The following is a 72089-nucleotide window of genomic DNA, read 5'->3' as shown; positions in this document are numbered from 1 at the left end:
ATCTAATTCTAATTCCTTTAATACCCTTATAGTAACTAATTTACTTAGGCTAGGTTCCTAACACATTATGTGCTATAAGTGCTATAAGTTATTGTTGACATGTTTTCTATCACTGGTAATTATGGGGCGAATAAAATCCAATGTTTTTGGCACTCTTCAAGCGAAGAAAGTTAATGATCTCTCTTTTCCTTGAGGTCTTTCATAATTGATCATTTCTGGTGGAACTTGTAAGTATTAGTTGACTGAATTGATGGGGGAAGGTGATTGATAATAGGCTAGTAATTGAGTTTGGGGGATCAATCACATGGTGACTGATGCACGACATATATGGTTTGAATAGAAGGGAAGCATTGGTTGAAAATCCATGAACTTACTAATAGTGAGATTGTTTATATTATATTTCAAAGAGCCTTGTTTATGACACATGGAAAAAATATGAACCTATACTATAAATAGTTAGCATATGGGTTTCATGTATGTTTTTTCTATATCTTTTCCTCATTGCAGACTGGTGTACAAATAAGGAACAAGACCTTCAGCATGTCATGATTTTAATGGTGATTTTGTGACCTTTAGCCTTATTTAGTTTTATTCATATTGTCTTTGCATCAAATGTTGTACCAGGATCTGGATCTATTCTTAGGCGTCTTCTATCTTTTTCCTTCTACTGCTCTAAACATGCAAAACAATAGGATGTTTCCTCCATCTCTAAGCCCTCTGCATGTATGTCTATTGAAATCTTATTTGGAATTCTGATGTGCTTGGTTTTTCCAAAATCAAGTAACCAAATTCTACTTTAATTATTAGGTAAATGAATTCATATGAATTATTTAAAATTTTTATTTTCTATAATATAAATGTTAGAAATTTATGAACCTTATCTTTAACACAGTTGATCTAAATTATGAATTTGGATCAATCAAAATCAAAGCCTCTAAATCAACCACCCTTCTTTTGAGAATTAGATGGTGCAATGGAAATTCTGATTGTAGAAGCAAATGACTTTGATGTTTTGATGATGATCATGATGATTTGATGCAAATGCGCTTTTCAAGTTTAATTCAAGACAATGATTCAAGAATACAAGACACAACATCAAGATGATCACTAGTATTTTAGGAAGGGAATTCCTAATTGAAATAGCAAAAGGTTTGGCCAAGTAATTTAAGTTAAAAAGTGTTTTTCAAGATATTTACTCTCTGGTAATCGATTACTAGAGGATGTAATCGATTACCAATGGCCAAAAATGGTTTACAACAGCTATTAAAAATTTGAATTCAAATTTTAGACTGTGTAATCGATTACACAATATTGGTAATCGATTACCAGCAGTTAATAAATGTTTTAATTCAAATTTTAAAACCTATAATCGATTACACAAATCCTGTAATCGATTACCAGAGGAGATTTTCAGAAAATTATTTCTAAGAGTCACATCTTTTCAAATGGTTTTTACATGGCCACCAAAGGTCTATATATATGTGACTTGAAACACGAATTTGCTCAGAGTTTTTCATAACAACAAGTCTTATTCTCTCAAAGAGCAAAAACAATTTATCCTCTTAAGAATTCCTTGGCCAATACACTTGCAATTCAATAAGGAATTAATTGAGTGCTCAGATTGTAGAATCTATCTCTTTCAAGAAAGATTCATTCTTCTATTCTTTCTAAATTCTCAAAGGGGATTGAGAGACCGAGGGTCTCTTGTTGTAAAAGAAATCTGAACACAAAGGAAGGATTGTCCTTGTGTGTTCAGAACTTGTAAAAGGATTTTACAAGATAGTGGAACTCTCAAGCAGGTTGCTTGGGGACTGGACGCAGGCACAAGGGTGTGGCCGGACCAGTATAAATCCGAGTTTGCACTTTCTCTTCCCTTAAACTCGTTTATTTATTATTGCTTTATATTTATATTCAGATTGTTCTATTTGAATCATTATTTAATAGTTCATTTTTAAGGGAACTTGCAACTTGCATTGAAATTGAAATAGATTTTTAATTGGGGAAATAGTTTGCAATATCTTAATTCAACCCCTCTTCTTAAGATATCTAAGGCCACTTGTCTAACAAGTGGTATCAAGTTCTGGAATCTAGACATCCAAGTTATAAAAAAGGGATTTAGTATGGGGGATTGCTAAATGGGAAGAGTATAGCTTGATACCCTCAACTCAAATACGTTTCAAAATTGAGCACACTGATGTTAGTATGATCTTCAAGCCTAACTTATGAAGCTTTCATGTGATAAATAGCTCATTTCTTTAGTCTTATATGGATAAATTTTTCCAGAAGCACTTAGAGAAGAAAATAAGAAGCTAAAACAAAATAAAGTCTTTCATAAGTTAAAATCAACTTGTGCACTTCAACTTCTAGAGAAGTTAAATGAGAGATGTCTTATAAAAGTTAAGTGCATAAATTGATTTTAACTTAATTTATTTTACCTTCTTATTTTATTTTCCTATAGTGTAAATTGTCTAGTATCATTAAGATACAGAAGAGACTAAGGGAGGGCTTTTATATGGAATTATCGCATCATATAAGTTCTTAAGCAGGTGTTAAGAATAAAATTGAAAGTAGGTTATGAACTTCCCATATAGTCTAATAAGTATTCAAAAGGTTTTTTAAAAAACCTTTACCATGGTACTTAGTACTTACTATATGAGTGCTTAATTAAACTATTTACATAATTAAACTATTTTCAAAAAATTGTCCAGCTACTTGTTCCTACACTGTTTTTCCATTTTCTTTTGTTGTTTAATGAAAGTTACATGGTTTGAATTGATTCTTTGTTCATTAAAATATTTGGCTAACCAACTTTGGTAGTGCACTACTATTTCGTATCTTTTACAACCATATTTCTATGATAAACTCTTTCGTATCACAACTTTTATCTAAGAAGCACATACACTTCTAAATAATGGTCTTGTCATGCAACCATGTTGCATAACTTTTTATTTTATGCTAACTTTATATTAATTTCATATACTATATTATTGTTGTGTCTGTCCTATAACTTTTAAAAAAATTGATGTATTGTCGTCTTTGTGTCATATCATATTGGTTTCCCATACCAAATATTCTGCTTCATGTGTTGAGTGTACATTCTATTTCATCTCAATGAATCTCAGCAAGATTTCATGCAAGCTTATGGATGTTGTTGCATAGTTTCTATAATTTTGTTGTGGCTTTTGACCAATGTTATTTTCTTCTTTGAGCATAGGTATGCCAGGAATGATTGCTTATGCAGGTTTCTTTGAAGTAGGTTCTCCCAAGGAAGGAAATATTTACTTTTTTCATGTGAGTTTATATGTTGTTGTAACAATAAAGTATGGGTCAACCAAAAGGATGTGGAAGTTTGAGTGTGAAAAGCTTAAAATTGTTTAATTTCAGCCTTTTATGTGAGTATATATTTTAATAATAATATTTTTATTATTTTTTTTAAATTCATTGTCTTTTCTATACAATTTTTTAATAATAATATTTTCATTTTTTTTTTTGAAAGATACATTCTAAGATGGTTACTAGACAAAACCGTCTTAGAAATTGTGTCTAAAATGGTTTTTGAAAGAATCGTCTAAAAATTCTCAATTTTTTTTTAAAAAATACATTCTAAGATTGTTCCTAGATAAAACCGTATTAGAAATTGTATCTTTTTAAGACAGTTTTTGGGAACGTTGACTTCAAAGACTTTCTATAACGTTGTTCAAAACCGTCTTAGAATGTCTTTGGGAACTATCGTCAAATGTTCTTTTTCAAGTAGTGACTATTGCAATATAACCAATCATATATTAGTTTCATATTTACTGTATAATTTAAATGACAAAATTGCATAAAGAATAGAAATAAGAGAATATTATAATATACATGTTAATAATTTCGTGCAACATGAAACTTAATTGCAAAATTGAAAGTTCTTTGAAGAACCAAAATGCCAATAAATGCTTATGTTCAGGGACTAAAATGAAAGTAAGTTGTTAAGTTCAAACACTAAATTGAAAAGGAAACTTTTTGACACATGATAGCTAACAGTTGCCACGTGGTAACCGTTAGTTGCCATGCAGATACGACTGTTTGAGTTAACAGAGGAGACATAATAATAAGATGAATTTGTTGCACTTTTTGCACATTCGAGAATAAAATTTTAATGTTTCATCTTTCAAAGACCAATAATTGACAACGCCTAACAAATTCAATTATGAAAATGAGTATTTACCCATAGTTACATCAAAATTGATCATATCACGAAATATTTTAGCATAAACAATTTTTAAACATAACCATAAATTCATGTTGCTATTATAAGATAAAAAAAATGCCCAAACAACTAATAATTATACCAACCATTTTTACCATGTTTATCGTCCTTAATCATTTATAACCAAGTTAAATGTGTTTTTATGCTTATAAACTTGAGTGGATTTATATTTAGTCTTTATGTTTTATTTGCATGAGTTTGTGTTTTCCATTTTTGAAAATTTGTGAAATTGGTTACTTATACCAACATTATTACCTTTTTTTGTTGATGCGGCTAACGATTATCATGTGACAATCAGGTGATATTCATATGTCATCCAATATTTGACGTGAATGTCACATAATATTATGGACTAATTTTATTGTATTTCAAAAAATGAGGACCAAAATCAATTTTTAGGAAAATGTAGTGACTAAGATTATAAATATGACCAAACTAATCTTCATGTACAAAAACCATGATTTTTTAAAATATAAAGACTAAGATTAATCTTAAACAAATCCTCCAAGGTCAAAATCACATTTTTTTTTATAAAAAAATACCAAATTTTTAAGAACCGAAAACACCCTTTATCATAATAATAACTATTTCATGAAACACTTGTAAAAAAAATTAATAGTGAATAAATTTGTACAAACTAAAAAATAGATTTTATCCTATAACAATTTTTTCAATAGATAATGTCTTAAATCAATTAAACAAAAAAAAAAGGAAAGTACAAAATTGATGCAAAACATGTGCATAAAAAACAATAAATACAATCATTACAAAGAAAAATTCAACTACTATCTAAAAAGAAGAAAAATGATGCAATAAAAAATACCCCATAACTTACAAAAAATGAAACTTATGCAAACAACGTGGAACGAGTAGGTGCAACACCACACATATTTTGGACAAAATATTAATGCATTAGAAAGTGTAAAACATTGCAAATTAAAATACACAACCCATTGGATATGTGAAATAGTAAAAGAATCAAAGAGATTGAGAGTGAGAACAATCATGCTATAAGAAGTAAATAATAGAGTTGCCAAGGAGTAAACAAGGAGAATATTCATTATACTCTCTTTTTCTTCTACCAAATAACAAATGAAGCAAATCTTGGCTCTTAAACCCAATAATCAAACAATCAAAAATTAAGGGAAGTGGAGTAGAATGGTCATTTAGTGCACAAGGTGCTATATTAGAATGCACAGGAGTGTTCATAGGTATGTGTCATCCACAAACTTGAATTAACTCAAACCAACTCAAATACTTTGGATTGGATATTTAGTGTTTTAGGTAAAACCTGGACCAACTCATTGACTTTTGGATTAGATCACAGGTTTTGATTATTGAACTCGTTGGTTTGACATGTGAACTCATTGTTTAATATTGAATTATTATTATTTATAATAAGTATAATATATAACCCAAAGGGTTGGCGCAGTAGTGTAAGGTCTCGCTACATTCACATAAGTGAGAACGATCTATTTAGTAGGAGAACTCCTATTCGATTGCCACCTTGTACAAAATTTCATTGGGTCAATGGCAACCACACACCACGAGCGGGATTAGTCTTTGACCTAATGGGTTGGGGGACACTCGTGGTTTCTGACCTAAGACCATATATATATATATATATATATATATATTATATATATATATATATATATATATAATATTTTTAAATTTTAAAAATAAATGGAGCTTTATGACTTGAAGAAAGATTGAAAGTTTCAAAATGAATGTTGCAACTTGAAATTAAATTAATGTAATTGAGAGTGGGGCACACATATTTTATTATTTGCTTTTGTTTTATCCTTTTTATATTAGCTTATAAATTTACGTAAATCATGTATACTCATATATGATTGTACATATTGATTGTGTTAAACTCAAGTGCATTTTGATAAAATTTTAACTTGTAAAAAGATATTGAATTAAAAAAAATACTCCTTATAACACCTCAAAATTTATAACTCGAGTAAGTGGATGCATAAATGACTTAATTGTGATTTAATTAAGATTCACTTGATTGTTTCTAATATGAAAATGATGTGGGTTAAATAATTAAATATAATTAGCAATTAATGTGTCTGTCATTGAATAATCTGTAGGATTTTATTTAAAAAATTATTTTAGTGTGATAATTAATTGACTTGTTTCCATGTTGGTTTAATATACTTAAGTTCTAAACTTGTTTGATAATTTAGTACTCAGAAAATTTTACCTATAAATAATTTTTTTAGGTAGAATTTTAATTAATCAACTAATATATATTTTTATATTACTAGTTTACAAAATTTAATTATATTGTGTTATAATTACACAATGTAAAATTACACATAGAAACTAAACTCGGTATACCTGAAACTTAATTCCTAATTGATCAACACCTATCACATGCATCCTGTCTAATTGACACATAACCCTCCACCTAATCTCCCAAAATTCCACAGCCAAACCCACACAAATCCTCACCAACACTTCCTAATTTTCCTAAAGCACTCATTCTTTCTGTCACAAAACCATTAGAAGCAAAATTGTGCTATTTTTTCTCTCATTGTAGTTGTTGGCTGTGAGCTTTGAGGAAGGAGAAGAGAAAGCTTTATCACCATTTCCTTACATGCAAGCTAGGAAATCAACACCTTCATCTACTCTCTTCATCATTCCTCTTCATTTTCTTTTTGAGAAACAAGCTTTAGGTAAGGGGGCTCTTTCATGTGGCCATGGTAATAGAAAATGGAATCCTAAAATGTCACCTTATATATCTGCAAAGTGTAAGGGTATTCATATTACAAATCTTATTAGAACTGCTCGGGAAAACATGGTTGTTTTGGGGAGCTCAACCATGTATTTTGCATATTTTTCTCCATTTAGTGCTGAAAATAGAATTTCATGTTGAATTGGATGAACAAAACACTTGTTTTTCTTTTCAATTATGTTCTTGAGTATTGGCTTTGTTGAGCATGCATGTTTCTGTTTTTTCATTTTCTTTTTAGACTCTTGAAGCTTAGGGAAGTCTCTGTAAACAAGAGAGACTCTGCCCAAAATTCCCTAAAACTTTTGGACAAAGTTGTGTTGTGAAATTTGAAGCTAAACCCTGAGAGGTAGTGGCTATCTTTCGATTTTATTGTGAACATGTTCTATTGTCTCAAAGTTTTTGTAAAATCTAACAGTTGGATTTTTGTGAAATTTGTCTTGAATTAAACTAAACACAACATTCAACAACTTTTATGTTGAGGTAAAAAATATTTGAGCTTAAATTTGAGGCCATCTGTGGCCTTAAAGTTGACCTCTCTTTTCTAGAGTTTGAGACTAACAATGCTATGTTTTTCTCAAATTTGAAACTTTGTGTTTATGATTTTGAAAATATGATGATTTATCCTTGAAATAGACAAAATAATATTTTAACCATTTACGTTAGGTAAATTAAAGAGGTTACCTTCAAATTTTAAAAGGCAAGACAAAAAAGAGTAGTTGTTGGAAAATGATTTTATTAGGAATGACAGGAACAAGATTTTGGTATAATTTTTTACTTGAAGAAAAAATATTATTTTTTAGCTTCAGTCTGGAAAGGGTAATATTCAATTTGAATTTGGGAAGAAGAAGAAAATTGTACATCTTTGTACTGTCTCAAAACTGGAAACTACCCTGTCTTGCTGCCTTGTAGAATTTCTAGGAATTTTTTTAGATTTTTGCTAATCAATTGGGAAATCTTGTCATAAATATGAGAATATTATCAATAATTATATGTAAATATTTTCTATTTACAATTATTTATTTAATTTTAATTGTGCCATGATTCTATTATGTTTTGCTAGGACCTAGGTTTTTACTTTATGCATGATTGGTAGTTTTGACTTAGTGTTGGCTTGTTGAAAAATGCTTGGTGAATAATATGCGATGCTCTATTTTATTTTAATTGAAAGACCCTGGAGGTGTGAATTCCAAACAATTATACTTGTTATGTGTGTTGTTTTATTTGAAAACTGGGAAGTATGACCCTGGACACTGAAATTGCAAGTGAATATTTGTACGATACAGTTGATTGTCAACTGTAGCGTGTAATTGCTACTTTGTGTAGATTGTTTGATGCGTGGTAGTCCATAGGGACTCAGGGACAAGTTCATTTGTTGACTAGAACTCTATTCTAATGATGTTAGCACAATATTGAGATACATGTAAGAAAACATGAGTGTGTGATGAGACATTGATAATGCAAGATGAAAAAAGTCGTGTGAGGCATTATTATTGAGGAAATGATGGAGATCATGAAAGTGGAGGTTGAATGGAAATGCTCACCTAGAGTGGTGAAGAGAACTTGGGTCCTTAAGAATATATTAAATAAATTATAATATTTAAACAACAACAACAATTTAAAGCAAAATAAAATTCAAACGATGAATAATGTGTTAAAGAAAAATAGTAAGGTTTAGGATATAAACAATAGCGTTTCAATCCTAGTAATGTCTATGCAATTAACAACCTATTTTTTTAGTAAATAATGACCTAAAATGTTGCATGCAGCTAGCATGTGATGTTTTCCGAGAACGAGATTCAACTTTTCAATATGTTGACTACTAATCGATGGGATGTAATGCAAACTCAGCCTTCAAAAATACCTATAAATTTGTTTAAATTGAACAAATTCAATAACTTAAATTAAACCAAATTTGATCATTTTAAATAAAGTGCATCATGTACAAAGTAACTATTATGTACAAACCTAATAGTAATAAGTCAATGACTTGACTTAGACAATGATAGATGACTTTTAAGTGAAAAAATGTTATGTTTTTCTCTAAAGATAAAGAGACTAGGACCACTTTATATTTTGAGGCAATTGCATGACCCATATCTAGTAAAGTCATCCATCTATCTTTAGATGCATGTGTACCAACATTTAAAGATTGCTTCAATTTATCCACTTGGTCACTGCTACCAAAGAGTTCAACATAATCATCCTTCCATTGTTGAAGCTCTTTAATCAAGTCATGTTGGACTATAGATCATGATTCCTCACCCATGCCAAGTTGAGCTTCAATTGCGCAATAACCACAATTCCCATCAGCTTTCACATCAATAATGTCTTCAATAAATGTATGAAATAAAATAGGAAATAGGCCCATATATAGAAAACTATCATATGTTTACAATGAACATGACTAATTTTTGACGTGCTATCTTGGGTAAAAATTTATGCTTTAACATGCTCCCAATATGAAGGATAAAGTTCCTAATATTGCTTTAGCAAAGCATCTATATAAGGTTATGGTGATAACTTAAAACCTTTATTATTTTTTCCTTGCTCATTAAAGTTTAACATCTTCCCGTGAGCATGGATTGTATGGAAAGGAATTGGGTGACACACTGTACTATAATTGGAAAGTTCACATGCACAAGGTAGACCATGTGTAATTCTAATTGTCCAACTTGTTGATGGATTGGCAAGTGCACCAATTTGTCCCCAGTAGTAAAGTTAAAGTGAAAGTCTGAGTATCCTATCCATAGGGACTTTGTTTGTACTTATGTAGATGAATATTTGAGTAAGAAAAAAGATTTGGAAAGGTTATAGAAAATAATAAATTAAATTGTTGAAAATTAAATCAGACAAGAAAAAGAATTAAACATGAATTTAAATTAATTAATTAAAGATAGAAAAGATGAGAAAATCTAATAGTATTATAGAAGGAAATTTAGAAGATGAGAATGTTGGGAACTTAGTCTACCAGAGCTACTCCTTGATGTAATGTTAATGAATTTCTCTATTTATAATTATTCGAATTTACACTTGCATCTACTAATATACTCTAACTTTGGTCCCCTGCATGAAAGAGTCTAATTTATCTATTTTCTCTCCTAAATCCCTTTGTAGAGCTAAAATGTTAAATTGCATTAAAAATAGAGATGTATAATAGGCTAAATAAATATCAACCTATCCTTAGTGATGACTTTATTTAGATACCCTTTCCCAATTCTATTAGAAAATAATGTTTCCCAACACTATCCCTAAAACTTACCATGCAAATGGGTGATCAAGCCACAAGCAATAATATTAAGCACAAGAAAGGATAATGCAAATGTAATATTATAAATACATAGAAAGATAAATTACATCAAGAGTAGTTGGCAGTCAAGTTCCCAACAAAGGGAGTTTAGTCTCTCATTGTCATCGAGTATTTACAATTGCAAGTGGGGAAAATTTAGTAAAGGGGGAAAAGATAAGAAAGTGAATGGAGGGAATGATGACTCTCATTGCTTGCTTCTCCTTTTTCTAGCCTTTGCCTTCTATAAGGAATTGTACTCTGTTGGAATTTTTGTGTGTCTTTTCCTTCTTCTTTTATAGGTGTAGATTAGTGGGCTTCTTGCACTAAGCTTGCCTTTACTTTCCTTAATTAATCATGCTTTCCTTAATTAGCCTTGTTTTTTTACCATTAGCTTGCTTTCCTTAATTAGCCTTGATTTCCTTAATTATTCCTGCTTTTTTGGGTTTTATTTTACTCAACTTCATAAATCCATCACTTTTAATATTCTCTGCACAAAAACTTAAATGATGTTAATTTAAAAATTATTTGCTCAAAAAGGAAAAATTAGAAGAGAAAAATTACAAATTCCTCTATAATTTAACCCCCAAAATATACTCATAATTAACAATTATCACAGCCACATACATAACTATCAATGCTAACATCTATAATTGAATCATACTTGTCAGCAATATGAGTCAACGCATTCCTTGATACAAATCCTTGCAACTTATTGTAAAGTGAAGTATTTTGCCTATGTTCGACCACATTTATGCTTTTCTCGAATGACGCCTTAATCTATGTGAGTTGCAATGTAAACATGTTATTCATCGCATCCAAACAATTACACATATCTCCCCTGCTATCTTGAATCAGTCTCTTGAACCTCCAATGTGATGCCTCAACTCTATCAAGTAACACATTAATAATAATAATAAGTATCACAATAATATTTTAATTAATAATTATAATATATTTTCATGATATATTATTAAAATATAAGTTTAAGCATGCCTATTGGTTGTTGTGTTACCCAAATGCATCACATTATCTATCTGTTGTGGAAAAAATTTCATTGTGTGGAATCAACCATGTATCTTTCACATAATTACCTAAAGTAGGAAAACTTGTGCAAAACTTCTCAAATAATGTCAGGCATTGCATATATTTACCTTGATTAGGAGAATTCATAACATCAGCCCATGCATCCATAACTAGGTCAAATTTTTCATTTGGATAAACTATCAACTTCCATTTAGCATTCACATTTTTGTTTATATGAAAATGACAACAAATTTAAAGAGCTTTGAAAAAACACTTGCATTGTGTTCATCAAAGCAATGTCTCTATCAATTACAATCACTTGGGGTATCTCATTGTCATTGGTAATTAATCCTCTTAACTTTTGGAATGCCCAAGTGATGTTATCAACTCGATCAAACTCCATATAAGCAAATGCCATAGAGAATTCAAACTTTGAGTAAATGACACCTACAATCTCTAGAAGTGGTAACTGATATTTGTTAGTTTTGTAAAATCAATGTGAAAAGTACCAAGAAGTTTAATGGAGTCTGGTTATGACCAAAATATATCTCTAATAACATCGGAACCATCCACCTTTCTATACCAGTACACATACATATTATGTTCTGATAACTTTAGTAAGTGTTGCATTTTTGTCCTAGGACCTTTCTGAGAGGATCAATAGGCTTGTTGGGCATTGTAAATGTGCTTGATAGTAGTGACATTATGTATGTTATGATATTTCAATGTAAGAAGTATGCTTCTTGGCTTCACCATGTTCTTTGACATATCACCAACCAAAGACTTCTCTTTAGCACTTAGTCAACCAACATATGAATGACCCACCAATGCTTCTGCTAAATCATGGTGTGACAACCATACATTACCTTAAGAACCCATCATCCAACCCTTTTTAAAGTTGTTCCTCTTAGCTTGAGGGGACACTTACATTTTTTGGTACCAGTCACCCTATTTGATGATGCATTCTTTGATGGTCTTCTATATTTTCCACTTATTTCGCCAATCATAATTATGAATGTCTTCCCATTATTACATCGCATGTCTCTTTCTGACCTAAATATATTAAGCACAAATCCATTTTTGTAGTAACATGTCAGACCCAATTCGACATAGCATCTTGAGAAGGGAAAACTTGAAAACATAAATACAAATTTAGTTTTTCATGGTCATATATGATTATAACTTAAAAAAATCCACTGGTCATTTAATTACCTTTGTAGTGTTGAATGCATAATTACAATCAACAATCTTATTTTCCTCCCTATCAATTGGTATGTTCATCTCTTCAGACATCTTACTAGCAAAATATTTTATGTTCACATATAAAAAAATAAAAAAAATTAGAAAGAAATAATTGCATGAAGTAAAACAAAATAAAACAATACTGAAAATATCTTTCCAAAATAACATATATCATCCAAGTGTATCTCTGGAACTATGCATAGTTTCGAAGATACACTTCCAAAATGGTATAGGTTATTCAAGAAAGACATTTCTTGTAATAACAAATCATACATCAACCAAAGTACTTACGTTGAGGCTTGAATCATTGACATAGACTTGGGTTAGAAAATAAATGAACACACTTAAAAGAAAAAAAACCTTCATCAAAAGCTTTGCTTTAAAATTAAGGTATATAATAGATAATTAGTGATGAACATACCTTGAAACATAGTGTCACATGAAGGAAATTTCACAATATTGTATTGTATTGATGAAAACACAATATTATATAATGAATATATATACTGAAGATGGTTTAAAACTAGGGTTTAAAGAATAATAACTATAGGATTAAAATAAGATTTTATATAGGATTTAAAGAACACCTACAATAGGATGAAAATAAGACTAACAAACGTGGATATAAAATAAACATTTACCCTGTCGATGATTTTTTTTTTTTTTTGTATTCTCATTAACGAACTTAATTCCTAAGTGATATTTTATTGAAAAACATATACCTATTCTAGAAATGTGTGTACGCAACTATGATTTATAGTTTTAGAGATATACTTTCAAAATATGTATATGTAATTTTAGAAATACATTTTTGGGAAGCAAAAACGGTGTAATTTTTTAAGGGAAAAAGGGTATAATGGGTAGTTGTGACACCCTCTACCCCTCACATATATATTAATAAAGGAATAAAATTTCAAATAGTAATTAAAAGTATTTTTAAAACATTTTTAAATACAAACCTTTCAAATGGGTAAAAGGCTCACATTCACTTTCTTCTACATCATATTCAAACTTGTCCAAATAAATAATAAAGTCATCTCGACTCAAAGAAGGTCATCTAAATTTCATACAATTAATATAGAACCTATATCCTAATGTCACATCCTATCAGAGCGTGGTGTTCCCGTGTCCTCTAGCATGAGGTTCTTCATAGTCATCCACCTATTCATCTGCTCCCCCGAACACAAAGTTCAAGATCATCACAGGATCCAAACACAAACAGCAAACCGAGAGTGAGTTATCACATTTCTAACTACTAGAGAGAAACAACACAACATATAGTAACCAAATACAATTTACTTAGCATATCTCACACTATTTCATCACTTTGTCATTCATCAATCACACTTTTCAATCATCAATCACAATACATAGGAATCACACACTCCGATCAAGACATAATAACACATTAATTTCATAATAAACAATTAGCAAGCGTATGCAACAGTTATGCTAAGACTCAAGCCTATATGCAATGTGGTACCATGTCAGTGAAAAACCTCGTCGGGCGCCTAGGAGTACATGACAAGACAAACCACACAATAGTAAGTCAAGTCACTCTCACTAGGTAATATCATAGGGAGACCAGTCAGGGTCACAGTGTTTTGCGAGAATGCTCCAACAATATGGGATCAACATAGGCTTAAAGGAGCACTCAAACCGTGCGACCCCCAAGGCCTACACTCCGAAGAGTCCGTCAGAGCCTCTCCCTCCTAATTCAGGTCCAACCCAGAAAACATTTTAGCACACAGACTCTATCTATGAACTGTACAAAACACATAACTCCTCAATTGTTCTCAAAATAATTTTAACTCGTCGCCCTTTAAGGGTCTTATCATTAACTCATCGTCCTTAAAGGGACTTAACATTAACTCATCGCCTAAAAAGGGACTTAGCATCAACTCGTCGCCCAAAAAGGGACTTAACATCAACTCGTCGCCCTAAAAGGGACTTAGCATTAACTCATCGCCCTTGAAGGGACTTATGATCGTGTGATTGTACAATTCATAGTTCACAACTCAATGCACATATATATCTCAATCATATACATACTCAATTTATCACATACACTTAATCCCAATCACAATGGTATAATCTCAATTTAACATGTTATCACACCTCATGAATCATATACACTTTACCTATGAACTATGCAATACACACATCTACTCAATTGTTTTTAAAATTATTTTAACTCGTCGGGTTCCCACAATGGATCCCATCACAATACTCGTCGCCCTTAAAGGGTCTTACAATTGTGTGATTGCACAGTTCATAATTCACAACTCAATACACACATCTCATCTCAATACACATGTATTTCATCATCCGTCACATGTTCAATTTATCACATACTCACAGTTTGAATCATCATTTCATAACCTCAACATAACAATTTATACAAAAGATTTTATCACAACATGGAATTTAAAACCTCTGAAATAGTTCCTCACAATTGTATCAAAATCAATTAATCAAAATCATGGGTTAACACAAAGACATCAAGAGCACTCAAGTTTATCAATCAATTCTCATCAGGACATCAATTGGTACATAGAACACAATAATATTGTATTCATAATCATAAAGAAAAATTATAATTCAATGAACATCTCAAAATAAACCCAAATTTAGTTCTATAAGGATTCCTACACATGTTCATTATAACCCCCAATTGCGATAAACTCATCCCTTACCTCTGAGCGGACTCACGTGTCTTCAGCTAGTGATAGTAACATCTCTAGCGGTTCCCTGAGATTCCTTCAGTTATTCCTCCGACTGCTCTGATAAAATTCCCAAACGTCAGAGAGACGGAGAAGAGATTGAAACCTCCACTTATACTGTCTTCATGATATTCCTTTTTCTCCCTCCACGAATATTATCTCGAAAATCCCAACGGTGGAAGTGTGCGCAATTGAATTTCGCACAACATATCCAAATTTTATGAAAATCCAACGGTTAACGAAACCGGAATCGAAGTTTTACCGAGACAGTTTTGGGTTTCTACGGGAAAATAAAAGGCTACAATGCGAAGGGTTTTCCTCTAAGCTCATACATAATATCGAAATTCCCAACGGTGAGAATGCTCGGAATTGGATTTCTAACGTGGTTCTCAAATTTCACGACGATCCAACGGTGAATGAGTCGGAGATCGTCGTTTTTCTAAGACAGGTTTGGTGGGCTGCGAAAAAAAGAGAGGGTTTTGAGAGGAGAAGGGGAGAAACGAAAATGAGGCCAGAAAGAGGCACCTGACCTAACATAACTATTTATACCTAGGGTATTCAGCCTATTATTTGCTCTATATTTATTTATTTATTTATTTTATAAAAACAAATTCTATTTTATTTTCTATCAAACAAATAAATGAAATACCCTTTTTATTTTCTCTCAAATCATTATTTTAATTAATAATTATATCTCCTTATTTATTTATTTATAAAATCTCATCATTTTTCTAAAAATTTATTTATTTATAAATAACAATCCTTTTTAATCTATATTACAAAAATTGGGATGTTATAGTAGTTGAGAGGTAGAAACGGGGTACAGGGGTGTACTTAGAAAACGAAGCTATAAATAGCAAGAGCCTTCTTAAAAGCTTATTATTTTGTATTAAAATAAAATATGAAACTTATTTTAAATTGTAGTTATGCTTGTGGTTATGCTCATGGGTCGTTAATGTGATTGCACCAGTCCAATTCTATTTTAATTTGTAGAATATATGTATCCTTGGTCTAATGACTAATCACTGAAAATGATTTTTTCTTACAGCCACATAATCATGTTCTTTCCATTGATGTAACATGTTGAATACAAAGAGGAATGACAAGGTGTGTAACATCACGATAAAAAACAATGGAGTTTTTGGTTAAAGAATGAGTAACCAAATTACATTGTCTACTTCCATATTGGATATGAAAAGAAGGAAATAATCTAAGCATCTTTCTAAGTTGGTCTGTCGTTAAGACCTTTCTAAGAATGAAAAAACAAGTCCTTAAATGACTCGCAATTCAGCAACCGTGAGTTAATATTTGGCCACAAACCACACTTTTGCCACATTACCACACTATGAGGATATGCGATAAAGTCACGCCAACAATTTTCTAATTCATTTGGACAAAAGACACAAGTTGCTGAGCACGATATACCTTTACTTTGAAGTTTAATTCTTGTTGGCAGATAGTCTCTACAAGCTTTCCACATAAATATCTTCACCTTAAGGGGCACTTGCATCTTCCAAATAATTGTCCCACTCTCCCTTAACCTTTCATTGCTCAAAATAACCACCAAAATTCATGATGGCCTTATAGCCTGTCTTCACAAAATAAACACCATTAGGTGACAATCTCCATATTAATCTATCCTCTGCTTGCAGTAGGCTTATAGGCAACTGTTGAATTAGACCAATAATTGGCGGAGGAATGACCAAATAGACAAAGTGAATATCTCATTCCTTTGCATCATCACTTAGGAGGCCCTTCATAGTAAGTCCTGAAACACTAGGACTAGAAGGTTAGCCAATTTTAATTGTTGACAAAGCATTCAGCCATGGTTCCTTCCACACATTAATTTCAAAGTTCACACCAATTCTCCACCTCAACCCTTGATTAAGCACCACCCAAGAACTCCAAATGCTAGGTCAAACAAAACTAGGATTATGACCAATATTGGAATCCATAAAGTTCCCCTGAAGGTAATATTTAGCTTTGAAGTATAGTTACCATAGCATTGGGATTAGAGATAAATCACCATCCTTGTTTCCCAAGCATAGCCAAATTATATGAGTGAAGGTTTCAAAAATCCATACCACCATCTTCCTTCCTCATAGTAGGTTTGTCCCAAGACATCCATCTAATACCCTTTCCACTCGTACCCCACTTATAAGAGTTGAGCATTCTCTCAATTTCATCACAAATGGATTGTGGAATCAAATAAGCACTCATTACATAGGTAGGTATAGATTGAATAACCGATTTAATCATTACCTCACACCCCGCTTTGGATAGAAATTTTCCACTCATGAAATTGATCTTCCTAATTCTCTCCTTGACAAATTTGAAAGTAGCCTTCCAATTCCTCCCTATCATAGAAGGCATACCCATGTATCTACTAGTTCCCAACAATGATTGCACCCAACTTTGAAGAGAGAATATTCCTCTTTGCTACTAGAGTATTAGAGCTAAAAAAGATTTCAAATTTGTTAAGATTAATTGCCTGTCGTGAGACCTTTTCATACACATAAAGAATATGATGAAGAGCCTCTACTTCATTCTTAGTTGTCTTACAAATTAAAAAAAAAATCATCTGCAAATGACATATGTGAGATTTGTGGAGCTTGTCTACAAATGGATATACCATGAATCCTTTCCTCCCTCTTTACTTTATGGATTAATGCACTCAACCCTTTAGAACAAAGTAAAAATAGATAAGGAAACAATGAGTCTCATTATCTAAGGCCTTTACCAGGAATAATAGGACCCTTCAGTTTTGAATTAACTCTTTTAGCATTATTCCTAGATTCCACACAAAGCATAATCCAACTCACCCTTTTCTTCGTAAAACCCATCTTCAACATAATGACTCTTAATTAGCTCCATTCTACTTTATCATAAGCTTTACTGATATCCACCTTAAGGGCTAAGTCACCAACCTTCCCTCTCCTTTTACTATTCATATAGTGGATAATTTCTGACATCATTAACACATGCATTGTCCATAATAGATCTATCGGCCGCAAAGGCTAATTGTTCTTCAAAAGTACTTTCAACTAGCACACATTTCAAACTATTTGCCAAAGCCTTAGAAAAAAATCTTGTAAATCACATTACAAAGTGAAAAGGGATGAAAATCTTTCATACACAAAGGCTTATCACATTTAGGGACAAGAACACTAGTAATTTCATTTACACTAGCCAAAAAATTACCTCCATCAAGCCAAGAGATACATGCAGTAGTTATGTCATCTCCACACAAGCTCCAAAACCTTATGTAAAATGATGGGTTTAATCCACTAGCACTATTAGAAAAAACATTTTTCACATCGGTTATTTAGCACATTCCACGATGGTTTGGAAACCGTCTTTGAATTCATTGCCATAGAAAGTCAATATTTTTCACAACGATTTTTAAACCGTCTTAAAATCTCAATTTATATGTCGGTTCTCTTTGAAACTGTCTTAGATTGTATTTTTTTGTTTTGAAAACATTTTAAAAAATTGACATTTCTAAGATGATTTTTTGAAGAATTGTCTTAGAAAGTCTCTAAACAAATCACAAATTTATTGGAGTTTATTATTTATAAATTAATTATTTAAAAATATAATATTTCTATTTAGAAACAAAACCCCTGTTTATAATATATCAAAAGTAAAATATAAACCTAAAATTATTTTATCTTTATTTAAATATAATTAAAAAGTTATAAATATATACAAATTAAATTAAAAAGTTATTTAAATATAATTAAAAATTATAAATATAATAAATTTCTACACTTCCATTAACCATTAAAGCATACACAAGCAAGCATTCAGAAGATGTCATACAAAGATCAACCAGGCAAAGCAAATTTTGATGCACAGCCATGTTGATCAACACATCATTAACATAAAGTAACAAGTATATAAAATAACCGTTATCATATTTACTTTTAGCATAACCTTTGCCTGGTCATATCTATTTCAGCCAACAATCAAGAATTACTAGTAAAATTAAGCATATTTGAGCCAATAATGTCATATCTGTTTTGTAACTTACAAGCATTCCAAAATTAGGAGCTGACCAAGCTGTGGAACAAGATGACCCGAAAGGTTTGCATTTCCAAGATCACTAGCCAACAAAAATTATTTTTCACAATATGCACAAACTTTCATAACATGACAAGTAAAAATAGCAGCGAAGCAATATCTTACACACGGGTCACGCTATTTTCACTGTTGCAATTAACATGAAACCATGTGCAAGGAGTGACAAGGGTACAATTCCAACTTTGAAGAACATTGTTAGGGTCACTCATACTATTCTTCAATACAGCCAAGGCATCACCTGCCATAGAAGTAATATTCAAGCTCAATTACAAACATACTTATTATATGAAATTGATAGGAGTATAAATTCAAACAGGTGTCAAAATTTTTGTTGCTCTAATGAAGTTGTGTAAAATATAGAAGGTAAAAACATGAACCCCAAGTTCCTCGCATCAAACATTTTTCTGTTTACAACCTACAAACAACCCAAGCTAATCATATAGTGCACCAACACACTATAGAAAAATTTAAAAGGCAAAATTAGTATTTTTCTCCTCTAAATTAAAGATTGGTTTTAATTTCGTCCTTAACTTTTTTCAGTTCAATCTAATCTCCTAACTTGTGTTTCATATTGCATACTCTGTGCTTCCATTATAACAGCGTTAGATCTCACAGTTAATTCGCCAGAACCTCAACAAACACTAGGATTTGAGTAGAAACCCCAAATTGGGTCTTCTTGCCCCCATTTGATTCTCCATATGTAGCTCATAAAATCTTCACTTTCTTTCATAAGATAATATTCTATTCTAATTTCTATTAACAAAAATATTACAAGCAAAGGCAGAGAACTGGGGTGAAATAATATTTCTAAAGCTAGCTACTCCAAGTCTACAACATAAAAGCCTATTTCTAACTCCTCCAGTTTCGTTGATCATTTAAACATAAGAGCTAGAAACAATAAACCTAAAAGTCAACAATTTAAAAAAAAACAAAATCAGGAAAATAAAATAAAACAAAAATAATCATGAAAACAATTCAGCCTACTCAACCTCTTTCCATCATAAATCTGTCTCTTTAAATCATTGCCTATTGGCTCTTTTGTGTTGGCAATATCAACAACATCTGAAGCCTGAAAATTAGTATTCAAGGCTTCTTCATATGTGGTTGGTTTATTTGCACCTCCATCATAAACATTGTGTTCTTCATCCAAAGGATGGACTTCCTCACCAATATCACCATCACTTTCAAGTAATGTTTCTTCTTCTATGTCTGGCGCATCATTTGATGGCTTAAATTTTGATGGTGATGGGGGATCACTGAAGGATTTCATCTTTGGTGCTTTTGATCTAACTCTATTAAGTGCATCTCGAATAATGTTTTCCCATTTCTGTCTCGGTCGAGTGTCTTCAACACAAAAAATGTTACCCGGATTTAATGGTACAATCTCCTGAAGACTACAACATTGTAATACTATGTTCTAGTCAAACAAGGGGACAAATATCCATATGCATGAAGAGAAAAGTGATTATATAAAGGAAATATATTAAAAGCAACAACAAAATGGCATTGTATTTAGGTGTATATACAAAATAATTAGAAACAGAAAATAAAATAAACTTTTGATAAGGGAACAACTTACCTAAGAACATAGATATCAGCTAGCTCGTTAATGCCTAACCAATCATCAATATCTAGGTCATCAGGTGGAAGCTTTCCTCCAACATTCCATGTTCCAACACAAACTCTAAGATAGATATTCACCAGAATCTAGATATGAGAGGCTTGAGCAATACCAACAAATGAACTATGCTTTCTACTCTTTCAAATCATCACAATTAGAGTCTTCTCTTGCTAAATAATCACAAGAGTAGTGTCTCACCTTAGTTCCTTTTTGTTTATATACTGAGACCTAGAAGTTACTGACTTTTGCCTCCTTAACCTTGGAAGAAATTCTGCAGTTTATTAGAAATTGAGAGGGTGTGATAAAGACAATTAAGAAGAGTAACATACTAATCTTTGCAATTCTCAGATTAGAAAAAATTTCAGAAACTATAACTTTGTATATGAGAAGGGAAAAATAATGACCATTTGACTCAATTGGAGCTTGTTCCTCTCTTTTGTCCCCAAACCATGTCCGTTTTCCACACTCTGCATATTCAAATTGAGACAGAACACAGAAATAACCAAACTGCAAAGGAGTTGTACAGTCTCAATTCTAAATTTTCATATCATTTTGGCACTAACCATAATGCTCAATTTCCATATTCTAATAAAATTCAAAAACATGTCGGTAAGGCCATATAGCTCCATTTAGTACTATCCTCTTGCAACATTCCACCTGAACAAGAGGGCTACCACAACTGCAAGGCAGGTTTTGTCTGTTCTACAGGGACATAATCCCTTGTCTTAAGAACCTGCAATCATGGTTGTTGGCAACACATCCTCGGCAGCTAGAGGTTGTAGGCAACATCTTGAGTGAAGTAACACAAAAACGAAGGTAATGAAATTCTTGGTTATATATATAATAAAGTGTTATTAATTAAATTTGAATACACATCAGATAAAGATATATATTAATACTTGGCAGAATTATTAATACTATCTTCACTAATTTTTATATTATATATAATCAAGTATTATTAATTAAACTTGAATACATGCATACCACAGATTATGAACACGGATACATAGTGATCTGAAACTACATATCTAATAATTTTTCCTTCTCTACATGGCATTTTACATGTACGTGCATATATATATATATATATATATATATATATATATATATATATATATATATATATGTATGTAAGTCACCTCCAGTTATGTTTGGGCTTGCAACTAGATATGAAGTAGTCAATTAGGTCATCTTTTGTCAAGGGCTTGGCAATAACAGGAGCATGATCTATGGCTGGTCCCATAGCAACAATATTTACTCTTTGCCCTCATAGGTCGAACTAGCGCACAAGGAAGGCATATCTTCCCCTTTAGCTTTAGTACTTGACTCTACCTTCCCCATAACCATGCATTGGCCTGAACTCCATTTCAGATCAAGGGATACCATTCTGCACCCTACTCAAATAATTAATTAAACAACATATATATAGTTAATTCACCAGAATCAGAGGAAGAAAAAATTCAGTGTAGAAATTGGCTTTTTATTTACAAAAATGAAGGTAATGTGTTAGAGAAGAATCGTGAAAATAACAGAGATGCATTCACATTCTAATGATACAAATTATGAATACATTAAAATGAAACTACTTCGTTCGATCAATATTTTAGCATCCAACCTTATGATCTTAAGTTATGGAAATCAATACAATGCCACTTCTATCTAGAGTAAGTCATGTTTTGTCCCAAAGCATAATATGATCCTACCTAGACAACGATAATAATGGAAAATTATAAAGCAAATAGTTGAATATATCAGGCAGTTTTATAGTTGCAGAGGAACAACTGCATAATTATAATCTTGTATGTATGTATGTATCTATCTATCTATATATATATATATATATATATATATGTGTGTGTGTGTGTGTGTGTGTGTGTGTGTGTGTGTGTGTGTGTGTATATATATATATATATATATAGAGAGAGAGAGAGAGAGAGAGAGAGAATGCGAAATGCATGATGATATTTATGACCCGAACAATGAGAAAATTTCGTCATGCTCTCAATAAATAACTTGAAAAATAGTTTAGCAAACACAGAGTGTCAATAGCAGAAAGGAATGCTACTTGAATGAAGGGGGTTTGAATAAATACTCTAAAGGCAACTGAATCCGTCCATGATAAATACCACCCTCAAATTCGGTATCACGAGGCCCTCTAATCGCAAATTGCCACTCAAATATATTTTCCTGAAAACAAAAATCATGACATTGAAGCTGCTCAGGAAACAAAAAACCCAGAAACACAATTTTGAACTAACGTTCTTTTTCAAAACCCAGAATTCAAAATAGTATGTAATTTAAAACCCTTAAGTTAACTTTTGGATCCCTATAACAAACACAATTTTCACATATTCTATCTTATTTGAAATTCTCAGAAACTATAAACTGCCCCATCCAAACACAACACAAAGGAATTTCCCAAAAGAAGCTCAATTCAATAAATTCCAAACCCCCAACACCAAGAATTTTACAATTTTCAACCCCGCACCACAACAAACCCTATTGAATCGCACACACACACACACACACACACAAATACGATCTCGTACAAATCCATCTTCACAACACGCATCACAAAATTGAAGCAAAAATAAAAATGAGAGATAATAGGATCAAAGAGGGAACCAACCTCGAGAGGGCATGGGCACTGTTATAAGTGAGCACGAAAATGGTGAGTGAGTCGACGACAGCGCTAGACGAGCACAAGCAGAGGGTGAGTTAGTGAGTGAGTCAGTGAACGGACCGAATGCTTCTTTACTAGAAAATGAGTGAAAAAATGAGCGTGCCAACAACGACGGTCGCCGTTCATTTCTTTTTATTTATAAATTTGTCACTATTTTATTTTAAGATGATTTTTTTCTTCTAAATATCATCGTGGTTTATTTCCTTTTATTTATAAATTTATAACAGTGTTTTATTTTAAAAGAAGATTTCAAAAAAAAAAATCGTCGTTCACAAGCATAGAAACATTTTGATCCTTTACCTTTTGTTTGCATTAAGAATTTCAAAAAGGGAATTTGAAATGCCTAGAATTTAAATTGTTTTGATTTTAATTTTCTTCATTTTTTCAAATACTTTGTTTAGATAAATCAATTCAAATTTCTTAAATTTTAAATTCTTTGTTTGGATGGGACAATTCAATTTTGGGACAATTCAATTTTCTTCATATGCAAAATTTCAATTTTATATTTTAAATAAATAAAATTTCAATACTAAACTTTATAAAAAACAAACACAATCTAATTTTGAAATGTTAATTAAAAAATATTTTTTAATTTTTAACAATTTAAAAATATAAAATATTGATAATTTTAACTAGGGTTATTTTTTTTTACCACAACAAGTGATGTTTTTAAATCGACATCAATCAAGGCTATTTTTTGGTCGACATCAAATAAGGTTTTTTTTTTTTGTCAAAGTATGTCGGGAATATTTGTCAGTTGATGTCAATCGGGGCTATTTTTCGACTAACATTGGTTTTTTTTACCAACATCGACTAGGGTTTATTTGGCCGACACCAGCTAGGATCTTTTTGAACGACATTGACCAAGGTTATTTTTAGCCCACATCGGCCAAAAAAATCCTAGCAGACGTTGACAAAAAAATCTACCTAATATCGGCTAAAAACTAGCTTGGTCAATGCCGACCAATAGAACCTACCCGATGACGGTCAAAAAATATCATTGGTCAATGTTGACCGAAAAATTCCTAGTTGAAGTTGGCTAAAAAATAGCCCTGACCAATGTCAGACAAAAAAACCCTACCCAACATCGGCTATAAAATAGCTTTGGCTGATGTTGACTAAAAAATAGCTCTGATCGATGTCGACCGAAAAAACTCTAGTGGATGTCGACTAAAAATAGTTATACCTGATGTCGGTCAAAAATACCTAGTTGATGTTAACAGAAGAAATCCTAGCCAACAGCAACCAAAAAACCTAGCTAATGTGGTTAAGAAATAGCTCTGGCTGATGTCAGCCAGAAAACCCTAGTCGATGTCGGCAAAAAAATCCTAACCGATGTCGACTAAGAAAATCTAGTTGACATTAGCCAAAATACCCTAGCTAACATCGACTGAAAAATAACCCTAGCCGATATTGGCTAAAAAAAAGTTTTGGCTGATGTTGGCTAGAAAACCCTAGTTGACGTTGACCAAAAAAATCTAGCCAACGTCGGGCAAAAAAATCATTGGTCAACATAAATTGAAAAAACCTGGATGACAACAGCCAAATAAATCCTTGGGCGACGTCAGCAAAAAATTTCCATGATTGACATTAGTGAGAAAATAATCCTAACCAACATCATCTAAAAAAAATCTTAGCCAATATCAACAAAAAATAACTTTGGTTGACATCATACAAAAAAATTTTGACCAAAAAATCTTCGACCAACGTTAGTGAAATATAATTTATGTCGATGTCGGTCGTAAAAACTTTGGTCACCTGTAGTTGGAATTGTTGAGTGAGAAAGAGTCGCAAGCAAGAACGTGAGTTAGAGTGAGCATCTCTGAAAAAAGAATTTCAAATTCCATATGTTTTGAGAGAATTTAAAATCTCACCGTTTTAGTCAATCAAAATGATTTATAAAAATACCAAAAAATATAAATTTCCTTTTAAATATTCTATCCAAACAAACTATTTTATCATGAATTATTTTAAATTCCTTGAAAAAAATGAATTCCCTTACTGAATTGCTCCATCCAAACAAACTTTATGAATTAACTCTTGTCACCAAGTCAACATCATCAAAATTCTTGCACCTCTCCAATTCCCTTTTTAAGCCATCAACCTCAAGTCGAAACTTCTTCCTCCTCTCCTAACCCCATTGTTCCAAATTATTAGCACATTTTTTGAGCTTTGAGAACACCTCCACATTCCACTCTTCATTCACAACATTCTCTAACTTGTCCTCTAAGAGCCAGGCATTTTCGAATCGAAATGACTTCTTGAAAGTCATTCTTTTCTGATGAAAAAGCTTCAACAAGAATTGGATTATGATCCGAGATTGGTGCCACGAGTTATATATTTATCTTAATTTTTCACACTAACTTATATAATATATAAAATTATGAAGTATGTACTTATTTACTATCATAATCACTAATTTAATTCTGTAAAAACAATCACTAATATAAATTATCGGTTTAATTTTAGTAATATTAGTATTACATTTTATAAAGGTTTATTTGATTTAGTTATTAAATTTAAATTTTAAAATTTATAAAAGCAAAAATCAGATTTTAATTTTTTTTCAACTTTTAAAATCTTAATACTACTAAAATTTAAATTTCTCACTAAATTCATTCACTTAATCTAAAATTCTACGTCATAGGTGGTAGCTAGTAACAATAGTAATATATGAGAGGTGAATTAAGGCAAAAAGTTTGGACTGATGCTTTGGAGAATTAGTTTGAGCCATGCAGTAAATATTTATACTTAAATAAAAGATACTTCTAATTCAGATTAAATAAAATGAATATCATTTATAAGAGTTCCTGGTACGATCCGAGAAGAGTTCAATTAAATTAAGTGAAAATAGAAAATGGTGATGAAATTAATGCATCCAAAGTTTTCATATTTGTATCAAGCTGTGTCACATATTTAGACACACATAAAAACCGAGTCAGAACAAAGATGTTGTACTGTCTTATAAACCGATCAGAACAAAGATGTTGCACTGTCCTAGAGCGAATGCTTGAAATTTTATCGCTGAAAACTTCATCATTCCAAAATTTCAAGGCACTTTATTTTTACTTAATTTGTTGCATTCTTAGAAATTATGAGTACATGAAATTTTATTTATGAATAAATTTAAAATTTTTTTTGATTTTAAATTTTTTAAAATTTATATAATTTGAAAAAATGATGGTGTAAAAAAATGATAATAGGAAATTGGAGTATTGATTAAATATTAAATTACCTTGAAATTAGAAAATCTCTCTTCTCCTGATTTATTTCTTCTTCAAAAAATGATACCTGTGAGAGAAATTCAAGAGAATTCAGTAACCCAAAGAATATAGCTTTTGCTATTTATTGAATTCCTTGTTAGAATGCATACAAAGTTTACAAGGAATTCTACACAGTCTAGTATAACTTCATATTTGTCATCAAGCTGTGTCATATTTGTATAGGTTATGATAGAGACGAACCGAACACATTCAAATATACGAATAAATTTAGGTCATATATTCAAAGTATAATGAACATGATTCATTTGCTGTTTAATGTGGTAGACGGTGTAAAATGTTCATACATCACGACTTCATTCACCAGATACAACCCATATTCTCCACGACACAGTCAACCCCAAAGATGGACCGGAAAAGAAAAAGGCCCATACTACCAGCACTCACAAGGCTACTGCTATTCGTACTATCTAATTTGTTATTGGCATTACCCACATGGTGCCTTTTCATGGTATTCCCAAATTGCCCACTGACATGAAACAAAATGGAAATGTGTTTATGTTGTACATTGCTAGTTGCACAACAGAAGTTTGTTTTCATTGTGCTATTTTTTTTGTCACTCCCATTCACGCAATGGAAAAACATTTCCAATGTGTAACTAGCAATGTACAATATAAACATGCTTCCGTTGTTATATTTTTTTTAATAGCTATGTGAAATGGAAACACATTTCTATTGTATATTTGGTTTAGTTTTTTCTATTTTTCAAACGTGGTTCAATTTGATTCGTAGTTTGACACACGGAAATCAATCTAAACCATACCACACCACGAACATCCTTAAAAATATTATTGCAATTAGTGTTTTATTGTTAAATATTTGCTTTCTAAGTTTTCATAATCGAAAGCAACTATTATGAATGCGCTTTTACTGTTTTTTTTTTTAAGTTTAATCATTACAATAGTTGAACTTGAAAGTAAGTATTATGTACTAATTTTTACTTTTAATTTTAAGATAAAATTCCATCAAATCACCATAAACACCCGTAATCAAAAGGGAACACGGAAAATATTATTAAAGTGAAAAAAATCCAACCTAAAATAACAACCTCAATAATCATAATTTTATAGAACATGTGAGCATAGAAAAATATATTAACATATTTATTAACAACCCGAATAAAATTTAAATTAAATAATTAAAAAACATATTAAAAACTCAAAATAACATTAAAAAATACTCTTATAAATTTAAAAATGATTTTAATATCCGCACAACACACGCATATCAGTAAGTTAATATAAATATAATATATAGTAGTATTATATGCAACCAAAAGTAAAGGCCGAACCAATGGCTCCTAATAGTTGTCCTTTTTCTTCTTTTCAAATGAACGTACAGGAAATGTATTAAAAGAAGAGGCATCTTCATATATTCATCGCGATTTGTCATTGTACAAAAATAAACAAAACCTGCCAAAAGTCTTATCCCTCTCGAATCCTTATCTCTTGCAGAAACAAGATGGAATAGAGTAGAGGGGCCCAGATTATTATATAATATCCCAAGTTAGGATATGATGGATACTAAGTTACAAACACGGGTCGGTATTTAAATAACCAAATCCAAAACGCTAAATTAAAAGAATGATATCTTAGGCAAATCGTAGGGTTACATTTATGCTGATAAGTCATCAGTTGTAATTACCAGAACCATCGAACTGCGCTTTGAACACACAATCACAGAAAAAGTAAGAAAAAGAGAGCAGGTGATAGAGAGACAGCAAGTGAAGTAAAAATACATAAAAAATAACTTACATTGCATGAGAAAGCAACAACAGCAAACAAAGTGGAGAATGGACATATTATTTTTGACAAACAGAAAACTATGATTTCTCATTCATAAGAAAATCGTAAATATAATTTGGGAACATAATTAAAGAACTGACTGCGAGCATAAAATCTTAAAGCTTTTGTAAGGGTGTGAGTTATGAGATTCGCTTGTCGTCTTACAAAATTCATTCCAAAATTGGAAAGTTGATTAAAAGATAAACGACACCTGTTAATAATATTTGGTATTGCTGTTTGAGAAGCAAATCTTCTGATTAAATTTTCTTCTAAAATCTGAGTTCACTTCAAAATAGACGTTGTTGAGATGGAATTACCTAGCTGAATGGCCTGATATAAGGCCCATGGTATTGCTGGACAGATTTTATATTTATAGAGACTAGTTTCCTTCTAATTAAACAGTATATACTATGTGATCATAAACTTTCATTGATAATAAATTTATTGAATTTTATAATAATTATGTTAAAAATCATTTAATCATTTATGATTAGTTTAAAATATATATTAGTTACGTTATTTTATAAATAGAATTTAAACTCATTTTTTATTCCCCAAAATATCTTTTTAATTGCTAAATTGCACTCCTCCAATTTCAGAGTAGGACGATGTATCCTGGCAATAGATTATTCAGATGACTCTCGCCAATATATGAAATCTTTCTCACCACATTGATTACACACGTCTCCACTAGTTGTAATTTTTTTCATCAATAAATATCAATGATTAGTTTATTAGCGAGAGGGATCGACAAATATTCTAATATTAATTTGAGATTAAAGAACATGTGATAAAATATACTCATATGACTCGTGTTAGACTTTGAACATTTACAATGCACATAATAGTGCATCATCATCCATCAAGATCAATAGGCCAAGTTACTTTGAAAGCATTTCAATTTGAGTTCCCTTTGTAAGCCCTGCTCTCGGAAAGTTCCCTGCCGAGCAGTCCTCTCTTGAATCATAAATGACAAAACAACTTAGAGAAAATTTTCAGCAGGACCAAACACTATAATGTTGGGTTAAAAAAAATGAGGTAGAAAAAAGTCGTGTATGGAAGTTATATTGATTGATTAAAAGTAATACAAATTATTTTCATGGAGGAAGAGTACTATTGGGGAAAGAAAAGTCAAATGATTAACACCTTGTTCGATTGACATGAAAGTGGAGAAGTGAGATTGAAATTGTGTAGAAAGAAGATGAATGAGAATTTTACCTATTGTTTGGTTCAGATGAAAGTGACTAAATTTGTTTGGAACTAAGCAATTCACTTTTTCCTTAAAAATGAGATGAAAAGCGTTGAAAGAACATAATGATTTGCTTATAATTTTAACCTTTCGAAACAACCGTTTTTGTAGCCCGTAACTTGTAAATCTGACCTTTTAAATAACGTGATACCTACTTGTTTCGCATTCCCTTTGTTTGCACCGTATTAACAATCCGTGATTAATCACTACCATCACGAATCACCCTCGATTTTGTTACTTATCCCAACAAGCGCACCAATAGTCATTCCTTCAAACTTCCTTTTTATGGATTTTATAAGGCATATTATGCCTTCAAATATATGCCTCTTCATTTTAAAAAATGTTTTTAGAGTAAAAAAAAAGAATAAATTCTTTTAAATTGGGATAAAATGAGAACTGCATAGTATTTTCTTTTTATCTTTTGAACAATTTTAATTTAAATATTTCATCTTTTTTATACTTTCTTTCATCTAAACCAAACAATTTAACTTTTTACTCTCTTTCATCCTTTTTCATAATTTTTTTTCCACTTCACTCAACTTAACAGGACGTAGAGGAATAGGGAAGAGAAACAAAGAACGTTGTTGGAGAATAGGAAAGCAAATAATAAGTAACGGTGGGAGAAGTAAAAGAAAGAATGAGAAGTGAGAGGGATATTTGAACTAGTGAAAAGATGGAAGGAAATTGAAAAAAAAAAAGTAAAATTATTAATAAAATAGCAAAAAAGGGTACATTTATTATTTATCAATAAAGAGGGTATCGGGTATCTTTTAACATCGATTATTAAGGACTTAATCGATGTTAAAAGTGCCGATGATGAAAGTAATACCATTAACATCGATTTTTCAAAACCAATGTTAACATAAAAATGACAACATCGATTTTTAAAAAAATCGATGTTATATAATAAGAATTATAAAAAAAAGTCATATATCTTCACATTAACATTGATTTTTACCAAAATCAATGTTAATTTATACATACAAAATAAGTTTTTAGAAAAACCGATGTTAATATATATATATACAATATCGATTTTTAGTAAAAACCACGGTTTTTTACTAAAAATCGATGTTGTTGTCTGATAACCGCGTCGGTTTTTGGTAATAACCAATGTTGTATGTTCGACAACAACAACAACAACATCGATTTTATAACAACTGATGTTGTGAATGAAACTTCACATTGATTTTTGAAAAAATCGATGTTAATATATACATACAACATTGGTTTTTACTAAAAACCAATGTTTTTGGATTTTTTTTTAATGTGTTGTCTGTTTTTTTAATAACTCCAAATTAACCTACAAATTAAAAGTAGAACCACAAAAAATAATTTTCATTCCGTTTTCAAACAGTTTTTAGTAGAAATTCCATAAAAATTGAATATTTACTATGAATTAAAAGAATATTTAATGTGCATATAACACGAATTATAAAAAATGTAAATTAACTAAACTACAATTCCAAAATTACTTAAACACTAATTGTTTCATTCTTAACTTTCAAATAATAGCTTGTCCACTAGATGCGAAGAGTCTTCAATCTCTCTAGTTCCAATGGTCTAGCATCATTGAAATAATACATGATATAATAAAACATAAGTTAATAATATATAATACCAATTATAACAAAATGAAATATGTTTGAATTAAACAATTACCGTTTCCCAATTATTCTTGAAATTCCTAAGATTATAGTTGACATCCAATGCATGATGTAATACCCACACTTAGTGCTTCCTTTTTTGTCTATTACACTAAATACATTATGAAATTTAGATATTCAATATTGAGTACAAATTAGTCTACACAGTATTAAAATATAACTACAAACATTGTTTAAATGGTTTACTTTAATAACAATCCACCTAGCAGCAGCCTTAGATTTACTTTGTAGAGTATCGTCAAATACTTTCAAAGCACTGTTCAATACAAACATGGATGTGTATTGTACAATTAAAATATTGATGTTCCCAAGTCCCAACTAATGCTAATGTAAATGTATTGAAAAATATAACTGACCTGTTAATAATTCCTTTCAGGTAGTTGTTTGGCCTGTTATGCAACGAACAAAACCAGATGACAACATTTTTCTTAGGCAAAATGACGACCATTTGTCAATGTGCATTGCACTGGAGAACAATATAAGTTATTATACTATTATACATTATTTAAATTCATTTGTTTAGTTTAACTTACACATTCAAGTAGGCTCCTTGGTACACATCCTTCTTTGAATTCTGCATCCAGTTCTTAATATAACTTTCTGATTCAAAATGTGATTGCCCAGATCTCTGTATGGACTGTGGCTCGAGGAATCCATACACATCGGCATTCCCCATTTGCATAATTGTCTCAGTCATATGCCCATTGTTGTTAAAATAAAGTAAATTATGTATGAATTTAAAATAATAAGTTAGGTAATAAACAATAATGCAAAGTGACTTACATAATCCATAATTTTATAACAGAGATGCTGAGATATTGACCACTGTGTGCTATTTCAAACAAATCTTCAAGCTTTATGTACAAGGGGAAGTTGTCATTAAACACCTCAAACATGGTAGTATCCCACATAACCTGCAACGACTTTAGAAAAAGCTATGAGATGGTCAATGTCATCAGATATAGGGGATCATCGACATCATGATCCGACCTATCAACATGTTTCGCCAATCCCACAGCTCTCTGTTTATCCAACACAGTTAATTAAGATAATTTAATGACAGTGAACACTTTAATTGAAAAAAAAACATTTAATGACTGTGAAATACCTGTTCTAATAAACCCTTGACAAGATGTGTCAGCCAACCAACAAAAGTGTTAAGTGTCTGCCCCACTAATTGAACCTTTTGAGTGGGTACAGGAATGGGAACATCTGCATCTCTAACTTCCTCAACACCAACCTTGACTTGATCATTGCGTAAAGGGATGTTGTGAACGGTTGTCGACCTCTCATAAAGTCTTCTTAGGGCAACCAGGCGGGAAGGATTTTCTTCGATGTACAACCCACATTTCTCAAAGTCAACCCTGTCTAGGTCGTTCCCTGAGAGATCAACACAACTCTCCTTTGTGCTAACACGAGCACTTGAAGGACCAACCTCAGGCTTAGGAGATAGTGTGAGCCCCTGTGATTGCAACTGTGATTGAAACTAGGATTGCATCTGGCTAAAGGACAACATTAGTTGTCGAATCACTTTTTCTGTGATCAACTCCTCTAGTTGGTCCTTGATTTTTTACGTCAGCTACTCTAGGTCTTTGGGAGTCATGGATGAAGACGAGCGGGAGGTCCTTGGAGTCGGTCCAAAGTATTGTTTGATTGTGACACCAGCTCCAGCAGCACGCACACGACAAAGGAACCCTGTGAGGCATGCTCCTCCAAGGAATTTTGTAATGAACACATCTATTGGTTTACTCAATCACACAATAAACATAGATAACTACAATTGACAATTGAAAGTGACTTACAATCTTGTCAGCAATTTTCTTTGCTTCCTCAGACGTCATTTGACCAGTTTTCTTGGTGCGGGCCATCTTCTTCTTCACGTGTCGTCTGATGGGAGATGGAGGATCAATGACGGTGTCAGTGCTTCCGAATTTAGCAGCTTCCTCCAGTTGTTTCTTTTTCTTCTCATCCATCAACTTATTTTCTAGAAATTCATAACCTCCACGAGACAACACATGAGGGGCACTATTTTGTTTCTGAATGGCCCGTGCTTTCTTTCGCACATCCTTTAAAAATTAAACATTATCCAAAGTTATTATTACTGACAATAATAAGTAAATTTAATTTTTAAAACAATGAAAATCACAAAGTTACCTTCCACGAAGGGTCTTTGTGGCTCTGACAAAATTGGGTCTACTTTTCCTTCTAATGTCGTACTTTTCACAAACAGTGTCATCGACACCATCCTTGTCGGTTGCAAGTGTCCATTTCGACATCAAATCAGACTTGAACTGTCTCTACCGCTCCCCCATGGTCTAAAGTATTTTCTTTTTCGTCCTCAAATAAGATGCTTTAGGGATATCAAATTCAACCTAACAAACAAAAATTACATTTTATTGTTAATAAATAACAATTTTATTATTAATCAACAACATGCAACATTTACGTCAAATAGCTGAATATCCTTCCATATCAAATCCTTCTAGGCAACAGGGACTTGTTTCCAATTCTCGTACGTCACATCCACTTTATTGCAAGCGACGATCCCCAAATATGTTCTTAACTTTTATCTGTGGGGACCGTTGGCTTTCCCAGTTGCAGGATCCACATGGACCAGGGGTCTCTCTGCCCCAACTGGTCTAGTAGCCAATGATCTCAGCCGGGTCGCTTTTCTTGTCCTCTTCATGGTAGAAGGTGAATGTGATGTTGAATTAGTAGGAGGAGGAGGAGGAGGGGAGCTAGGTGGTGTAGCCATTTGTCTATTAAGAAAAAAACATTAATTTGAAAAATGATAATAAAACTATTTTATGTTATGTAACTGAATAAACTGAAATGAAGTACATCTAAAAAAAATTACATTAGATGATGTTAATTAATTCTCCTTCATCATGATCATTATGATTTGCATGAACTTAGTCAACTTCTTCTTCTCCGATGATGTTAGGCGAGATTTGTGTGAACAAAGGACTAACATAAGTATCAATGAGTGAATCATCATCTTCAACATTAACTGAAATGAAGTACCAAATGTTTTCTTGTGTAGAACCATTGACCACATTTCATCACAAGGGTCTTGAACATAAAATACCTGTTTAGCTTGTTCTGCCATGATGAATGGGTCATTCTGGTAAGCGAGTTTCTTAAGATCTACCAATGTAAATCCTACATCATCAGTCCGCACATCGATATTGTTGTCAACCCACTTACATTTGAAAACACGGACAGTGAATTTGACATAGTTAAGCTCCTATATTTCTTCAATGAAATCAAAGTAAGGGATGGAAGCTACACGGGGATTGTCATTATGTACACTATCGAAGTGTTGAGATTCAACCCTTAGGGTAACCCCACTATTTTGCATTGTACTTTTTTCATCTTGTGCTTTTGTATAGAAAGAATACTTGTTTATATCATATCCTTGCCCAATTATAACATTTCTTTTAGGCTCATCTGCTAGCTTTCTTAATGTTTCAAAAGCATTATCGTCACCAAAGATTGTATCTTTAAACCAATTTAGGAAAGTCTTGTTATGCTCTTTCAACACTCTGTTCTTCGACATTTTTGGATTATTTTCCTTCACCAAACCTTCATGGCAAAGTATGTATGGAAAAACTTCATTACAGTTATTCAATGCATACAAATGAGCTTGTTGCAAATCTTCTACACTTGGAGTGATAACATGTAGTCCTCTTGAACCCTTACCTCCCACTTTTACGTCATGCCGAGACTCGGGAAGCCCAACAAGTTTTTCTTTTTCAATGTACTTTGAACAAAATTCAATAGCTTCTTCTGCAATGTACCTTTCCACCAGAGATGTTTTCGGATGGTGTAGATTCTTTGTATACCCTTTTAAGATCTTCATGTATCGCTCAACCAGGTACATCCACCGCAAATAAACAGGACCACAACATTTGATTTCTCTGACCAGATGAACAATTAAGTGAACCATGATGTCGAAGAAAGCAGGAGGAAAATACATCTTTAACTGACACAATATAATGGCAACCTCATTTTCCAGCTAATCTAACTTCACAGGATCAAGAACTTGGCTATATATGGCATTGAAGAATAAGCACAACCGAGTTATGGCAAGCCTGACTTTGTTAGGCAAAATGTCTCGCATGGCCACGACTAACAATTGTTGCATCTAAGATGTGGCAATCGTGAGACTTTAAGCCTACCAACTTAAGATATTTCAACTGCACAAGGCTCTTAATATTTGAAGAGTATCCTTGTGGGACTTTGACACAGCGCAAACACTGACAAAAACTCATCTTCTCCTTTCTGGACAAAGTATGACAAGCTAGAGGCAAGTATATTTTTTTACCACCAGACCTTGGATGTAACTGGGCTCGTATAGCCATCTCAGCTAGATCTTGACGAGTATTCAAACCATCTTTCGTCTTGCCTTGAATGTTAAGGAGCGTCCCAATGACACTATCACATATATTTTTCTCTACATGCATAACATCAATACAATGTCTAACATCTAGATCAGACCAGTACGGAGGATCAAACAAAATCAACCTTTTCTTCCATATTCAAGTCTTACTTTTTTCCTTCTTTTGGTTCTTTCCAAATATAGTATTCAAGTGTTGAACCTGCTAAAAGACCTGGTGACTAGTTAACAGTATCGACACACTTTCATGCTCTTGACTTCCATTAAATGCTTTTTTCAATCGCTGGTAAGGGTGATAAGGTTTCAGAAAATGTCGATGCCTAGTGTATACTGTTTTTCTACCATGTTTTAGTTGTATGTAACTTGTGTCTTCTTCACAGGTGGGGCATGCACGATGGCCCTTAACATTGTACCCGCTCAAATTCCCATATGCTGGAAAGTCATTAATGGTACAAAAAAGCATTGCACGCAAATGAAAAGTGTCATTTTGAAACCCATTAAACACTAAAACCCCCTCGTCCTATAACTTTGTCAAGTCTTCAATCAAGGGATTGAGATAAACATCGATGTCATTTCTTGGTTGTCATGGGCTCGATATCATCATAGACAACATCATGTATTTTTGTTTCATGCACAACCAAGGAGACAAGTTGTAAATTACTAGCAAAACTGGCCACGAACTATGTTGAGTTCTTAAACTGCCATATGGATTCATTCCATCAATGGCAAGTCCAAGCCTAAGATTTCTTGCCTCTTTGCCAAAATCTGGATACAAACTATCAATCTTCTTCCACTAGGAGGAATGAACCGGATGACGGAGCATTCCATCGCAGTTTCTCCCATTTGCATGCCATGTAAGGTCTTTTGCGTCGTCTCCATTAGCAAACAAATGCTTAAACCTTGGAATGGATGGAAGATTGATGTGCCATTATTTTCTCCTATTTCTTAACCCTTTTTGCACCATTTTAAGTACTGATTAATTTTAATTGTCAAAATTAATTAGGAAGTTTTATTATTTGGGCCCATTCAGCTAATTTAATGTTTTTAATCTAATTTTAGGAATTAATGAAACATTGGGCTTGAATCCAGAATTGGGCTTGGATTTGAAGAGGACAAACTATTTTATTCTACAAAATTAGATCTTATCTTATCTAGATATTATTTAGATTTGATCTCATCTGGATATTATTTCATCTAGATCTTATCTTATCTAGATTTGATTTGATTTTATTTATGGGCTTGGATTTAAAACAGATTTGTAAGCTTTGGGGTTGGAAAACTATATAACAGCACCAAGGTTCTAATTTAGTCCTCTCTTCTCTCTCTCCTATTTTCGTTTTTTTAGTTTTAGGCTTTTCTTTGAGACATCTTTTCGTTTTGCAATTCCAGTAGCAATAAAATTTGTTCTTCAATTTATAAGTTCGTTCTTATTGATTAATGGAAGGCTAAGTCCCCAACGTTGCTTTCTCTTGAGATCAAGCACAGTTCTCTTTGAGGTTCTATTATTACTGTTAAATTTTGTTCAGTTTTTCCTCTTCACTAATTACTCTGAATTTGTTGCTATTAATTCATGCATGCTTAGTGCTTGATTAATTGTCTCTGCGCTTAATTTACGTTCATGCTTAATGATCGTTTATGAGTAATTGGTGTATGTGATGCTTAATCACATAATGAATGCCTTATGTTGAATTTCGCTTAGTAATTTAATTTAGGGTTGGATTAAGTGGTTAAACTGATAAAGGATAAATTCTCGCAACCTAGGATAAGAGACTTGCTTGTGAATCAAGGGAAACAACGTATTTTAATTTTGATATTTTCTAATTCAATTTTACTCGCTATTTAATTTACAAAAGCAAACAACCCCCCCCCCCCCCCAATTTGTTACTATTTCCTACTATCTGTTATGAACATTTGGTTTATCATTGCTCGTTGGGAAACGACCTAGGATCACTTCCTAGTTACTACATTTTAATGTTTATTTGATTCGGGTACGGCCTCGATCAAATTTGGCGCCGTTGCCGGGGAGCAGTGTCCAAAGGTTCATAATAGCTAGTGTCGTGTTAGTGTTTAATTCTTGTGTTAGTGTTGTGTTAGTGTGTGTGTTAGTTAGTGTTGTTTAGTGTCTTGGTATTTTGTTTAGTGTGTGTTCTGTTTTAGTTTTTCTGTTAAGCGCTTCCCCTGTTTCAGTTTTGGTGTTTTGCTGTGAATAGTGTTTTGCGACGGATTTAGCGACCACTTTTGCTTGCGGCAAAACAGAGTAGTAGTGGAAATCAGGTAGCCAGGATTTTAGCGACCACCCTTGCTGAATTAATTAGATTTTTTGTTTTGGTAGCTAGAGTTGTTATTTTTGGCTGAATTTTTTTTGTGGTCACATCTTTTGATCCATATTTTGTGGGAAAAATAGCTAGAGCCCTTAGTTTGGTCAGATTTGAAAGTTCCAAAAAAGTAGCAAATTTGATTTTTGTCAAAACTTCATATGACCATAACTTTTGCTCCGGGTATCAGAATGACAATTATTATATATGTATTTGGGGTAGAAAAAAATTTCCCATGCCATGGAAACCGGCCATAGGCCAGCTGAGGTCTCCTTCTTCCAAAAATTGAAATTCTGTCAAAAGTTTTTTATTTTCCAAGTATTATTCTCTTATTTTTCTTAACTTATCATTTTTAGCTTATATAGTTAGACTTTGAATTTTCGTTTCAAATTTTTTGTGCTATCTTCTCATCATTTTATAAGGTTTCTCACAAAATTTCAAGTCATTTGGATATCATTTAATGGTAACTGTAGTTCAAACCTACACTGTTACTTGCATAAGAAGGCAACTAATTGTGCATGCTGAATTTAGTGTATGACTAGAGGAATTCATCTGACTTACAACCCTTTGATCCTGATATAGATAGGACATTTCATAGATTAGTTAGACATCATTTAGTACCTTTTGAGCATCCTGAGCATTCTGTTATTGGTGATTTTGAGCATTATAATTTTGAACATTATGATTTTGAACATTATGAGAACATGGCACAACCTCCACCCTGTGAGAGGACTCTAAGGGAAATGGCTACACCTGATTTCACCTACGAAAGCTTGTGCATCCAATACCCTGATGAAGATGTACCATATGTTCTTAAAACTGGACTGATCCATTTGCTTCCAAAGTTTCATGGCCTTGTAGGTGAAGACCCACACAAGCATATGAAAGAATTCCATATTGTATGCTCCACCTTGAAACCACCAAATGTCCAGGAGGATCACATATTTCTGAAGGCCTTCCACATTCTTTAGAGGGAGTGGCAAAGGACTGGCTATATTACCTTGCTCCAAGGTCCATCACGAGCTGGGATGACCTCAAGAGAGTATTCTTAGAAATTTTTTCCCTGCTTCCAAGACCACGACCATCAGAAAGGATATTTCAGGCATTAGGCAGCTCAGTGGAGAGAGCCTATATGAATACTGGGAGAGATTTAAAAAATTATGTGCTAGTTGCCCTCACCACCAGATTTCTGAGCAGCTTCTCCTTCAATATTTTTATGAAGGACTCAACAACATAGAGAAGTATGATAGATGCTGCCAGTGGTAGAGCCCTTGGAGACATGACCCCTGTTGAAGCCAAAAATTTAATTGAGAAGATGGCTTCCAACTCCCAACAATTTAGTGCCAGAAGTGATGCTATTGTCATTAGAGGAGTGCATGAAGTAGCCACAAATTCATCCTCATCAGGAGAGACTAAGAAGCTTGAAGGTAAACTAGATGCCTTGGTTAACCTGGTAACCCAACTGGCCATGAATGAAAAATCTGCACCTGTTGCCAGACTCTGTGGTTTATGCTTCTCTGCCAACCACCACACAGACCTTTGCCCTTCTGTGCAACAATCTGAAGCAATTGAACAGCTTGAAGCTTATGCTGCAAACATCTACAACAGACCTCCTTAACCTCAGCAGCAAAATCAGCCACAACAAAACAATTATGACCTCTCCAGCAACAGGTACAAGCCCGGATGGAGGAATCATCCCAACCTTAGATGGTCGAATCCTTCACAACAACAGCAGCAACAACAACAACAACAGCAAGTAGACCATACATTCCTCCACCAATCCAGCAGCAACAACAGCAACAGCCCTAGAAACAACAAATAGTTTAGGCCCCTCCGCAACCTTCCCTTGAAGAACTTGTGAGGCAAATGACTATGCAAAACATGCAATTTCAACAAGAGACCAGAGCCTCCATTCAGAGCTTAACTAATCAGATGGGACAATTGGCTACACAGTTAAATCAACAACAGTCCCAAAATTCTGATAGATTACCTTCTCAATCTGTCCAGAATCCCAAAAATGTGAGTGCCATTACATTGAGGTCAGGAAAACAGTGTCAAGGACCTCAACCAGTAGCATCTTCCTCATCCGCCAATGAACCTGCCCAACCTCACTCTACTCCAGAAAAAGATGATGACAAAAATTTAAAGAGTAAGTTACCTAACAATTTCAATGCAGGTGAATCTAAAGAGAAGCAGCATATCCCTCTTCCATTCCCTCCAAGAGCAATTTCCAACAAAAAAATGGAAGACACAGAGAAGGAGATCTTGGAAACATTTAGAAAAGTAGAGGTAAACATACCTCTACTGGATGCAATAAAGCAAATAGAAGTGTTGCCTATCCTACTGGTTTCATAGAGGATGTCTTAGTTAAAGTTGGTGAACTGATTTTCCCTATTGATTTTTATATTTTGAATATGGAGGAAGGATTTTCTAAAGGATCAGTTCCCATCATTCTAGGCAGACCTTTTATGAAAACTGTTAGAACTAAGATAGATGTATATGCAAGCACACTACTATGGAGTTTGGTGATATAACTGTTCATTTTAATATTCTTGATGCTATGAAACACCCATCTGAAGATCTCTCTGTATTTCGTGTTGAAATAATTGACCATATTGTTGATGAATACATGACGGATCTTCATTCTAATCTGCATGCCTGTCACTCTTCATGCATTGAATCTGAATTTGCACTTGATCATATGTCTGAATTTGATGCTGAGAGTGAATCTGAATTAGATATTGATTACATGTCTGGTGATGTTTTACCTCTTGAGATTGATTTTATAGAGTCAGATCGAACTAACCATGTTTCAGGAAGTACACATACCTTTGACTTTCTTTATGAGGTACAGGCTGAGAAACCATCCCTTTCTACCACTATCCAGCTGCCCACACCAGAATTGAAGCCTCTGCCATCAAATTTAAAATATGCTTACTTGGATGATAGCAAAAGTTTTCTAGTAATTATATCTGCCTCCCTTGCTGATGGGCAAGAGGAGAAGCTGTTATCTGTTCTCAAGAAGCATAAGAAGGCTATAGGTTGGACCCTGGCAGACATTCCTGGTATTAGCCCATCCACATGTATGCATCAAATAAATTTAGAAGATGGGGCTAAACCAGTAAGACAGCCACAGAGAAGACTCAACCCGGTGATTCTTGATGTAGTGAAGAAGGAGATAACCAAGCTTTTGCAAGCTGGAATCATTTATCCTATCTCCGACAGCCAATGGGTGAGTCCCGTCCAGGTAGTTCCGAAGAAAACCGGCCTCACCGTGATAAAAAAATGAGAAGGATGAGCTGATTCCTACTCGGGTGCAGAACAGTTGGAGAGTATGCATTGACTATAAGAGGCTGAACCAGGTTACCAAAAAGGACCATTTTTCCACTGCCATTCATTGATCAGATGCTTGAACGCCTGGCAGGTAAATCTCACTACTGTCTCCTTGATGGTTTTTCTGGTCATATGCAAATCACTATTGCTCCTGAGGATTAGGAAAAAACCATATTCACCTGCCCCTTCGGCACTTTTGCCTATAGGAGGATGCCTTTCGGCCTGTGCAATGCCCTTAGTACCTTCCAGCGGTGCATGATTAGTATTTTTAGTGATTTTTTAGAAAATTGCATAGAGGTGTTTATGGATGATTTCACTGTATATGGATCCTCTTTTGATGATTGTTTGGATAGTCTCGAAAAAGTTTTGAATAGATGCACTGAAACTAACCTTGTTCTAAATTTTGAAAAATGTCATTTTATGGTTGAGCAAGGTATAGTTTTAGGCCACATTATTTCCAATAAGGGCATTGAAGTAGATCTTGCAAAAATTTGTTATTTCACAATTGCCTTACCCCTCTTGCGTGCGAGAGGTGCGATCTTTTCTTGGTCATGCAGGATTCTACAGGCGCTTTATAAGAGATTTTAGCAAGGTAGCCCTTCCACTATCCAACTTGTTGCAAAAGGAGGTGGAGTTTGACTTTGATGATAAATGCAAAGAGGCTTTTGATTACCTCAAAAGAGCACTGACTACCACCCCCATCATCCAGACACCCGACTGGACAGTCCCTTTTGAGCTTATGTGTGATGCATCCAATTATGCATTGGGGACTGTCCTTGCTTAGAAAATTGATAAATTGCCTAGGGTGATATATTATGCTTCTAGGACTTTAGATGCTGCCCAAGCGAATTATACTACTACTGAGAAAGAGCTACTAGCCATAGTTTTTTCTCTTGAAAAATTCCGTTCTTATTTGCTTGGTACTCGCATTATTGTTTATACTGACCATGCAACTTTAAAGTACTTGTTGCAGAAGGCTGATTTAAAGCCTAGGTTGATCCGATGGATGCTCTGGCTCCAAGAGTTTGACTTGGAGATCCGTGATAGGAGCGGAGCACAAAATTTAGTTGTTGATCATTTGAGTCGGATCGAACATGTGTCTGATGAGGACTCACCCATTCGGGATGATTTCCTGGATGATCATTTATATATATTGTATAGTATTTCTGATTCTCTTTCTACTCCCTGGTTTGCTAACATTGTTAATTATTTAGTTGCTTCTGTTTTTCCTCCCTTAGCATCTAAGGCTCAAAAAGATAAAATTAAAAGTGATGCTAAGCATTTTATTTGGGATGACCCCTACTTGTGGAAATTGTGCAGTGATCAGGTCATTAGACGATACATTCCAGATCATGAGACTGACTTAGTCCTGCAGTTTTGTCATTCTTCCGCATCGGGAGGTCATCTGGGTGTTCAAAGGACAACTCGCAAAGTGCTTGACTGTGGCTTCTATTGGCCCACCATCTTTAAAGATGCGTGGAAGATTTGTAGCACTTGTGAACAGTGTCAGAGAGCAGGAAGTGCACTTACATGGCAACAACAAATGCCTCAACAACCTATGCTATTTTGTGAGGTGTTTGATGTCTGGGGCATAGATTTCATGGGCCCTTTTCCTGTATCTTTTGGTCATGTTTACATTCTCCTTGCAGTTGATTATGTTTCAAAATGGGTGGAAGCCAAGCCCACTAGAACTAATGATGCTAAGGTTGTTGTAGATTTTATCATATCTAATTTGTTTTGCAGGTTTGGAGTACCTAATGCAATCGTTAGTGATCAAGGAACCCATTTTTGCAACAAATCAATGCATGCCTTGCTTAAAAAGTATGGGATTGTACACAGGGTATCCACACCATACCACCCCCAAACCAATGGACATGCAGAAATTTCTAACAGGGAAATCAAGAGAATTTTAGAGAAGATTGTGCAGCCAAACATGAAAGATTGGAGTACCAGGCTAGATGATGCTCGTTGGGCACATAGGACTGCCTACAAAGCACCCATAGGAATGCCTCCTTATCGGGTTGTCTTTGGAAAGGCATGTAATCTTCTAGTGGAGATTGATCACAAAGCATACTGGGCAGTGAAGACCTGCAACTTCTCTATGGATCAAGCTGGTGAGGAAAGAAAGTTGCAACTGAGTGAGTTAGATGAGATCTGCCTAGAAGCGTATGAGAATGCCAAGTTCTACAAAGAAAAGACCAAGAAGTTCCATGATAGCATGATAATTAAGAAGGACTTCATGGTTGTGCAAAAAGTGTTATTGTATAATTCTAAGCTTGGACTCATGAGTGGTAAGTTGAGGTCTAAGTGGATTGGTCCTTTTGTTGTTACTAATGTTTTTCCATATGGTACAGTTGAGATCAAAAGCGACTCCACACACAAGAGCTTCAAGGTCAATGGACACCGACTTAAGCCATTCCTCACAAACCCTTCTTTAGTGGACATAGTGGTGGAAGAGACTTCCTTACTCCACCTTACTCCACCCTACTCTTCCTCCACCATGACTTAGGGAGTTTTTCTTTCCTATCTCCTTCTTTACTTTTATTGCATTTGTCCGATTCTATTTGATGGTTTAATTGCTTTCAATCTTTTACTTGTGCTACATTGAGGACAATGTGTTGTTTAAGTATGGGGGGGAGTGTTCTTTGGTTTTAGTTTTGTTAGTTGTGTTAAATTAGTTTAATTTTTTTAGTTTTGTTGGGGTCTAGTTTAATTTTGTTAGTTTTGTTGTGTTAAATTTGCATGTTTGTCTTTGAATTATGGGATATGTTTAAGTAATGGGTAATTATTCTGAAAATAAAAGTCTCTGGACATTTTGTGATTTGAAATCCTTGTTTTTCCTCTACATGTCATGATAGTTTTGAAAGCTCAATTTGAAAGTGATAAGTTTACCTTTGTGAGAATTTGAGCCATCCATCATCATAATCTTTTGGTGTGTTTTGCCCCATTGATTGCTTGCACAATAGCCTTGGCTTGATTCTTGTTGATGCTTCCTAATTCACATGCATATTTGGAAATGATTTAGGCAATTTTGTTCTTATAAGCTTCTAGCCTAATGGACTTACCTTGAATTAATTCCTTTGATAGCCCCTTTGAGCCTATGTTCCCCTTTCTTTGTTTTGAAGCTCATTACAAGCCTTAAGTGAAAAACCATGAAATCACCTTACCCTTAAGGAATTTTGGAGCTTTGGAATTGTTTTGGGAATAAGTGTGGAGGGGGTATGTTTCATTGGAAGATATGATTTTTTTACCATGCTTAATGTTTTATTTTGGCCATGCTTGATGTATATATATATTGCCTTGTTCTTGCTTTAATCTTCAATTTTGTACTGCTAAAAAAATAATAAAAAAAATAAAAAAAAATTCAGTTGCTGCAAATTCGTACTATTCAAAAAAAAAAAGAAGAAAAAAAAAGAAGAAGAAAAGAAGTGAAGTTGAATAAATAAGGTCTTGATTTGGGAGCCTTGGTTGATTTTGTTGATATTAGAGGGTTTGGGTTTACTACTTGTGCTTAATTTCCACTTATTCCCCATTGCTCTTCTATTCCTTTGGGATTTAGCTACTTATTCCATATTTTTCCCTACCTTGTCCTTGGCCCCATTACAACCTTAAAAGACCTTTTGATCCTCATGTGCTTGTGTTTATGGGTTGATTGTCAATTTTAGAATCTTGCCAAGTCTACGTGGTGTTTGTTTTCATGGGTGCTTTGAGAGTAAACAGTAGTCTAGACACTTGAGAGATAGAGTGTATATCTTGTGAGGCTTTATCACTTTTCATTATTGAGCAGATTTACTATTTTGCCATGATTGGGTTGCTTGGATGATTTTCATGAATGTCTTGACTCTTTGGATCTCTTCATGTTAGATGTTACCTATTCCTTTCATTCCTTGATGTTCATTGAGAAATATGTAAATGTTTTGTTTGTCTTTCTTTGATATCCTTGGATTTTGTTCTTTATTTCATTTTGCCCAGGAGTGCAAAAGGCTAAGTATGGGGGGTTTTGATGTGCCATTAATTTCTCCTATTTCTTAACCCTTTTTGCACCATTTTAAGTACTGATTAATTTTAATTGTCAAATTAATTAGGCAGTTTTATTATTTGGGCCCATTAAGCTAATTTGATGTTTTAAATCTAATTTCAGGAATTAATGAAGCATTGGGCTTGAATCCAGAATTGGGCTTGGATTTGAAGAGGACATACTATTTTGTTCTACAAAATTAGATCTTATCTTATCTAGATATTATTTAGATTTGATCTCATCTAGATATTATTTCATCTAGATCTTATCTTATCTAGTTTTGATTTGATTTTATTTATGGGCTTGGATTTAAAACAGATTTGTAAGCTTTGAGGCTGGAAAACTATATAACAGCACCAAGGTTCTAGTTTAGTCCTTTCTCTTCTCTCTCTCTCCTATTTTCGTTTTTTAGTTTTAGGCTTTTCTTTGAGACATCTTTTCGTTTTGCAATTCTAGTAGCAATAAAATTTCGTTCTTCAATTTATAAGTTCGTTCTCTATTGATTAATGGAAGGCTAAGTCCCCAGCGTTGCTTTCTCTTGAGGATCAAGCACAGTTCTCTTTGAGGTTCTATTATTACTGTTAAATTCTGTTCAGTTTTTCCCCTTCACTAATTACTCTGAATTTGTTCCTATTAATTCATGCATGCTTAGTGCTTGATTAATTGTCTCTGCGCTTAATTTACGTTCATGCTTAATGATCGTTTGTAAGTAATTGGTGTATGTGATGCTTAATCACATAATGAATGCCTTATGTTGAATTTCGCTTAGTAATTTAATTTAGGGTTGGATTAAGTGGTTAAACTGATAAAGGATAAATTCTCGCAACTTAGGATAAGAGACTTGCTTGTGAATTAAGGAGAAACAACGTATTTTAATTCTGATATTTTTCTAATTCAATTTTACTCGCTATTTAATTTACAAAAGCAAACAACCCCCCCTCCCCCCCCCCGCCCTAATTTGTTACTATTTCCTACTATCTGTTATGAACATTTGGTTTATCATTGCTCGTTGGGAAATGACCTAGGATCACTTCCTAGTTACTACATTTTAATGTTTATTTGATTCGGGTACGGCCTCGATCAAAGATACCACAACACCTTCGCTGGAGGGCCCTTCTTTGAGTTTTCGTCACTATTGCACTCGTCATCATCCTTCACTTTGTACTGTGATACCCCACACCTTGGGAATTTGTGCATTTCTTCAAACTCATGTTTGTACAGTATGCAATCAATTGGGCAAGCATGAATCTTCTGATACTCCATACCCATCGGACACAGTATCTTCTTGGCCTAATAGTAACTTTTTTGGCAACTGTTTTCCTCTAGAAACATATCGTGCACTACTTGAAGCAGTGAACTAAAGCTTTTGTCACTCCACCCATATCTGGCCTTCACATTAACCAGACTGAACATCGCTCAAGGAATTCTTGCACCTCAGATACAAAGGCTTTTTTGAATTAGTTTGCAATGTATCATACATAGGGGCATGTGCTTGCTGAAAAGACTCTTTGTCCAAGATCACGAATCATATCCTCTAAGCGATCTCTCATTTCTACATCAAATGGTTCAGATTGTGACCCCCTCTGCATGTTTGTCAATTCACCATGTCATATCCATGTTGTATAATTCTTCTTAATCCCATCACACAATAGATGCTCTCATATGTCATCCAGTATTTTTCGTCTCCCGTTTAAACAATTTATACAAGGACAAAAAAATTTCCATCCCCATCCAGTCGACTTCTTTCGGAAGAAAATTACAAGAATTGTTCCACACCTTCCTCATATGTAGGGCTCATGCGACTTTCATTCATCCAACTTTGATCCATCTAAATAATAACTCCATGATACTCACAAAGTTATTCGATGCATGAAAATCTCACTTTTTCATTAAAGGTGTGGCCCTATCCCATTCAGGAAGACATTTTTTTTTTGTAGCTTCATACATCAACGTTAAGTCTATTTTGTTAAATTTGACAAAATTTCGACAGTATTTCGCATTGATCTCCAAGTACACGACATGAAAGTGGTGACATTAATTCTCCGACAATCAAGTATGCACTTAAAGAACAACTAGAAATGCATTCTACTGAAATTTAATCAAATGCAACAAAATAATCTTAACCTTAACAAATGAATCTACCATAAAAATATGACTCTTTCCAAACTGTCCAATTGAACAATTCATGATTCAATACAACGATTAATGCAAACTATCCGCAAGAATCATTGTATTCAATCTCAAACGGAAATCTAAGGTTCACTCATGATGAACATTAATTATATACAAAACAATAGTCATTAATCACATAAAACAACGTAAAAAAGGACTCTAACAAAAAACAACCCAAGAAAAGTATGTTTTGCATTCGTACCTGTGATAATGCTCACTAACAGTCTCAAACAATGAATATCGTGAATGACAATGTAAACAACAAAATGATAAGTGCCTACAAAATTACCATGTCCATGTTACCCACTGAATCTACTTTATACCATGCCCATGTTATATATATTTTATGGTGGACATAGGATAAGATTTAGTACTGATCAAAGGAAAGGCCATAGGATAAGGATGTTTCAATAATTTAGTCCAAGCTCCTATATACTACCAAAACAAACAAGAGAAACCATAAGTTCATAACCCTAAGCAGTCATACACTTAAGAAACAAACATATCAAACTATAAAATCCATACGCAACAATTATTTTGCTTAGAAAACCAAATAGTTATTGTATTTTACTATAAAATATGAGTGCCAATACTGTTGCAGAGAATTCGCAAACTCACAGGCACTACGAAGGCACCAAAACACGCATAAGAAAGAGAGACAACTCTTGAAACGTGCCCAAATGCAAGCTGCTCGTGGTTTTGTTGCTTCACAAATTCATAACATAATCATATCAAGTTTCTCACCATAGTCTTAGGCACCTTTGTCGTGGTTATGCACACCACATGGTGGTGCTGCCTCTGTGGCTCCTGGAAGACTAGTCTAGAGATTTGTTGACAAATAATTTTTATACATTTTTCATGCCGATCTCTGAGATTTTTTTCTGATAAACTTTTAAATTTAATTTGTTTCAAACAAATATCACGGGTCATTGGCATCTAGGACATTATATTATTATTTATAAATTTGAGTTTCAGCTTGCCAAATGCATGGGGAATTATATATATATATATATATATATATATATATATATATAATTCTCCATGCATTTTGAGAGATGATAAAGAGATTCCTGACGCTGTTAACACCTTAATCTTTACAATAGCACAACATTTTATTGGAGACCCATCTTTATGGAAAGATAGGTCTGCAGAATTATTATCAAATCTTAAGTGTAGAACCTTATCAGATTTTAGATGGTACAAAGATACTTTCTTGACTAGGGTCTATACTAGAGAAGATAATCAACAACCTTTCTGGAAAGAAAAATTTCTAGCCGGTCTTCCAAGATCTTTAGGAGATAAGGTTAGAGACAAAATCCGTAGCCAATACAATGGAGATATTCCATACGAAAGTTTAAGTTACAGTCAATTAATTTCTTATGTCCAAAAGGTAGCCTTAAAAATTTGTCAAGATGATAAAATTCAAAGACAATTAGCTAAAGAGAAAGCCCAAACAAAGAGAGATTTAGGATCTTTCTGTGAACAATTTGGCTTGCCGGCCTGTCCAAAATAGAAGAAGAAGACCTCTAGAAAAGAAGCCCATGAAAATAGAGTAGTTACCAAAAAGAGATTTCCAAGGAGGAGATACTCGCATAAGCCTTCAACTAGTAAAGAAATAGAAAACTCAAGACAAAAATTAAAATCTAAAGTAACATGCTATAACTGTGGAAAACAAGGTCACATTAGCAAATATTGTAGGTTAAAAAGAAAATTAAGAAATCTTAATTTAGAACCAGCCATTGAAGAGCAGATTAATAATTTGCTCATACAAAGTTCGGAGGAAGAAGAAACAGAAACCTCATCCTCCATGACCTCTGATGAAAATCTAAATCTAATTCAACAAGATGATCAATTGTCATCTACAGAGGATGAAGGACAAATCAACACTTTAACAAGAGAACAAGACCTCCTGTTTGAAGCAATTAATTCTATACCTGACCCCCAGGAAAAGAAATTTTTTTTTAGAAAAGCTCAAGAAAACATTGGAAGTAAAACCTAGACAAAAGGATTTTATTACCAATAACAAATTTGATGTTAGTAACATTCTTAGAAGGTTAGAAAATACTTCAGCTAAACCAACAACAATCCAAGACCTCCAAACAGAAATCAATAATCTTAAGAAAGAAGTAAAAGAACTTCGCCAACAACAAGAAATTCACCAAAATATCCTTTCTCAGCTCGAAGAAGAAAATGATTCTGAAAGCATCGCTAATAGTGACACAAACCACATGGAAAATCCAGAAGATAATATGTTTATGGGTTTAATCAATAAGATCAAAATCCAAAAGTTTTACATAAATATTAAGATCATTATTAATGATTTTGTGCTTGAAACTATGGCCCTGTTTGATACAGGGGCCGACTCAAATTGTATCTTAGAAGGGTTAATCCCAACAAAATTCTTTGAAAAAACATCAGAGAAATTAAGTACGGCAAATGGATCAAAGTTAAAAATTAATTTTAAACTGTCAAATGCAATCATAGAAAATCAAGGCCTTAGGATTAACACAAGCTTTCTTTTGGTAAAAAAACCTTAAGAATGAAGTAATCTTAGGAACTCCTTTTATTAGAGCTTTATTTCCCCTCCAGATATCAAAGGAAGGAATAACTACAAGCTATTTAGGAAGAAAAATTATATTTAATTTTTCCACTAAACCAATCTCCAGAAACATAAATCACATAGCAAATAAAATTAACCAAATCAATTTTTTAAAAGAAGAAGTATCTTTTAGTAATATTCAGAACCAACTAGAAAAACCCCAAATAAAAGAAAGGATTCAATCTTTGTTAAAACATATTGAATCAAGTGTCTGTTCTGATTTGCCTGATGCCTTTTGGGACAGAAAGAAACACATTGTCGATCTCCCTTATGAGAAAGACTTCAGGGAAAAACAAATTCCCACCAAAGCTAGGCCAATTCAAATGAATGAAGAACTTCTTCAATATTGTCAAAAGGAAATAAAGGATTTGCTTGACAAAGGTCTAATCCGGAAAAGTAAAAGCCCATGGTCTTGTGCGGATTTTTATGTTAACAAACAAGCTGAGCTTGAACGAGGAACACCCCGCTTAGTTATAAATTATAAACCTTTAAATCATGCATTACAATGGATTAGATATCCAATCCCAAATAAGAAGGATTTACTCAACAGATTAAATTCTGTCAAAATATTCTCAAAATTTGATATGAAATCTGGATTTGGTATGAAATCTGGTTAGTAATTATATATATATATATATATATATATATATATAATTGAGCAAGAGAATTATCATGAATATTGATTCAATCTTCAACATAAACAAATTCCCTAACAATATATAATACGACCTGTATTAATCCCAAAATTGTATGAAAGTAGTATACCATTCCTAACCAGATTGCAATTACATCTTGCCCTTGTTAGAACTGGAATATGAACAAAATATAAGTCATTTTCAGCCACTATATAAGAATCGAGAATCCATGAGCGTGATAGACCAAAGTAAAAAAACTACAGTCTTGACTCTTGAGCTAAGGACTTGCAACACTTGTAAAACCAAATTGCAATGTAAGACCAAAGATAATCATGTCACTGTTAAACCACAGTCTACCTTAATTAGACAAATTCATATAAACCATTGGATATTTATCTCAAGAGGAGAACGGGTGTTGAATATATATTTTTAGCCTTAATCCAATACCACAATCTAATCATAATTAGATTTGTAATTTAATTAATTATCTTTTTTATGTGATGAAAAGTAAATGGTTCCTTTTGCCAACCATGTAGACCAAATGATTGTATGCCATATATAGTACCTGTCACACCATCCTTGTTGTCGAATTTAATTAGAGATTTTTGTTTGTGCTATGCATAATGTCATTGAAATACCTAGTCACTTACAGTCCCTACATTCAAAGAAACGTGGTTTGTCTGTTCATCATATCCCTAAGCAGTCATACGCTAGAATGACATATTCATAAACACTCATACGATAACTATTTAGCTTTCTAAGCATTACTTTAGTACATACATGCAACACTAAGACTTGAGTCCTGTTTTAGGACAATCGTTTGTTGTACGCTCTGATATATATTGATTTGAATCAGGCTCCACTGACTTTTACTCATGATTCAATCTCCCTAGACATTATTAGTACAAAAGAAGACATTTCCTTGAATCTTTATTCCTTATACCCCACAATTTGGACTAGGCTTTCCATTTTCTTCTTAAAGTTTCTAATTGTAACCTCGAACCAGATTTTTATTTCCAATTGAGTTAGAAGCAATAACACAGGTCTTCTCAATCTCCTAGAAAATATGACAGTAAATTTCAATTTTAACATAAAAATGTTGTCACTTAACGAAGTTGATGCTAGAAAGTCCGGAGTTATTATCAGATGCTAAATTTAGTGTACCCTCGAAGTACAAAATGTTTCTCTTTAACTTAACCACTGACCACTGATTTTGATATGTGCTATTTTGCCTCCAAAATATGGATGATTCTTTTTTATGAATCCAAAATGTGGGTGATAATATAATGATTGAGTGCTATTATAATAAATTAAGTAATATATTCATGCTTTGATAGAAGTATACTAAGGTAGAGACAACGGGTAAATCACCTTAACTTTTAGTGTTGAAAGTGTTAAAGCACTATTACACGAGTCCTTAAAATTAAGAAAAATTTAAATAAATCCCAAAATTCTTAGTCATTTCAACTAACTCCATAATTTTAACCACTTAGTATCATTTTGATCCTTAAACAAATGTTAATATTAATCACTTAAGTCACATGTTACACTTGAAACTGACAGATTGCAATTTCAGAAAATAAAATTAATTTACTTAATTTTAGACACTAAAGTAACAAAGCTTAACACTTCCAAGGGACACACTAGGTTATTTACTCTTTTAATAGTACAATATTACCAAAGCTTAACAGGACCCAATTCACAATGCCTAGAGGTATAGCTAACTTACCAAAGAACTATTTGGATTTCTAAGCATTACTCTAGTACACACATGCAACTAAGATCTCTGGATGTAGCCTAAAATAGGAAACACATCATAGGTTCAAAGCCCAAAATCTAGGTGTACTACAAGTTCTCATATTACATGTCATGCCACACCGAACTCATCCAAAAGCTAGTTTGAACATGTTGTCTTACAAGGATTTTAAAACAATCTTAAGAGATATCAAAATGGAATGAAACCAAAAAGGTTTAAATGTTGAGTCTTCAAAATTTTCAGGGGTTGAAATGCAACTTTCAGAACTTAAATATGGTAATCATATGGCAGGTTTGAATAAAGGTTCCGATAAGGCAATTTTCTCTAATGTCACAACATAGTCTAACATACTCTATCCAATTTCACAGGCACGTCTTGTAATGGTTCAAAAACACTTATAAATCACTTGGAAGTAGTTCTAAATTAATATTACAGTATGGAAATATCAACTTTCAACTCCACATTTTAGGTTCAATAGCTACCTCATTCACACCATTTGTGCAATCAACCATCACACGTGGATACAACATCATATCCTTATAGCTTCTATTCAATCACGTAATACTCAATTAAAAGCCTTTAAATCATGGATTCGAGTCAAGAACAAATTCAGTAAATCACTACAAGGCACTAACAATAACAGGTATCTCTGGGAGTTACAATTTTACATTGTTTAAATTGTTACAGCTATCTCTGGGAAAGATCAATAAATTTGAAGAGGAAATAATTGAAAACTTACCGAATCAAAAGTGTCCAATGGAACAAGGAACTCACGAACCCACTAGACAAGTTTTATGTTCACAACATTACCCTCTCTATGAACAAGTTTTATGTTCACGAACCCACGAACCAGGAGCCAATAGTGCCTAAAACCTATGAAACAATGAATTCACGAACCCATTGGAAATATTAATAGCAGTGAAGATACATTATTGAAAATTCTATCTAACCATTATCATCTCTTATCAGTACCTTAGATGTAAATTTCGTAGGGTTGCGTTGTGCCACGCACAATGACAATGATGGCAGATACGATGGTGACAATCGTCAGTGGTCGCGAGGTAACGAGCGTGGGGGAGAGAAAGTTGCAAGGAGAGAAAAGGGTTTTTGATGAGCGCGGGGAGAAAAGAAAGGTTTGGGGTTTTTAATTTAACTAAAGATACAACATCGTTTTTTTTAAAACCGATGTTAATAAAGTCATGTTATTTACGACAATGCCACCATGTTTTTGTTTACATCGGTTTTCGACAAAACCAATGTTAGCCTTGCGATGTTAAATCAATAAATTTTAGTAGTGGTTAGATACTGCAGATAAGTCCTTTAGGATAATGTCAAAACACCTCAAGTAAAAATTATTCGTGATCTAAAATACCATTTTTAACATATAGTATTACACGCCTATCATATTTATGATTTTCTCTCCTCTATTTCTTTCTCTTTCTCGTTGTCTAGTAGGATAGTGTGTCTCACTTTTCTCACCCTCTCAATTTTACATTTGCAATATTTTTTCCCTCTTTATCTTCTTTACATGTTTATTTCATGCCCTACTTCCATAACTAGACATAAATTTTTTCTCTCCCCTATATTAAATTACCCTTCTTTTTTATCTTTGGATCTTTTATCTATCTCCAAATTAAATTTTAATATTTTTTTAAATATTAATAATTAAAAAATATTATATTTTAATTTAAATTATTGAATATAATTATAAAATAATTTATATATTTCAAATATTTATTTAGTATAAATTTCCATTAAACATAATTATATGTTAAAAAACATTTATTTATTATAAATTTTAATTATATAAAAATACATTTAATTTCCATGCTAAAATACTAATTTCATTTAAAAAATTATTATATTAATAATATAATGTTATTTTTTTCTAACAAAAAAATTTCACTTTTTTGCATTTTTATATCTTTACAAATTTAATACTTCTTAAATGAAGTAATTAATATACTTATAAGATAAAATGTAATTATAACTATTAATTAAAAAATATTAATTAAAGTTATTTTAATACATGTAGGATATGTTCGTAAAACATCTTAGTTAATTTTTAACTTTGTTTACCAAATAAAAATCTTATTTAATTGTTCGATATATAAGCTTTTTTTAAAAGCCAACAAGATGGATCAAAACTTGTGGACCAACCTGACCCACCATGGATTCGAGTTGAGGGCATGCTATGTTTTTTTTTTAACATTTTGTGACCATCTTAAAAAATGGACCCAACTCACCTACGACACAACCCACCTGGGATGAACTCGTGGTGGGCTAGGTTAGCCCACCTAACTCACCTAAAAACACCTAGAAAATTAAAATAATAAGCATGAAATGTTTTTGTCATTTCTCTAAGTTTCTTTTAATATAAATTTATAATTATAGGATTATCATATATATTTGGCTTTCTAGCTTTTTGATATGTCTTGTTGTAGATTGTGGTGTGTGAATAGTGGAGAATTTAATTTAACTAGTATTTTCTATTTTTAAACTCACGAGATTTAAAAAATAATGTTATCCTTGATTATTCAAAATTTTGCTGAATATTCATTTTTTCTAAAAAAATTGATTTTCTATTGAATATTCATTTTTAAAAATATAATTTTTTTTTAACTTTAGGTAGGACAGGTCAAACCAACATTTTTATGACTCAATAGAAAATGAGTCGAGTTGGGTTGGTTCGTTTACATGGTGAATTAAGGTGGGCCGGACTAATTCATTTCAACGGTTATATTTTTTTAGTAACTTTTTAGTAGTTTCTAGCATTTTTTTAGTAACATTTTTAAAATGTTAGCTTCTAACTTTTTTATATTTTCTTTCCTTTTATTCTTAATATATTTATCAAATTTCTTGATTATTTTTTTTTAAAAAAAAATAAATGATGGTCTTATTTCAAATACTTGTAATTTAATAAACTAATTTTTCAGATTTCAATTACCAACTTTCAATTTTTTAATTTTCAGCTAACTTTTAACTTCTAGTTAACTTTTCAGTTAGTTTTATCTAATATAATTATAATAATAACATATTAAGTTATTAATACATGAATAGTTAAATGTAACTCTTCACACCCTTTACTATGAATGAATTGAATGATTTTTTTTTCTTCATTTTAAACAACTTTTCATGCACTAATTTTTATTAAAAGGAAAACATAAAAAAAAAAAAAGATGCAGAAATAGAATCCAACAAGTGCTACTACTCGTGTGTTATAAAAAGCTTGTTTGTGTCAAGTGTATGGTTTCATCATCCAAATTGAGAAATTAATTAATTCTGGAAGGCACGATTCGCTGGTAACGATTGCAAACAATTAAGGGGGACCCCAGAAGAAGCATAGAAGAATCTCACTGTTCGTCAAACAAAGTCCTGGTGACAATGTTTTCTTGGTGACAAATATTTTATTTGGAAACGTGAGATACACTACAGTCTGCGTTGAAGAAGGACCACAATCATGGGTGTGGGGAGAGAACAAAATGAAGAAATAGTCAAAATTAAAAATACCTTACTAACATTTATCATGCATGATTAACTCGTTCTCATTCTCATTAAATATAAAACAGGTTGAAAAAACGTGGTGATCAATTCTTGAAATATCCCTAAATCTTGAGGTATTGTTAAAAAGAAAATACTTAAAAATGTGTTTTTTATATTTGGAATATGCTTTTTTTTCATATAGCTATTTAATTATTATTTTGTTACATCACATTTTCATATTTTTATCTTTGATACTTATAGTTAAATCTCCTTCCGTTGAGTGATGACGTGCACTACTAGAAAATAAGCTTATCGGTTATTTAGGACTTTCAATATCAGTTATTAACCGATGTTGAAAGTACTGACGTTAAAAGTATTATCGTTAACATCGATTTTTGAAAACCGATGTTAACGTAAAATAACAACATCGATTATTTAAATAACCGGTGTTATATAATAAGAATTACACAAAAAAGGTATATATGTTCATATTAGCATTGGCAAAAACCGATGTTAACTTCCAACGTTAACATCGGTTTTATAGCAAAACCAATGTTAACTGCCAATGTTAACATTGGTTTTTTAGAAAACCGATGTTTGTGTAGGTTAACATTAGTTTTTAAAAAAAACCAATGTTGTTATTAGGAAAAATTTTTTAGTACACTGTCTATTTTTTCAATAAACCCAAAAATTAACCTGAAAATTTTAAATCAGACCACACAACACAACATATATAATTTGCATTCTATTTTGAAACAGTTTTTAGCAGAAAAATTTCATGACAAATTTATTATTAACTATGAATAAAGAATATTCAATGTTAAAAGGAGACATGAATTGTAAAAAATGTAAAACAAGCTAGTAAACTAAGAAAACTAAAATTACAAATTTGCCTAAACATCCTAAGTTTCATTTCTAACTTTTAGATAATACTTTGCCAATTGGAGGCGAAGCGCCTTCAATCTCTCTGATTCCAATGGTCTAACATCATTGAAATACTGCATGATAAAATAAAACATAAGTTAATAATATAATACCAATCATAACAAAATCAAATTTTTTTGAAATAAACAATTACCGTTTCCTAATTATTCTTGAAACTTCCTAAGATTATAGTTGACATCCAGTGCATCCCGTAATACTCACACTCAGTGCTTCCTTTTTGTTTATTACACTAAATACATAATGAAATTTAGATATTCAACGTTAACTACAAATTAGTCTACACAGACATAAAATATAAGTAGAAACATTGTTTAAATCACTTACTTTAACAACAATCCACCTAGCACCAACCTTGGATTTAGGTTGTAGAGTATCGTCAAGTCCTTTCAAAGCACTGTTGAATACAAACATTGATGCTTATTGTACAATTAAAATATTAATTTTCCTGAATGCAAATGTATTGAAAAATAACACTGACATGTTAATTATTCCTTTTAGGTAGTTGTCTGACCTATTATGCAACAAACAAAACCAGATGACAACACTTTCCTTAGGCAAAATGACGATCATTTGCCAATGTGCACTGCAGTTGAAACCAATATAGGTTATTATAGTATTATACATTATTTAAATTCATTTGTTCAGTTTAACTTACCCATTCAGGTAGGCTCCTAGGTACACATCCCGTTTTGAATTCTACATCCAGTTCTTCATGTAACTTTCTGATTCAAATTGCGATTGCCCAGATCTCTGGATGGACTGTGGCTTAAGGAATCCATATACATCGGCATTTCCCACTCGCATACTTGTCTCAGCCATATGCCTATTGTTGTAAAGACAAAGTAAATTATGTATGAATTTAAAACAATAACTTAGGTAATTAACAATAATCTAAACTGACTTACAGAATCCATAATTGTATAACAAAGATGCTGAGAAATTGACCATCGTGTGCTATTTTAGACAGATCTTCATGCTTTATGTACAAGGGGAAGTCTTCATTAAACACCTCGAACACGATAGCATCCCACATAACCTGCAATGGCTTCAGAAAAAGCTGTGGGATGGTTAATGTCATCAAATATAGAGGATCATCAACCTCACAATCTGGCCTATCTACAGGTTTTGCTGGTCCCATAGCTCCCTGTTTATCCAACATAGTTAATTAACATAATTTAATTACAGTGAACAATTTAATTGAAAAAAGAAGCATTTAATGACACTGAAATACCTGTTCTGATAAACGCTTGACGAGATGTGTCAGCCAAGCAAGGAATGTGTTAAGTGTCTGCCCCACTAACTTAACCTCTTTAGTGGGTACAGGAATGAGAGTATCTGCATCTCTAACCTCCTCAACACCAACCTTCACTTGATCATGCAACAAAGGGATGTTGTGAATGGTTGTGGATCCCTCATAAAGTTTTCCTAGGGCAACCAGGCAGGGAGGATTTTCTTCGATGTACAACCCGCATTTGTCTGAGTCACTCGTGATTGGATCATTCCCTGAGGGATCAACACAACTCTCCTTTATGCTGACACGAGCAGCTGAAGGACCAATCTCAGGCTCAGGAGGCAATGCAAGTCTCTGTGATTGCATATGTGATTGAAATTGGGACTACATCTGGCTGAAGGATAACATTAGCTATCAAGTCACTTTTTCTATGATCGACTCCTCCAGCTGGTCCTTGATTTGTTGAGTCAGCTGCTCTAGGTCTTCAGGAGCCATGGAGGAAAACATGCGGGAGGTCCTTGGAGCTGGTCCAAAGTATTGCTTGATCATCGCACCGGCTCCAGCAGCACGCACACAACCGGGGTGTTCTAGTCACCCAATGGCAGCAGTCAGTACATCCTGACGTCCATGGGCGACAAAGGAACCCTATGACGTCTGCTCCTCCAACGAATCCTGTAAAGAACACATTTATTGGTTTACTCAATCACACAATAAACATAAATAATTACAATTATTAATTGAAAGTGACTTACAATCTTGTTAGCAATTTCCTTTGCTGCCTCAAATGTCATCTGATCAGTTTTCTTCGTGCGGGCCATCTTCCATTTGACATGTCATTTGATGGGAGATGGAGGATCAATCATGGTGTTAGTGCTTCCAGATTGACCAGCTTCCTCCAGTTTTTTCTTTGTCTTCTTATCCATCAACTTCTTTTCAAAATATTCATAACCCCCACGAGACAACACGTGAGGGGCAGTGTTTTGCTTCTGGATGACCTATGCCTTTTTTGCACATCTTGCAAAAATTCAACATTAATGAAACTCGTCATTACAATGTATTATAATAAGTGAATTTAAAGTTTAAAACAATGAAAATCACAAATTAGATACCTCCCACGAAGGGTCTCTGCGGCTCTAACAAAATTGGGCTCATTTCTCCTTGCTAATGTCGTACTTTTCGCATACCGTGTCATCGACACTATCCTTGTCGGCTACAAGTGCCCATTTGGACGTCAAATCAGACTTAAACTGTCTTCATCGCTCTCCCACAGTCTGAAGTATTTTCTTTTTTGTCCTTACATCAGATGCTTCAGGGATATCAAATTCAGGCTGACAAACAAATAATTAGGTTTTATTGTTACTAAATTCAAATTTTACGCTAATAAACAATATGCAACATGAAAACTAAAATACCTAAATATCCTCCCATATCAAAGCCTTCTGAGCAGCAGGGACTTGCTTCCAATTCTTGTATGTCACATCGACCTTATCATGAGCGATGATCCCCAAATATGTTCTTAACTTCTTTTTGTGGGGACCATTGGCCTTCCCGGTCTCAGGATCAACATGGATCAGCGTTCTCTCTATCCCAGCAGATCTAGTCGCCAATGATGTTAGCCGTGTGGCTTTTCTTGTCCACTTCAAGGTAGACGACGACTGTGATGTTGCACCAGTAGGAGGAGAAGGAGGAGGAGGAGGAGGAGGAGGAGGAGGAGAGTTGGGTGGAGTAGCCATTTGCCTGTAAAGAAAAAAACATTAGTTAATTAACATTATCACAAAACTGAATAAGTTATGTAAATGAATGGACTTAAATCAAATACATAATAAGAAAATTACATTAGATGATGTTAATTAATTCTCCTTCATCATGATCATTACGATTAGCATGAACGTCGTCAGCTTTTTCTTCTCCAACGACGTTAGGCGACATTTGTGTGAACAAAGGACTAACATAAGTATCAATGTATGAATCATCATCTTCAACATTAACACCAATTGTTTTCCCGTGTAGAACCACTGACCACCTTTCATCACAAGGGTCTTGAACATAAAATACTTGTTTAGCTTGTTCTGCCATGTTGAAAAGGTCATTTTGGTAAGCGAGTTTCTTTAGATCTTCCAACGTAAATCCTACATCATCGGTCCGCACACCGATGTTGTTGTCAACCTATTTACATTTGAAAACACAAATAGTAAATTTGACATAGTTAAGCTCCCAAATTTCTTCAATGAGTCCAAAGTAAGGAATGGAAGCTACACATGGATTGTCATCATGTACACTAGCGAAGTGTTGAGATTCAGCCCTTAGGGTGACGCCACTGTTTTGCATTGTACTTTTCTCGTCTTGTGCTTTTGTATAAAAGGAATACTTGTTTATATCGTATCCTTGCCAAGTTATAACATTTTTTTTAGGCCCATCTGCTAGCTTCCTTAACGTTTCAGAAGCATTATCATCAACAAAGATTGTCTCTTTAAACCAATCTAGGAAAGTCTTGTTATGCTTTTTCAAGACCCAGTTCTTCAACATTTGTGGATTACTTTCTTTCACTAAACCTTCATGCTAAAGTATGTATAGCAAAACTTCATTACTTTTATTCAACATATACAAGTGAGCTTGTTGCAAATCTTCTACACTTGGAGTGATAACATGCAGTCTTCTTGAACCCTTACCGCCCACTCTTTCGTCATGCCGACACTCGGGAAGCCCAACAGGTTTAGCTTTTTCAATTTACTCTGAACAAAATTCAATGGCTTCTTCTGCAATGTACCTTTCAACAATAAATGCTTCTGGATGATGTAAATTCTTGGTATACCCTTTTAAGATCTTCATGTATCGCTCAATCGGGTACATCCACCACAAATAAACTGGACCACAACATTTGATTTCTCTGACCAAATGAACAATTAAGTGAACCATGATGTCAAAGAAAATAGGAGGAAAATCCATCTCCAACTGGCACAATATAATAGCAGCCTCGTTTTCCAGCTCATCTAACTTCATAGGATCAAGGACTTTGCTACATATGGCATTGAAGAAAAAGCACAACCGAGTTATGGCTAACCTAACTTTGTTAGGCAAAATGTCTCATATGGCCACAACTAACAATTGTTGCATCAAGATGTGACAATCGTGAGACTTTAACCCTACCAACTTAAAATCCTTCAACTGCCGAAGGCTCTTAATATTTGAAGAGTATCCTTGTGGGACTTTGTCCCGACGTAGACACTGACAAAAACTCATCTTCTCCTTTCTGGACAAAGTATGACAAGCTCGAGGCAAGTATATTTTCTTACCATCAGACCTTGGATGCAATTGCAATCGTATACCCATCTCAGCTCGATCTTGAGGAGTATTCAAACCATCTTTCGTCTTACCTTGAATGTTAAGGAGCGTCCCAATGACACTATCACAAACATTTTTCTCCACATGCATAACATCAATGCAATGTCTAACATGTAGATCAGACCAGTACGGAAGATCAAAGAAAATTGACCTCTTCTTCCATATGCAAGTCTTACTATTTTTCTTCTTTTGGGTTTTTCCAAATATAGTATTCAGATGTTGAACCCGCTGGATGACTTCGTCACCAGTTAACGGTATCGGTGTAGTTTCATGCTCTTGACTTCCATTAAATGTTTTTTTTCAATCGCTTGTAAGGGTGATGAGCTTTTAGAAAATGTCGATGCCTAGTGTTCACTATTTTTCTACCATGTTTCAGTTGTATATAGCTCATGTCTTCATCATAGATGAGGCATGCACGATGGCCCTTAACACTATAACTGCTCAAATTCCCATATGTTGGAAAGTCATTAATGGTACAAAAAAGCATTGCACGCAAATGAAATGTCTCATTCCAAAACCCATCAAACACTAAAACCCCTTCGTCCCACAACTTTGTCAAGTCTTCAATCAACGGACTTAGATAAACATTGATGTCATTTCCTGGCTGTCTTGGGCCCGATATCATCATAGACAACATCATGTACTTTCGCTTCATGCACAACCAAGGAGGCAAATTGTAAATTACTAGCAAAACTGGTCATGAGCTGTGTTGAGTTCTTAAATTTCCATATGGATTCATTCCATCACTGGCTAGTCCAAGCCTAAGATTTCTTGCCTCTGCTGAAATCCGGATACAAACGATCAATCTTCTTTCACTGGGAGCAATCAGCCGGATGACGGACCATTCCATCACAATTTCTCCCATTTGCATGTCATGTAATGTCTTTTGCGTCGTCTCCATTAGCAAAAAAATGCTTAAACCTTGGAATGATGGGAAGATACCACAACAACTTTGTTGGGGGTCCTTCTTTGAGTTTTCGTCAGTACTACAGTCATCATCATCCTTCACTTTGTACCTTGATAACCCACACCTAGGGCATTTGGGCATTTCTTGAAATTCATGTCTGTACAATATGCAACCATTCAGGCAAGCATGAATCTTCTGATACTCCATACCCATCGGATGCAATATCTTCTTGGCCTGATAGTAACTTATAGGCAATATGTTTTCCTCTGGAAGCATATCGTGTACTACTTGAAGAAGTGAATTAAAGCTTTTGTCACTCCACCCATATCTGGCCTTCACATTAACCAGACTTAACACCACCGACAACAGCGTCAAGGAATTCTTGCACCCCAGATACAAAGGCTTCTTTGAATCAGTTTGCAATGTATCATACATAGGAGCATGTTCTTGCTGAAAAGACTCTTGTCCAAGATCATGAATCATATCCTCTAAGCGATCTCCCATTTCTACATCAAATGGTTTAGATTGAGACCCCCTCTGCATGTCAGTTAATTCACCATGTCATATCCACGTGGTGTAATTCTTCTTAATCCCATCACACAATAAATGCTTCTGTATGTCATCCAGTATTTGTCATCTTCCGTTCAAACAATTGATGCAAGGACAAAAATATTTTTTGTCCTCATCCGGTCGACTTCTTTCGAAAGCAAATTGCAAAAACTGATCAACACCTTCCTCATATGCAGGGCTCATGCGACTTTCATTCATCCAACTTCGATCCGTCTAAATAATAACTCCGTGATACTCACAAAGTTATTCCATGCATCAAAATTTCACTTTTTCATTATAGGTGTGGCCCTATCCCATTCAAGAAGACATTTTTTATGGTAGCTTCATACCTCAAGGCTAAGTCTCTTTTGTTAAATTTGACAAAATTTTGGCAGTATTTCACATTGGTCTCCAAGTACATGACATGAAATCAGTGACATTATTTCCCCAATAATCAAGTATGCACTCAGAGAACTAGAAATGCTTATTGTACCAAAATTTCATCAAATTGAACAAAAAATTCTTCACCTTAACGCACGAATCTACCATAAAAATATGAGTCTCCCCAAATTGTTCAAACGAACAATTCAAGATTGAATACAACGATTAATGCAAACTATCCGCAAGAATCATTATATCCAATCTCAAACGGGAATCTAAGGTTCACAAAGGACTAACATTAACTATATGCACAACAATAGTCATTAATCACATAAAACAACGTTAAAAAGAACATGGTTTGCATTCGTACCTGTAATAATGGTCAGTAACAGTCTCTAACAATGAATATTGTGACTAACGATGCTTCAAACCAAATGATAAGTGTCTCGGAGCTTATGCTGCAGGAAACAAGGGTTCAATATATTATTGCTCAGTTGTCATTAATACTCTACCTACCATGTAACATAATTGTGGGAAAGCAGACTATGTCTTACAATAGCAGTGTAAACTTCTCAAACAAATTGTCACCATAAAAAGTAAGCAAGAATTAAAATCATAAGTAGCTTCATGGAGATCACGGTGCAAGTGCTTATCCAATTAACACTCAATAACACTTGTACAATGTTTCTTATTCCTAAATATCTCCTTAATTAGATTTATATTTATATGCCTCAACATATGATAATAGCCAACGGAAGTTTTCAAATTAGCAAGTCCCTTATGATTATAATATGTATGCATTAATAATATTTTACTATCATGATCATGTTTTTCAGATGCAAACTATTTCACAAATGGGCATTTAGACTCTGCCATAGACTGGATTCCTAGCTTGAAGAACATCACTCTAAGGGACCTTGCTGGAATCTATCGTACCACAGATCCAAATGATATACTTTTGGACTTTGTGGTGGAACAAATTAAAGGAACTTCAAAAGCTTCGGCTATTATTATGCCCACTGGAGTTGCTCCTTGTTCAAACTTCAAAGAGTACATTTGACTCTATTAAGTGTAATCCTTGGAAGGAAGATTTAGTTGAGGGTCATTAGGCCTGATTTAGTTGAGGGTTAGGCTTCAATTTTGCCACCAGAAATTGTAGAAGATGTTGGATCGAGTGGCCTCAGAATAATTAAGAAGGGGGGTTTAATTAATTATTCCTAAACCTTTACTAATTAAAAAATTACTTTTCTAAGGCTTTTACTATGTTGCTAAGTGAATAAAGAGTAGAAGAGAAACTTAACCAAAAGTAAAAGAGGAAATTAAATGCACCGCGGAAATTAAAAGAGTATGGAAGAAGGAGACAAACACACAAGAGTTTTTATACTGGTTTGGCAACAACCCGTGCCTACATCCAGTCCCCCTATGGCCCTTGAGATTTCTTTTCAACCTTGTAAAAATCCTTTTACAAGCCAAGATCCACAAGGGATGTACCCTCCCTTGTTCTCTTTGAACAACCTAGTGGATGTATCCTCCACTAGAACTAATCCACAAGAGATGTACCCTCTCTTGTTTTCAGTCAACAACCCAAGTAGATGTACCCTCTACTTGTACCACAAAGGATGTACCCTCCAATGTGTTAAGACAAAGTTCTCAGGCGGTTAAACCTTTGAAACTTTGTGAATGGGGATACAAAAGAATTCTCAGGCGGTTAGTACTTTGAAATCTTTTGCATATGGGAAAGGGAAGAATCAAAAGAGTTCTCAGACTGTGTCGTTTTGAATTCTTTGACAAGGGAGAAGGGAGACACAAAAGAATTCGGGCGGTTAGTCCTTTGTTCTTTTGGAAAAGGGAGAAGAGAGACACAAAAAGAATTCATGCGGTTAGTCCTTGGCGAATTCTTTTTGGCAAAGGGAGAAGAGAATGAAAAGGATGAATAGCACAAGTTTTCAAGGTTTGGAAAACCAGAAAACTTTGGAAAGCTTTTGGCAAAAGGAAGAAGAAGAAGAAGTTCAAAAAGATTCAAAAGTTGTAAAGGATTGTATTGTAAAGGTTGTTCAAGATCATTGAGATGCAAATCAAAGCCTTGCTTTTATAGACTCTTCATGTCTGGTCAAGAGAACCATTAGAAGAGTTATGACTTTTAGAAAAACTTAAAACCAATTTGAAAAAGTCAAAAACCATTTGAAGACTTACATCTTTTGATTTGTTCAGAAACTATCACTGGTAATCGATTACCAAATCAGTGTAATCAATTACACAAAGCTTTTTTGTGAAAGAATGTGACTCTTCACATTTGAATTTGAATTTCAACATTCAAGCAAACTGTTAATCGATTACCAAAACATTGTAATCGATTACAACTTTTTGAAATCAATTGGAACGTTGTCAATTCAGTTGAAAACTTTTTTCAAAACCATTTTTCTACTGGTAATCGATTACAACAATCTGGTAATCGATTACCAGAGAGTAAAAACTCTTTGGTAAACAAGTTTTGAGAAAAATCCATGTGCTACTCAGTTTTTGAAAAAACTTTTTCATACTTATCTTGATTAAGTCTTCTCTTGATTATTGAATCTTGAGTCTTGAATCTTGATCTTGATTCTTGGAACTTGAATCTTGAAACTTGATTCTTGAAATCAAATTTCGTCTTGGACCTTGAAGTGTTCTTGAATCAATCTTGAACATCTTGAACTCATTCTTTGAGATCATCATCTTGTTATCATGAAGTGTTCTTGACCTTTGAGCTTTTTGTCATCACCTTTTTTATCATCAAAACTTCTTTGAATCAATCTTGATTCATCATGAAGCTTGCTTCTATAGAAGAAACAAAAGACAGAGGTCTATTGGTGGGTTGGTGTCCTCAAGAGCAAGTTTTGAAGCTCCCAACAGTGGCAGGGTTTTTGACTCACTGTGGTTGGAATTCCACGCTTGAAAGCATAACCAACGGGGTGCCTCTGATTTGTTGCCATGTCTTAAGGATTACAGAGATGGGTGAACAAGATCCTTGAACAAAATATTGAGTTTCTAAAGGATGTTACTTGTTCTAATCATGCATTGAAGGGTGAACTTGTTGAAGCTAACAAGGCAAAGAAAAGACTACTAGATAGGATTCTTGATCTAGAAGCTGATTATGATAAAGTAATTGGTGATGTCATTGAGAAGGATATGGCTTCTGAATTTTCTTTCCAACAGGTTTATTTTCTCGAACATCAAAACACAGAGTTAAAGAAAGTAAACTATTTGTTGGAAAATTCATCTTGCAGACCAAAGAATGACCTGGACCTAAAGGATTCGGAGTTAACCAGAATGCAGAACTTATGGGAGGTTGAGTTATCTAGAAAGGATGATGTAATAAAAGGACTGTTGTATGATCTGAGCTTACTACAGGAATCTGCATCAAACAATAAATACCAAAAAGATGAAGTTCAAAAAATTGTGGCTACAATGGAGGCATTACAAGTGGAGCTAGCTGTTAAATCAAGTGAACTTGCTGATGTTGTCGCAAACTGTCAATTGCTTGAAGCTCAGTTGCAGGACAAATGAGACATAATTAGAGCTCTTGAGTTGGATCTCTCAAAAGAACATGAGGCTCTAACGTTACAAGTCAGTGAAAATCAAGAACTTAGAACTCATATTGAAGGTGCCTTGGCAGCGAGAAAACTGGCTGACAATGAGCTAACAAAAAGAATGAAGATAACAGAGAGATTAGAAGATGAAATCCTGGAAATGAACAGTCTTTTTAGCCAAATGAATGATTCATTTTAAAATTTGAGTTGTGATCTGGATGATGTCACTAATGAGAGGGATCACCTTCAGGGTCAAGTAATTTGCCTCAAAAATAGGCTACAAAAAGCTAAAGCACAAGCTGAAGCTAATAAAGCAATGGCTCAAGAAGCCCAGAAGGTAATGCTTTTATCTATTAAAAATGTAGCATTTTTTCCTTCCATGACATTATTATTGAATAATCCATGACTCAACATGAAGAACTTTGTTATGTAGTATCTTCAACATAAGACACAAGGAGTTGTATCTTCACCAGTTCTAACTTGTCAACATATATTTTTTTTATTTTATTTTAATGTCAAATAACATAGAAAGCCATATCAATTTGGGATTTGAACCTTGTACAGTTTTTTGGAGAGATTCATGTGTCAAGGGAAGCAAAATATATAGTACAATTTAGTTAAACTGTGAGAATCAAAATTCTATAGAGAGATTCATGTGCCAAGGGAAGCAAAATATATAGTACGATGTAGCAGCACCAGCAATCCCTGCTTCCGGTGTATGTTTGTGATAACACTATGCTACCCTTAAGGGAGTTGCTATCATAGCAATTACATCAAAACATTCAAACAATGCAGCAGCAACAGCAATCAATGCATTGCAGTTCACACACCTAAACTAATATGAAAGATTCAAAAATTGAAGAAATGGGATACCTAAAAATTGGCCAAAAAACCAGAAAAAGCAAGGCAGACAATATATGGACCAACTTTCTGCTCAGACCCTGCCTAATCAATTTTCACTAACCCAATCAGTCACATCATAGCTAAGCACCAACACACAAATCAAAAGTGTACTAGTTAATTTTAGGTCACCAACTAAAATCAATTCATTTTATCTTATAAATATTTACAAACAAATTATCTGAACTTTGTACATAGATTCGGTTTTGGAAACTGTGTATGTGCATGCAAGCATCAAATAAACTAATAGCATGTTTGCTTTCTTCTATACTGCCACAGACCAATTGAAATCAACAACAACAAAATCGATTAATGCAGGTCCAATCATTGTGCTACCAATTATGTGCGAGGGTGAGAGAATTGTTATCTTAATTTAGTGTTGGAAAAAAGTTTCTGTGATATAATCTAAAAGTTTTTGCCACTTTCAGTTCCTCAGCTGGATGAAAAATAAACATGGTGGAAAACTAGACAACAGACTCCCATTGGTGAAGAGCATAAATGTTAGTGGTCACAAGTATGGGCTTGTTTATGCTGGCATTGGTTGGGTTATTTGGAGGACCAAGGATGACTTACCAGAAGACCTTGTCTTCCATATTAATTACCTTGGAGCTGACCAACCCACCTTCACCCTTAATTTCTCTAAAGGTGATTTGATTCATTACAAAGTATGTACATTTCTTGATCCTTGATTACATACCTTATCCTATAAGCCTAACTACAAATTTCATTGGCACCTATAGGTTCTAGTAAGATCATTGCCCAATATTATACTTAGTTACAAGATAGCAATGCCTACTTCAAATTCAAGTTAGGTTGCTATAAACAGGAAGGAAAAAGAAATATGAACATCCACTTAATAAATGAAATGACACTATGCACAAACCAAATGACTTAACATGCCAAAACTTGTGTAGGTGAGTACCTTATGAAGAGGCCAGCTAGCTTGTGACAACTAATAAGCCAGAATTGAAGAAATTTCTGCATATATAATTCAAGAAATTTTGTGTAAGCAGTGTATGTTGTGTGAATAAAGCTTCAAATAAGGTAATGAGGTTCACAATCAAGCTTCATATGGTTAACTACTTTAAATAAGGTAATAAGGTTCACAAATAATGGCCACTCATAATTCAACCTAGTTTTGATCACCAATGTGGGTGGAGCTACTGATGTTAATTCATTGTCCATCGAAGGGTCCAAAACTGGCTGGCAACCCATGTCAAGGAATTGGGGGCAAAATTGGCAGAGAAAATCATACCTGTGATGGCAGAACTGTGACAACCTTCAATGTGGCACTAGCCAATTCACAATTTAAAGTGAGGGCACCTGTCAGTTATGTGAGGGCGACCATGATCAACATAATCGCAGAAATTACTACCTAATACTATAATTTAAAGTGATTTCATGTAGTAGTGGTTTACGCAACATGACTACCTATGGAGTGTACTATTATCAGCAGTTTTTATTCTCTCTAGCTAGTTTCATTTATGGTCAATGCTATATATCAATAGTAGGCATCAAGATATTTATATTCGTGCTTCCTATTATACTAAAGCAAGCTTGCAAAAGTTGGGTCCCAAATTCGAATATACATACCCCTGAAACCCCAAATAAATCCATCCCCAGAAAGCAAGCTATAAACATGCACAAAATCTACAGGCTCAGCAACACAACCCTATCTAGCTAGCGCTAGCCCCTCTCATTGGGGCATTGTTTGCTACATTCAAAATCTACTGCCTCAGCAACACAATACGTGAGACAGAGTCGCATAAAGTACCTGAAACAGAGTCACAGAAAGTACCTAAAACAGAGTCGCCGAAATTCACGAAAGGTTGCAGAGATAGAGAGATACAATTGTGATGAGGAACCTTAGACGAAAAAGATGAGAGCGCGAGCAAAATAGGGCTCGCATTCTAATATTTCTAAATATGTAAGCCCATATAAAACCGATGTTAATCAAATGATGTTAACGTTAACATCGATTTTCTAGAAAAAAACCGATGTTAACTTATCATACATTAACATCAGTTTTCTGAAGAAGAAAAAATCGATGTTAATGAACTGAAGTTAACATCAGTTTTTAAAAAAACCGATGTTAACTAAGTAATGTTAACATCGGTTTTTCAAGAACCGATGTTAACTTCAATTCATTAACATCGGTTTTTCAAAAAATCGATGTTAACATATACATGTTATTTACAATTATATCACCACATTTATGTTCACATCGGTTTTGACAACAACCGATGTTAATCTGACGATGTTAAATGTATATTTTCTAGTAATGAATATCAAATCATGAGGATCACATCACCATCACAAACTTGTGCTTTTCAATGTCACTAATTCTTTTATAATTATTCTTTTAAAAAATAAATTGTTAGAGTCGGTTTGATCAATGTGTGATTCCACCTTCTTCTCTAAACATATTCCTCTCATTTATGAAAATCAAAATGGATGAATAAGTACGTATTTTGTTCGCCTAGAAAAAAAGAACAAAACCTCTAAATCAATTTCACATTATGAATCACTTCAATATTTGAAGAACACTAGGAATGAAAATTGTGTGGATTTGCTGGCAGTGTCCTGGTGAGGTTTGTGAATGTATGAATACATGAATTTTGATGATGCCAAAGAAGAATCAAACAAGGCCGCTTCAAAGGATTTTACAAAGATAGTGAAAATCTCAAGTGAGTTGCTTGAGTACTGGACGTAGGCACAGAATTTTTCGAACCAGTATAAAACTATGTTTGCATTCTCTCTTCCCTTATCTTATTTATTTTGTTGCAATCAATTGAGTCTTGCATGTTTAAAGAACATTATTAAATTGATTGTTGCTTCTTCTGCATTCTGAGTCTATCTCTTTTAGAAGGGGGTTAAAAGTTTGTTAGTGGAAAATTAATTCACCCCTTCATAAGTTATTGAGGCCACAAGGTCCAACAACTGGTATCAGAGTAGGATTCTTGTATAAAGTTTAAAAACTTCAAGAATACATATGGCCTCATCCAACTTTCCATTTCCTGAGGAAAATTCATCAATAGGCTCTTATGTTCAATGTGAGGGTTATCTTTATTGGAAAACCCAAATGCAGATCTTTATAGAAGCCATAGATTTAAAGATATGGGAAATCATTGAATTCGATTCCTTTATTCCTACAATGGTAGAGAGAAATGCAACTATATAAAAAAAACTAGAGAATAATGGAATGATGATGAAAGAAGAAAGAAGAAGATTCCTCTTTAGCCCCAAAATGATGAGTACGATCAACTTGGGCACATGAGATTTAATTGTCCTATGTTTAAAAGAAGAATGGAAAAATCCGACAAGAGGAATTTCAAAGAGAAGAAAGAAAAGAAAGGATACATCACTTGGGAAGATAATGTCATAAATTCTTCAAGTGATTCAGAGAATAAAATCATAAATCTGAGTATCATGTTGAAAGACTATGAAAACGGAGAAGAACAAAGTTGATACATTGATAGCAATTTCTCCAAACACATGGCATGCATAAAAGTTTATTCATATTTCTCCCCAAGATAAATGGATATGTGATTTATGAAGACAACAAACAAGGGCCACATTTCTCCCCAAGAAAAGTGAATCCCAAGAAAACTGAATATGCAATTTATGGAGACAACAAACAAAGGTCACTTGATCAACAAGCCCAACAAGTAATATCAAATGATATCAAAAGGTCACTTGTCTTTGATTGATTACTTTTGATAATTTTTGTCTATGATTGTTAACTTTTGATTGAGTTTTGATGCTTGTTTTCTGCTTAAATTTTTTATTGTCATTGATGATTATGATTGATAGTTATGTTGATTGTCTTTGATAATTGTTTTTAATTATGTTTTGATGATTGCTTTTGATTGTGTGTTTGATTGTATTTGATGATTGTCTTTAATAATTTTTTTAATT

The 72089-nt window shown here is 33.4% G+C and overlaps 1 protein-coding gene and 1 non-coding gene across 6 annotated transcripts; both read right to left on the bottom strand.

The window, feature by feature from the left end:
• Positions 1–13447: 13447 nt before the first annotated feature.
• On the bottom strand, positions 13448–23785 carry LOC100795812 (type IV inositol polyphosphate 5-phosphatase 3). 5 transcript variants are annotated; one of them, XR_005889196.1, is made up of 11 exons: positions 23606–23785; positions 23069–23163; positions 22116–22370; positions 21540–21765; positions 21381–21443; positions 21175–21247; positions 20935–21039; positions 20345–20749; positions 19461–19593; positions 19306–19377; positions 13448–13718 (listed from the first exon to the last, which is right to left on the bottom strand). XR_005889196.1 is itself a non-coding variant. In XM_041010987.1 (8 exons), exons 3-8 carry the CDS (start codon positions 21556–21558, stop codon positions 19590–19592), a joined length of 669 nt encoding a protein of 222 aa, XP_040866921.1. In that variant the 5' UTR covers positions 21559–21765; positions 22116–23163; positions 23606–23785; the 3' UTR covers positions 19379–19589. The 5 variants fall into 5 exon arrangements, 1 of the variants encoding a protein (XP_040866921.1); XR_005889195.1 differs by lacking the exon at positions 13448–13718 and having other exon boundaries at positions 19173–19377; positions 23042–23163; XR_005889194.1 differs by lacking the exon at positions 13448–13718 and having other exon boundaries at positions 19173–19377.
• A 15649-nt stretch (positions 23786–39434) lies between these two features.
• On the bottom strand, positions 39435–39541 carry LOC113000053 (small nucleolar RNA R71). The gene has a single exon (XR_003265324.1). It is a non-coding gene; the product is annotated as a small nucleolar RNA R71 (small nucleolar RNA).
• Between the last annotated feature and the right edge of the window lie 32548 nt (positions 39542–72089).

This window comes from Glycine max, chromosome 17, assembly GCF_000004515.6.
Source record: "Glycine max cultivar Williams 82 chromosome 17, Glycine_max_v4.0, whole genome shotgun sequence".
Lineage (NCBI taxonomy): Eukaryota > Viridiplantae > Streptophyta > Magnoliopsida > Fabales > Fabaceae > Glycine > Glycine max.
The sequence above is the reverse complement of the archived record's forward strand: the minus strand, read 5'-3'. Positions and strand labels throughout refer to the sequence as shown.

Coding starts and splice junctions, on each gene's coding strand:
- LOC100795812 (XM_041010987.1), bottom strand. Junction 21,248..21,380: donor AGCTCCAATTGAGTCAAATG/GTCATTATTTTT, acceptor AATAAACTGCAG/AATTTCTTCCAAGGTTAAGG. Junction 21,040..21,174: donor ATAAACAAAAAGGAACTAAG/GTGAGACACTAC, acceptor TATCTATCTTAG/AGTTTGTGTTGGAACATGGA.